This window comes from Adiantum capillus-veneris, chromosome 14, assembly GCF_014529385.1.
Source record: "Adiantum capillus-veneris isolate H3 chromosome 14, ASM1452938v2, whole genome shotgun sequence".
NCBI classification, from domain to species: Eukaryota; Viridiplantae; Streptophyta; class Polypodiopsida; order Polypodiales; family Pteridaceae; genus Adiantum; species Adiantum capillus-veneris.
In genome coordinates, this window is record NC_140944.1 from 138,263,963 (window position 1) to 138,336,051 (window position 72,089).

The 72,089-nt window shown below is 42.3% G+C and overlaps 1 protein-coding gene across 3 annotated transcripts; it reads right to left on the bottom strand.

Moving 5' to 3' along the window:
- Positions 1–12,730: 12,730 nt before the first annotated feature.
- LOC147443220 (uncharacterized) lies at positions 12,731–57,122 on the bottom strand. Of its 3 annotated transcripts, none has more exons than XM_086529131.1 (21): positions 56,709–57,122; positions 54,137–55,960; positions 53,971–54,039; positions 53,639–53,888; positions 53,477–53,537; positions 53,132–53,204; positions 52,975–53,034; positions 52,839–52,891; positions 52,574–52,755; positions 52,127–52,322; positions 51,983–52,040; positions 51,838–51,894; positions 51,510–51,758; positions 51,362–51,426; positions 51,218–51,274; positions 50,944–51,037; positions 50,704–50,844; positions 50,506–50,592; positions 50,321–50,428; positions 13,376–13,435; positions 12,731–13,131 (listed from the first exon to the last, which is right to left on the bottom strand). In XM_086529131.1, the coding sequence occupies exons 2-18, from the start codon at positions 55,853–55,855 to the stop codon at positions 50,518–50,520; spliced, it is 3,459 nt and encodes a 1,152-aa protein (XP_086385257.1). In that variant the 5' UTR covers positions 55,856–55,960; positions 56,709–57,122; the 3' UTR covers positions 12,731–13,131; positions 13,376–13,435; positions 50,321–50,428; positions 50,506–50,517. The 3 variants fall into 3 exon arrangements, with proteins under 3 accessions (XP_086385257.1, XP_086385256.1, XP_086385255.1); XM_086529130.1 differs by having other exon boundaries at positions 13,376–13,422; positions 53,132–53,213; positions 56,709–57,119; XM_086529129.1 differs by having other exon boundaries at positions 53,132–53,213; positions 56,709–57,119.
- Between the last annotated feature and the right edge of the window lie 14,967 nt (positions 57,123–72,089).

Consider the following 72,089-nt stretch of genomic DNA (forward strand, 5'->3'; position numbering starts at 1 on the left):
AGTAATCTACTCTCTATTTTGCATCAAGACTCTCTCTCTCTCTCTCCTATTAATCTTGTGGTACTCCCCTTAGTCTTTCTAATCCATGTATTAGCCTTGAATACCTCATTGGAAAATCCACCTTAGCCTCTTCACTACACTCATCATCAAAAAGTAGATAGTTTGTGTGCGAGGCCATGGTAATGATGTGTGCTGGTTGCTCATGCTTGGCTTGGAGTTGTGCATAATTTGTGAAGATGAATCCCTAGCTTGTGTTGGGTCTAGCTAGTGTTGAGATGTCTTGATGTTACTCCACCAATTCTCCATAACTTAAACTCTCATGATGTTTGGTGTTTTCTCATGCTTGGCTTGGAATTGTGTAGAATTTGTGAAGATGAAGCCTAGCTAGTGCTGGGTCTAGCTAGTGTTGCTTATCTAGAGATGTCTTGATGTTACTCCACAATTTCTCAACCTCTCGTTTTGGTCTTCCGATTGTGGAACCCTTAACCATTGAATTTTTCAGTATCCTCCTCTCCCAACCCATGGAATTGTACCAATACGTGCCAATGTCTAAACTTTGCACAAATGCATTATGACTATATAATCTCCAAAGAGAATAATGAAATATATGTCCTTGAATGAAATAGGTTTGTCTTGGATGCACAAAGTTTTAATGAGCGAGACAGAAATGGTGAGACTTTCTTTTTGCTTGCAAAACTTTGCAGCTTGAAACTTTTTTATCTTCTTATGGAAGCCTCTTTGGTTATTGTGGTAGCCCTGTGGGAGATCACGACCTAAATGTTGTGTGAACCAACCCTTAGCAACAAAAGTTTCATTGTTTTTGCTCTATGGGAACCTCCTCTGTATAAGAGGTTCCCTTGTAGGTGGTGGGAACCTCCCTAAGAGGGAGAGGGGCCTTGAAGCCAAACAGGTAACATTTTGTGCACTAATGGTCCCCGGTGGACCTAACCACATGAATAAAGTGTAGATTGTAACCATGTGGCACTCAAGTCTACACCAATCAATACTACCCATGTGAAACAAGGCTAGCAAACTTGACCCCACCTACAAGGCCACTTTAAGGATGTTTTGACATCCATCACATTTCCCTCACTCAAAATAGAGAGCTCCTTTGAACCCACAACCTCCTTCCCAAGAATAGAGTGAATCCTTTGACCGACCCACCCGCTGGGCGTTTTTTGTTTGGAGAATCTCTTCAGAAGATGATTTTACTGAATGTTGTGGACACAAAATAGCATGAATTTGAAGCTCTTTCTTGAAGAATCACATGAAATGCAATAGAGGAGCTTGAGGGTTAAAAGCTCTTGATGGGTAGAATAAACATAAACAAGCACCAATTTGATTTGGATTTTGGGAAAAACAAAAAGGTAATTTGAAGTGAAAAATCGACACACACTAATGTCTAAGATACCCTTTAATCAACCGTCATTAATCCAAAATTTCATTATCACTTCTCAAGCTTGGGAAAGACTCCACAAGATTTCAATTAGAGTATGTGGAATATGTGGGATTTTGTGGTGAAAATAAGGGAAATACTAAACACACAAGGAAAATCATTAGTTTCTAAAGGGAGTTGGTACCCATGAACATAAGTGCACTTGATTAATGCTACCTACTAACATAAATGATTTAACGATACCTAAATAGGTACAATGCATTAACCCCCATTTTTCTAAAACCAATGTCAGGTATGGAACCATGGAGGATTGAGCAAAGAACCGCTCTCAATTAGCATAGTCATAAGCACATTAAGGTTTAAATGAAGTTAGGAAACTTGATTATTGAACTAGATGAAATCCACACACAAAAGCTCACTTTATAGCCTAGAGTTAGGCTTAAGGTAGGTAGAATGTGGTGAAGATGGCATCCTCACTAGGTAATAAGCTTATTTGCATCCCTACAAAGATGGGTTGACCCTAGAAAGGTGGGAATGCTTGATCAGCAAGTCCACTAATGCATGCACCTCATGTAAATCGAGTTTCATTTCATCTCATGACATCTGTTATCATGTATTGTCATGTGAATATCTTGAGAGGTAGTTCATGGGCTAAAACCCATCTTCATCACCCACACACGTCACCCGAGAGTGTTCATCTTTACCGTTTAAAATCAATTTTGATTCAATTTTAATTATATTTCATGCATAACTATTTGTTGAGAAATAAAAATACTAAGCAACTTTTTAAAAAGCAATATTTATGATGCATTGGAACTTTTAATTTTTCTAGATATGTTTAATTTTTTATGTTTGCAAGTAATAGTTAGTTCCAAGTGGCTTGTTTAACTTTCCCGGTTCAAATAACATTCATAATAATTTTTGTTCAAAAACATCTTCTATTCTTATAGTAGCTTAAAGTAGCCCTTCAAGATGGATTTAGATACTAATATCTAAGTTAACCCAAATAACAAACTTTCTTTTCATTATCAAATAACCCAACATTCAAAGAGATTTATGGAGTACTTCATCTTTCCCTTCAAAAGAGAGTGATTCCCCTGTTTAAATAATAGCATGTAAACTTTCAAATTGCATGCATATGTTTAGGCAATTTCTTTTTTTTTCTTTTTTCTTTTTAGCAAAACTCACAATTGTGAGTGAATTATATTAATCAACCCAAATAGTTACAAGGTCTTGTCATGCTCGTGTTGAGCCATGACATCATCCAGGGCCACAGATTACATCGGGTAACAGGCCAGCCACCCCAACCAACTTATCCTTGATACATAAGGTCCATTATCAAATGCATAAGCCTTTCAAAAAGACAAACATATTATGTTTAGACTATGAGTGACTAAGTGTCCGTCCACATAACCAACTATCCTTTTAAAATAAACCAAAAAAATGAGAATAAACCCATATATCTTCCCCTGATATTTCATTATCAAGCATATGTGGCCGTGAACACTTATTATTGCTTCGATGCTAGATATATGTACCCAAATGATCTTACTCGGCCACCTATGAAGATATTATTAGTCATAGGCCTCCATAGACTTCCATTGGTGGCTAATTAAGCCTCTAAAAATATTGTCCAAAAAAGGTCGTGATCGTTACTTCTCTTACAAAAATAATTTTTTTGTTTCTCAAAATTTCCTACTATTTAGTGCGTATCAATTTTTATTCCATGACCAAAAAGTGTCTCAATTTTTTCAACTCAACAATTGGTACAGTACTTCAAAGTTACCGTAGGATCCACACACAAGAAGTTTTGGACAGATTCTCACAATCATTCCCACATTATGACTGACCTCAACATCATGAGCTTCTGTGAGTGAGGCACGGCATACCTAGCTAGGTATGCGGTGCCTCCCGAGCAGGAGCTCATGATGTTATGCATTTATGAAAAACATTGAAAAAGGCTCCCTTTTCCTACATGAGAAATTTTCTAAATCTTCTTGTGACATTACCTCACTATTTTTATCAGTTGCATTCAAAATCAAGAGGACCCACAACACCTCAATATTTTTGTCAGCTATATTCAGAATCTTGCCTCCTCCTTAGGTATAAAAAAGAATTCTAATGTTTTAAGGTAATTTGGTGCTAGTTAAATTATGTAGAGGACAGCAATAGAGGCAATTGTTGTCTAACTTACCCAAGGTGCAAAACATCTTATAGTTTTTGTAGAAGCCATTTCATCATGGATCATGTTATGCGCTAGCCAAAAATCTCTAGTCTTAGTTCAATACTATTAAATTTAAATTTCAATCCATATAGCTCTTAAGCTTGAACAATATTATCCAACCATAAGGCTTATAAGGATATCATGATAAGGAAAATCCATATATGTATATTACAAAAAGTAAAAACCTTGGGTTTAACCCACCCGCATCAAGGCTAGCACGTTCATTCTTGATTAAGATTTTTTGAAAATTTATCAGTCAGTACCATCCCCAAGTCAATCCGAGCAAGCCTTTTCTAGCTCTGGAAAAGACCAAAGACCAATTCCAATTCCTGCCACATAAAGTACAAATATTTTCAGAGTAGACATCACCATTAACTAGAGCAAAACCCTATCTTTGAGCCAATACATCCTGAATTTAAGAAAAACATAAATTTTTTGCCAATTATCACACTCACCCTTTAACTATGTAGGTTAGCAAAAGGGTTGAGTAGGCATGTCCTTTTATTTGGTGTACCCCTATTGGGGTGCCCCAAGACTCAGTACCATAGTAGATACCATTTAAACAAGTAAGGTTTCTCTGAGCATATACCATTCATGCACTTCTCAATTAGAGCTTCCCCCATTTCGGATTTTATCCTTTATATGCTTCAAAAAATAATCAATGACTATCAAAAAAAGAGCTTTATCTTAGTCAAGAGAACACGTGATACATAATTTCTTAATCTAATACACCCAATGATGGAGATTTCCCTAATGGTGCTATTCCCTTACCATTATGCCACTAATATATTGTGTTTGAAAAGATCGATTGTTGAGACTTATAGTTGACTTCAAAGTCTAGGTATTACTCCTCCACACTCATTAGGACATTGGTTTATGACATGTTAGAGATAACCATCCATGCTTTTTTATCCATGTGAACTAAGGGTGCCCTCATCAAGATGAATATGGCCTATTTATCTATACATCTTGTTTAAGCAAATAATTTTAGCTATTCAGTCTTTAGCAGAGACTAAATAAGCTCTCAATTTTCTCGAACAAACTGGTATCTTCCCAATTTTACAAGCTATAGGGTCTCATGTCCACATTTAGAGAATGCGACCACTCAAGTAGCAAAATGGGGAATTCTTTCATTCTTTTAACCAAACATTAAAGACAAAAGCCTTTGCCTTTTAGGCTTCATACATCAATAACTAGCTAGAGATCTCAAATATTCAACATTTACAAAAATCACTAATACAAAAATTACTCTTTGTAACCTAGTTGAAATGTGACGATAATAAAAAAGCAACAAGAGGGAGATTCATTGCAAAAATAGATCAATACGACGAAAAGAGAGAAGAAGAGACTAGAGGGAGGACTAAGTGAGACACGTCAATGGTGTCTCCCTTTTTATATAGCTATCACCATGAGTTCTAACCAACTATGACCAAAGGGAGCAAGATCCTTAACCATGTTTAAGATAAAAGGCCAAGGATATCATTCCCGTTGAACACTTATGACCAAGCCTAGCTACCATGGGATTGCAACCCCTTTAGTTCAAAGCAGCTTTTCCTTAAGCTACTTTGTTGTAGGCTTACTCATATGTACATCGAAAAAGGTGTGGAACTATAAGGAAAACTTAGGGACGCTTGATAACCTAATCTAATCTCAACCATTTTTGACCCATTTATCCATAACGAGCCTCATTTCCTCCTTCTCTAGCGCCAATAATGTAATGGTTAATCTCACACATTGCGAGCATGCAAGACTAGATCCTATTTATTCGTTGTTCACTTCAGGTAGTTCAAAGAAATGTGACTTAAATATTGGCATGGTTTGAACGGATATAGCAAAAAAGGAACTGCCCATTAAGGCAAGGAATTGTCTACCATCAAAAGTATTATTGGGTATTGAGTTGACCTAACATAAAAAACTGTGTGTGTGTGTGTGTTCCAATAACAATATAACATATACACCAAAGAATCCTTTTAAATTACAAAAGGCACTAGAAATTATGTCAATGAAAAGGTGGTATAATTCCCATTCATAGTACAGAACAGTCTTTATACACAAGTACGAGAGAATCAAGAGCCTGAAGATATATAAGTCCGTCATCTTCAAGTCAAGGAACTTTAAAAACTATAGTTGAGAAGGTAACCCTCACCTGCAGCCATGGAAACAACACAAAATATAGTTAGCATTGGCACCGTATGCAAATGATGCATGGGTATCCCACATGTTATAGATGTCACCCAACTAAATTGCTTTCAAAGACAAATAGTAAGAAAGGTAAAGCTAACCATAACATATATTTAGAGATGGTTTCACCTACAAAGGGGTTGCAGGGAAACCAAGTGGAGCCCATTTTGCTTTGCAAACTCTTATGAGATAAGGCCAGAGACGGGTTTTATGAGGCTTTTTAGCCCCAAAGTGGGCCACATATATATGTTTCTTAACTTTAAAGAGTTTGGTATTAATTGTCGCTATTTTTTTTAGGTCAGTAATAGTGCTCATACGTGCAGTCAATCTATACTTTGGAATCGCTTGTAACACAAAGAGATGTTAGTAAATATGTATTACACCTACCTAGATGGAGTCGAAAAAACCACATAAAAGATAGTAAGTATGAATGCTCAATTCCCCTTAATCATAAGCACGTAGAGGTGGGACCTTCCAGAATCCTCCAGTTGTTCCAGAAGCCAAGGGAGTATGCCGACAATGCCCATTAAATAACATGAAATTATGCAATAAGCAACCATATTGGGCCACATGAGCAGCCATAAGGTACCATGCACGACCATATGAGAAGCCATAAGGTACCATGCACAACCATACTCGGCCACAATTCACAACCATATTCACAACCATATTCGGCCACAACCATTCTTAACCATATTCACAACCAATCGGCCACATGAGCAGCGATATTCAGATGTAGCAGCCATACTCGCCCACATGAACAGCCATAAGATACCATGCACAACCATACTTGGCCACATTTCACAACCATATTCGGCCACAACCATTATTAACCATATTCACAACCAATCATTCTTAACCGTATTCGGACACATAAGCAGCTTTGCCAAAGATCTGTCACACAACGATCAACAGACATAGACCGTATCCAAGTAAGAAAGGCAAGCTCAATAACAAACCCCAGAGGCACCTCATAAAAGAAAAACAACTGCCCCAAAAAAATAAACCAGGCCGCTTGTTTTAAACCCCCAAAGTAAGCCAATACCTACCATACAATATAGGGTTATCTACCAAGTTGTAAAAGAAAACATCAATCATTACTTTCTTAGCTAAAAAAATCACAAGGCAACCATTATCCTGCATTGAAGAAACCTTTCAATGTATTTCATTGCTCATATACACCCCTATGACAGGTTCGTAGACATGTATTGAAAGATTTCACGAAACTCAAAAGAGATTAAAAAAAACCAGTGCCGTATATACCTAAGAGCAGATACCTAAGGGTCACTAGAAGTTGCCAACCATTAGCATAACATAACAGTCATACATCGACTTAGTTTAGCCAAGAACATGCATAAGCTCTATTACCATATCAAAAATGAATCACGACACAACCAAGTAGCTCGAACAGTAGTCCATATGAGTGTCTTAAGCCACCTAAGATTGACTCGGAGCAACCAACTCCACAATAGCTTGCTTGTCTTTGCCTTTTACCATAGAGCCAACCATTCTAACAATACACACCCTTGGGGGCAAAACCCTCACAATCTCAAGGTACAAACAACCTTTCACTAGTACACACACACACATCTCACAAAAGCATATAGGTACCAATGCTAAGTGAGCATGGAAGCTCACCTTTTATAGGGTTTGATGTCAATAGCCACATTCCTTCCATAGTAGCAAGGTGGGTCCGACTTCAAAAGGGAGAAGAACCATCAACACCGCCTTGTACACACACACACACACAGAGCGTTATAGAGCAGATGCCGAGCAGCCAACGCGTCATCAAGCAGATGAGGACAACGTATACAAAGTCAGGTCAGCTCGCCCAAAAACCCCATTATCCCAACTCCTAAGGTGTTAGGTACAATATATTAAGAATCCACCCACTAAATTCCCATTTAGAATTTCACCTAGTGAATTCAAACCATTTTTCACAAGAAATTTTCCAGGCCAATACAAGTTGTTGAGACTAATCCCCAATTAATTATACCTAGGAAGTGGCAACAAGCCACTCCTATATACCAAAAGTGTTGGGGTTAAGGCCTATGTGCCTTGATCGGTCTCCCAGGTCATGGGCGCCCTCCCACTGTTACCCTATACTTATAGTGAGTATACTGTATAGGGGGAGCTGCCACTTCACAGTCTCCCCACCCACATCGTGTGTGTGTCTCCTTCTCTCTCTCTCACACTCCGTCTATGGTGCTCCCCGATCCCCTTCAATTGGTATCAGAGCGTAGGTGTGGAGGGAGCGCGTGTGTGCACAGTCACGACGACAACGGAGAGCCAATTTCATTCCCGAAATTGCTTCCGCGCGCGCGCACTTTCAAGAGTGCAAACAGGGTTTCGACTTCGGCATCAGCAACTTCAGCTTTCCGAGAGCGTTTCCAGCAGGTGTCCTGTAGTTTTACCCCCCTTTCGAAGCCATTCGAGCCATCAGAAACCTCATTCGAGCTACGGTTGAGGAGCTGCAATTTTCAGCCCTCTTTTGGCAGTTTATGCTGCGTTTTTGGGTCGAAACGGAGGTTTTTGGCATAGCTTTCACACCCGGACTCGGATACATGTGATCCAAGAGTCTACCTTGGGGTTTTGGCACGCTCCGAACGCGCTCTTCATATCAGAATTTTAAAATTCTGAATGCTGAATTTTCTGCAGCAGCAGTTGTTTATTGTGTGTCGAGGATTCTACACATGGTTTGCTCTCAAATGTGAGAGTGATATTTGCTGCAAGTTTCCTCACAGGTGGGAGGATAAGATGTATGCCTTATGTGGTTTGATGCTCAGGGAGACTAATGTGATTGCATTTTGAGCTCGGCAATGTATGCCTCGAGCATGTTTTTTGGCAGTCACAGGTAGAGCAGATATTTGTGTACTAGATTTGCAAGTGTTTGCAATGATGTATGCAAAGTGTGGAGATTGGTGCATGCATTTGGAGTGCGGTTTGATGCGCTTTGGTTGCTCATGGTTTTGAGCGTGCAGTCAGTTTGGTTACTGGTTTTGTTGTCGTTTTACTGACGAAACTCTGGCGAAATTTTCCCAGGAGTTTTATGCGTATCATTTATGCGATCTAGGTAGAGATTGCGGGTTGCACTCAGCATTTGCGTGCGGTGTTCTCTGCAGGTGGGAGATTTGTGCGTGTGTATGCATCGATACCGCATAGTGTGGGCTTGGTGATTACTGCACAGTGTGGGCTTGGTGATTAGCTCACGGTTTGACAGGCGTACAGTTATCTTGGCACACTCACAGGAGTGAGTATTGTGATGTATGCTTGTGTGGCTACGAGCTAGATAGCCGGATTCGAGCACTAATGGCTTGAGGTTTTTCAGCAGGTTTCAGCTACAGGTTTACAAGTTTACAGGCAGGTTTGAGGGCTTAATTTGGCGCTGAATTTTCAGCCATTGTTTCCTCTTTGCAGGTGTCCATGTATGGCTCAGTTGTAGGCTGATCTGGGACACGTTTGTGACTTGTTTATGGAGCTGTTTAAGAGCTGAATTTTGGGACTGTTTTGGGGCTGATTTGCAGCCATATTTTACAGCCATATTTGCAGACTTTTGTTGATGCAATTCGAGCCAGTTTAGGGCTGATTTGGTTGACATTTGCTACTCATTGTTGGTTGCTCTTTTGCGAGCATTATGGCTGATTTTTCATTTGACTTCCAATGTTATGGTCTGACACAATTTGATGGTGCAGATTTTGTTGCTTGGAAGGAGCATATGCTTGTTGCATTGGCGGATTTGGGGCAAGATAAACCCTTGCGTGGTTTATCGGCGAAGCCCAAGTCTATGCGTGATGATGATTGGCAGGATCTTGCTGAGTTAGCCATGTCTACGATTCATTTGCATTTGGTTGAGTCTGTTTACTGGCAGGCCTCGAGAGAGACTACAACTCATGCTTTATGGCAGAGTTTACATATTATGTACGTGACATCTATGTCTACTGGGGAGTCTAGTCCCACTTCTATGTCCATGGGAGAAATTGGTCCCACATGCAAGTCTCGACGGCATAGAAACTTGACATGTTGGCATTGTGGACATAGAGGGCACATTAGGCGTCAATGTTTCAGGCATTTGAGACAACGGAGACGACAGATGCGTGATGCAGATTTGAGCATGACAGATGCTAGTGAGATCAATACGGTGGTTACTGAGTATGCTTGTGACAGCGATGTCACATTTATATCTAGCTTGTCTTCAGACGATCTTATGTCTACAGATTGCATATCGGATTGCACATTGTCTTCACATTGGTTACTAGATTCAGATGTTACTTTCCATGTCACGTCGCATCGTGAGTGGTTTAGCATGTTTTCTAGTGGGAGACTTGGTTGTGTGCACATGGCTAATGGTGTTGTGTATGACATTGAGGGTGCAGGAGACGTATGTTTGTCCTTGCCCAGTGGTATGAGATTTACCCTGCGTCATGTGCGTTATGTGCCAGATCTGAGACGGGATTTGATCTCAATCAGACAGTTACGAGATAGTGGATGTCAGATTTCGCTACGAGAGCGATATGTTGTGATGCATTTGGGTTCGCTAGTGATTGCGAGAGGTGCCAGGAGTGGTACAGGTTACCCATTGCATGTGGATCACGGGAGAGACGGTGTTGTCTCTGTGATCATGCAACCAGGTAGAGAGCGACAGAGCAGGCGAGTCTCTTTTGCTTGTGGGTTGCAGGATGCTTTGCATGGAGTGCAGAGCAGTGACCTTGTTGTGCAGGTTGCGTCTACGGATGCACAGGTAGAGCGGGACAGCTCTAGTGAATCACAGCAAGATGAGTCATCAGAGGTGATGAGAGAGATGACTCACATGGATGCTGAGATGTCGGCTATTGTGGAGTCATTTCTTGATATGCTTATGCCAGAGCTTGATGCAGATTCATGACAAATGGATACTCTTGGTACACATGTGATATGTGGTGGGCACGAGGAGTCACTCCAAAGCTCGGAGTCAGAGTGCCATGGTCTCTATGATAGGGGACAGGATTGCCATGAGTTGAGTTCTGAATTGGAGGTGGCAAAGGTTGCCAGGGTTGCATCAACGTTCGGTGTCCTCATGTACGAGATGTTGATCTCGAAGCCCGACACAGCAGCTGCAATGGGAGCATTTGCAACAGGATTGATTAGTTGTTTGATGACTGATCTCGACATAGAGCATAGGGGAGGTTTGCAGGTATTGGACCGATACTTGCAGGAGTGCATGAGCTCTTGTAGACTCTTTGCAGAGCTTGGAGCTAGCTCTGTGTGGCTTCCGCAGCGGGATGTTTGTCTATCAATAGAGCCGGATGTACTAGCTCATCGAGAGTCAGTGAGCATAGGCTGAGAGAATATCTCACCTTCTATTAGTTGTACACTAGTAGATTTTGCTTAAAAACACAGTGGCCTTTAAGTGGGAGATTGTTGGGGTTAAGGCCTATGTGCCTTAACCGGTCGCCCAAGTCATGGGCGCCCGCCCACTGTTACCCTATACTTATAGTGAGTATACTGTATAGGGGGAGCTGCCACTTCACAGTCTTCCCACCCACATCGTGCGTGTGTCTCCTTCTCTCTCTCTCGCTCTCCGTCTGTGGTGCTCCCCGATCCCCTTCAAAAAAGAGTTAAATTATGTATTACCAGCAACATGTGTGTGTGTGTGTGTGTGTGTGTGTGTGTGTGAGAGAGAGAGAGAGAGAGAGAGAGAGAGAGAGAGAGAGAGCGCTTTTCTCCACCATATAAAATGATGTATCATTGCCACAATTTCACTTAAAAGTGACTCTAAAGACTCGTTTGTTATCTTCAACATTTCTCTAAAGCCATTACCAAATGCTAAAGCCATTAAAATGTAAAGTAAAATGCATTTGGTTACGTACATTTCTAGAGAACAAACGAGTAAAATGCCAATAAAATCTACATTTCTAGCATTTGGTTACGTACATTTTACTTCCGGTATCTTCGATGAAAGTCAAATTCTTGCGATCTCAACCTATTTAGTTCTACTTACAATTAATGTGGGCAAATAAGCCATTTGACACTCATGATTCAATGCTACCTCAAACTAGTCTCCATGCTTATTATATGTGATCCTCTTATAGCTAGAATCAATCCCAGGCATGTTGGCTTGTTTGGGTCTACAAGTACCAATTATGGACCTCCTAACTAGCAACCTTGATCTACTTAAAGCTCACGTTTTGAAACAAGGTCATTTTCCCAAGCTAAACTTACCAACGACACCCATGGGAGATAAACCTGATCTCATAAAGTCATCTGAGAAGAACTTAGCTACTTCTGCAAGTACTTCCCTATCTCACTTGCATTTAGCCCACAAGGTTGGTTATTGATTGTCAATGCAAATGCTCAAGTGCCCATCTTTATATCTCACAAAAGAATTGGACACATGGTGATCCCGACAAAACCACGAAAGTAGAACGCTAGGCAGCATAGCAAGCTCTTGGCCATACATCGCAATCTTGAGCATGGTGTGCCACAAGACCTTTATCCTCTACATGTACCATGAGAGGTACAAACTAGTGTACTAGTAGAATGTGCTAGATGTAATTTACTCATGGCCTTATAATGAAGATTGTGAGTTGCACTATCAACTAGGAAAGCGTCAACACATTTGATATTGCCATGCAAGCTCCTAGAGAAATAGTCAGAGTCTGTAAAATGTGTTTGCACAAGGAGTCAACCAAATGCATGCATGCAAATAAGACATGGGACAAAAAGAAAGATAATCCTGTGGTGTGTGTGGAGCTGGTAAGTGACACTCAATGCTCAAGAACTGTGGAAATGAGCGTCACAAATGAGTCCACGTCATGGTTGGGGGAGAAAGAACAAGCTGGCCGCAATATCCTCATTGAGCCATTACCAAAAAAATAACTGGGTAATTGTCGCTTCCAACAGCTTCATACTTATTTTAAAGCAAATAACATTTTCAAACAGACACACTATGCAAAAGCAAGACAACCAACCCCTTGAAACATCTATACAAGCGATCAATATACAGAAGAGTACATTTATGTATCAAAATTCCAGATAGTTGGGAGCTGAGTTTAGGGGATTATGTTCCAGGTTACTAGACCCTCTTTGGCCTTTAGATGCCCTGGAGAATCACCTTTCCCCTGCAAAATAATGCTCCACCGGATCTCTGGTGTCTACACTTGGGCTCTTTGAAAATGCCCTTAAACTGCACCTAATCTGGACCTGGCCAAAGTTTTAGGCCAGCCGTCTTAACAAATCAGGTGTCTGGTAGCTTTCGTTTGCTCGTGCCGCCATCACAAGATAAGTATCTACTCCCAAGGACTGCCTCAATGTGACAAAATCTCGAGTGTCCAGTGAGACGGCGCAACACCACCTGACAACGTAGGCATTGGGTATTAGGAAAGAGCGAGAGTACAGAAGGATTTTGTTATGTCCCCATCATAGGAGAGAAGACCTAGTCAATGACACCGTCAGGATAGGTGTTCAGTGTCTGGGCGGACGTAGTGTGAACCAGGCCAATGACTGAATAACCATCCTGACAGTGCCATAGATCCCGTCTCCTGTCGTTTCAGATTCAAACCCCTTTCTTGTTTGTTTAAGGAAATGGAAGCACGCACCTCCGTCATGCCGCATCTGAAAGCCAGTGACCATCTATACAAGAGTCCTGTATAATACAGCTGCACACAAGTAGCAGCAGCATTCAAACCCAAACACAGACTCACATTTAGTTTGCACCTCTCTGTACAACCAGGCTGAAAGCTTAAAACACAAATCAAGACATGTTGATCTCTTTGATCTTCTTTAACAACATTGCAAGAAAAAATTGCTTGGTCAAAATGGCGCAACCAATTTTTAACTACAGCAAAACAAACAGATGGTCATACATAGGTTGCATATCATGGTCGTGAGCCTACATTAGCCGCATGCCCAACTAAAGACAAGGGCAGACTTCCTTTTATATTAATGTTGGCCCTACACTTACCCTGCTTACATCCTTCCTCTGCTACAAAGACTTTGAAACAGAACAGCAAAATTTCTTTTTGATTTTCTTCTCTTGCCAGAACTTCCTGTGGCACCCCCTTAAAGCTAGTTTTGGTGCTCAAACTAGTCATACTCCCCTGATTTAAGTTTATGAGTTTTGTACATGCTCCATCATTTCCTAGATATTGACAGCCCTATTTTTTGATGCAACAGTGTTTCAACTTGGGACTTCTCTATTTGCTTTTAAGCTTATTGATTTTGGACCAACTGCTTTTGAGTTTGAAGGCTTTTGGGGCTCTGCTTTTGTTATCCCTTGTAAGAATAAATTGGCCCAAAGGGCCTCACTCTTCAAGGCATCTGGACGCAAAGTATGAGAGCAGAGGACCCTTCGAAAATTGTACTTTGCTCAAAGATTAATATAAAAGAAATACCGAGAGGGGCGCCAGTCTTTGGGGCCAATCTCTCTTGGCACGGAACTACGCCGGGCCGTGTCGACCAAAGTGAACTGTGATATTAAAGTTGTGAAGTGTTTTAAGTGATTCTCTCTCGTGTCGCCACACGTTCTAGAATTGGAGTGCCCAAGTCTGTGACGGTGGTATCAGAGCACGGCCGATTTCTCTTCTACCAGGAAATCTGATCCTTCTTCTCGCGACACACATGGATTCATGCAAGAATCAGACGACTTCCCTTGCAAGGGCCCTACCACCTCGGAAACAGGAGACAGTATGGAAAATTCAAGTGGATTAGCAGAGAACGAGTACATGCTACCCAAGCCTACGCAACATCAACTCATGGAGATGCAACGTCAATAGCACGTTGATGACTGCGCAAAGGACCCACAGTACGCCAAATTTTCGACCTGGCATCCGATGGATGAAGTGCATACTCATTCGCCAAAAGCCATTGAGTCACCAATAAAACCGGCAATCAAGAAACCTCTTGTCCCACGGATGTTTACTAAAGATGAACTCGACGACATTGTCAAAAAACGAGTCAACCAACTATTTGGGTCAAAGGAGAAGCAACTGAAGAAATGTAACAAGGGAAATGACTTCCCTAGTTTGTCACAGGGCAAGCACCACGTGCCAATAGAAAAGAACAGACTGAACAACTTTAAGCACTTCAAATAACAACTGAACTGAAATGGAGAGAGAGACGACACGCGACACGGAGTGGCAGAACTCCACCCCAGAGAGTATTGGCCCCAAACCTTGGCGCCCCTTTCTGTATTTCTTCATATTGCATCAACACAATACAAGCCGGTACTCCAGACTCTGCACCTTCGTACTGAAGCATGCCAGAGAATGAGCCCTAGCCTCATATTTAAAGGCCCTTGGCCTAAAAAGCAGTTATAGTAAAAAGCCTTTAAAACTCAAAAGCTTCAGGTTCAAAAGCAAAGCCAAAAAGCTGCCAGCGCAATTTACGAAAATCCGTACAACCTGCCACGTCATCAGCCAGCGCAAAACGCGGAAATCCGTACAACTTGCCACGTCATCATGTCAGTGCAATTTTCGGAATTTGTCTGCTGCCTTACGGTTAGGGTTAGGGTTTTTGGCAGAAATTAGGGTTTGCAGGTTTTAGGGTTAGGGTTTTCAGAATTAGGGTTTGCAGTTTTTAGGGTTAGGGTTTCCAGCATTAGGGTTTCAGCAGTTAGGGTTTCTGGCAGACATTAGGGCTTAGGCCCCTCGGCCACATCTGTACGTTGACTCCATTCTTTAGGCTTTGACACGTCAGCAGTTTGTTACATCTCCCCTTCTTGAAAGAGAGTAATCGTCCGCGATTACAGCATACCTGCAAAACAACTCAAGTTAGCTCAAAAATTTCCGAGGGTCATTCCGAGGGACAATCAGTTTGCTCTTTTTATTAAGGAGTTAGCTTCTCCTTTCTGCTCTTTTGATCAAGGAGTTAGCTGCTCCTATCAGCTGTTTTGATCAAGGAGTTAGCTTCTCCTTTCGTCCAGATCGAAACTCTTGATATTCCGACGTAGTAAAATTAGCCATCACACCCAGACCGTACTGATCTTCCTCGGGTGTCTTGATGCACTAAAATTACATACCCAGGCAATCTCATCCAATTAGGAATATTCAGTGGTTGGCACATCACAATGCAACACAAAAGCTCACATATGCATGTTACAAGACATAGAAACATAAAGCCGCCGATGAACACTCCTCCCGCATAACCTAACAAGGTCCGGGCCGGGAGATATTCAACGACTCCCTCATACTCCTCCCGCATAACCTAAAAAGGTCCGGGCCGCGAGATATAGAGGCCTTTTACAACCAAACGCCCCCCAGACCGCAGCTTGCGTCGTTTGGAAGAGCTGAGCTTTTTTTTTTTTTTTTGAATGCTTTTAATTGGCAGCTTTTGGGGCTCTGCTTTTAGCATCCCTATAAACCTTTATAAGTGTGGGCAGGGCTCCCACTCTGTAGAGCATCTGGACACAGAGTCTGAGAGTGAGACCCTCCCACTCCCTTAAACTTTGAGCACAGATTTAATACAAAAAGAAATACCAAAAGGGGCGTCGGTCTTTGGGGCCAATATCTCTAGGTACGGAACTCTGCCGGGCTGTGTCGAATCAATTGTGAACTGTGAACTGTTTTGAAGTGAATCTTTGCTGTGTCGCGGTACAATCTTGACTTGAGTGTCCAAGTTTGTTACAATGGTATCAGAGCGCGGCCAATTCCTCTTCTACCGGGAAATCCGATCCTTTTCTCGCAACACTTATGGATTCAAACAGAGATCAATCGACTTCCTCTGCATCTGTGGATGCGGGAAGAGATTACGAAGAAGACTCTCATGAGGAGTACGGCCCGCCTCGGCCTACTCACGCGGAGATTGAAGAGATGAAGCATCGACAATTGGTTGACGATGCGACAAAGATGATGATCAACATTGTGAAGGACATGGCGAAGGATCCCAAATTTGCAAATTTTTTGACGCAGGCATCCTTCGACGAAATGCACTCTCAGTGGCGGAAAGCCACAGAACCACCCCTCAAACCGGCACTCAAGAAACCTCCTACTCCAAGGATGTTTACAGAGCAAGAATTAGAGGAGGTGGTTGATACATGGATTACCCAGCTTTTGACACAACCAACAAAGCCAAAAAGCACGGCAAAAAGCAAAAGAAAGGAACTGACTTCCCGGGTTATTTGGGTCGTCAATCTGCTTTTGCCTCGGCAAGAAAGCAGAAAAACCATGTCAGATTTGAAGGAGTATCCAGTTCTTCTTCTTCTTCTGACAGTTCTTCTAGCTCTTCTGACTCGAGCGAAGAAGACAAGAAAGGGAAAAAGCGAAGCAAAAAGCAAAGCTTCTGAAAGGGCAAGAAAAAGGCAAAGAAGCCTAAGTTTTGCCCAGTTTCTGACAGTTCTACAGAGGACTTGTCTTCGGATAGTTCGGACTCGGATGATCACAGATTTTATGCAAAGAAGAAGAATTTCTATAAATCCAACCAGCATGACTTTCTCAGGATAAAAGCAAGAAAGTTCAAGAATTTAAAGAAGGTGGATAGTCAATTAATTTGACACTTTTTCTGGATTTCGAGATGCTTCGAGAGCTTTGGCCTTCATACAGCAGTTTGATATATACCTAGATGAATCTAGGATAAGCCCAGATTCACCCTTGAAGGAAAGTGCAAGGTATAGACCCATGGTAGTCACCCACAAGACAAATATAACCATCAGCTCCATCATGCATAGTATTGACTAAATACCACGACATCCCCACTGACGTCGTCAGTGCCCAATAGCGGGTGTAGAACTAGGTACTAACATATGCTCCCAAACACAACACACACCACACGCACACACATGAGCATACATCAACACAAAGTTCAGCGTACTGTGTTTCTGTCATGACTCCGGAGATCAAGGGCAAACTCATCCATAATGAAGCCTAGCACTAAAAGAAGCATTAAATCGAAAAAATTAGCACAAAAATGAGGTAGTTGATAGGGCATACGCACCACAAAAGATAGAAAGAATTAGCACAATATCAACTAGTCGTAACTCGGACGAAAACTTCACAATGTGAAGTTTGCATGTCCGCTATACGACTAAGAAATATACCTAGATGAATCTAGGATAGGCCCAGATTCACCCTTGAAGGAAAGTGCAAGGTATAGACCCATGGTAGTCACCCACAAGACAATATAACCATCAGCTCCATCATGCATAGTATTGACTAAATACCACGACATCCCCACTAACGTCGTCAATGCCCAATATACCTAGATGAATCTAGGATAAGCCCAGATTCACCCTTGAAGGAAAGTGCAAGGTATAGACCCATGGTAGTCACCCACAAGACAATATAACCATCAGCTCCATCATGCATAGTATTGACTAAATACCACGACATCCCCACTAACGTCGTCAGTGCCCAATAGTGGGTGTAGAACTAGGTACAGCAGTTTGATATAGCTTTCTCTGGAGGGCATTTCTCAAAGCACTCCAAGATTCAGAGAGCTACCTCTTACTTTAAGGGAAATGCTCGAACATGGTGGTCCACTCTTCTATTGGACAACAAAGCACCAGTTGAATGGCTGAAAATTAACAGGCTTTCTATCTCTTCTTGGTTGACCTGGGAGTACGAACACGACATACGAACTGCTTGGAATCATCTTCGGATGACCAAGAAAGATACCTTGGACGCATGTTGCGAGAGATTTTGGAGCTCTTTTCTACCTGCTTCTTCATTTAAGAAGATCACGCTTAAAGAACAGATTGAGCGGTTTTGTTGCGGACTTCCTACGGAGATCCGAGATCACTCCGTGGAGCAAAAGTCAGATTCTATCCAAGAACTGATGAGTCATGCGAAACGGGGCTTTGTCATACACTCAAGCAATTTGACCTACCCCACACATGAGATCATGACGCAGAAAATAGAGCAGACTTCTAAAAATGAAAGTAGAAAGAAGAAGAGCCCCCAAGATCAAAAAGATAAGGATGCACGACCCCAGCTCACTCCGCGGGAGAGAGCCGACTACATTAAACAGGGGTAGTGTTTAGGATGCGGAGAACAAGGACACATCTTTGTGAAGTGCCCCAAAAAGGCACAGAAAGAACAAGAGGAAGACAAGCCAGAGAGTTCAAAAGGAGCTGAGGAACGTGGACGGAAAGGCAAGATGAAAGCAGGATTGATTCCAGATAGCATGGGTACTGACCCTAGCACGATTGATGAGAGTACAGAGCTTTGCCGAGCTTGGGGCAAAGTGAAAGACCAAGAAGCCCTGATTTTCTTTGATGAAGGAGCCAAGGTCAACTTCCTTTCACATGAATTGGAAGCACGGCTCGAGATTACACCCGATCGAATCGGACCACTAGCTGAGGCAGTTCTAGCGGCACTGGCAGGGACGTAGCCATTACGCCTGTCATTGGCAAACTTGGGTTGCATTGTCGCGGGTATTTGGGCACGAGGACTTCTACATAATGCCCTTGGAAGGTTGTGATGTCCTCCTGGGAAGTCCCTGGTACCATAAGAACAACGCCGTGGTCGACTATCGGGCGAGAAAAGCGACTTTGACTACAGAAAAGGACCTTGTTTACTCGATCTTTTTGAAAGAGTTAAATGATGATCATAGGACAAATCTGTCTGATCTAGAAAAAGAACGCCAAGATTTTCTCCACACTCATGCTGATTGCTTTTCTAAGGGCCTGCCAGGCGAGTTGCCACCAGCTCGTCCTGAGGATCATACCATTGATTTGATACCTGGAAGCACACCATTGAACCGGCCACCTTACCGTGTGAGCAAGCTCAGAATGAAGAAATTATGAACCAAGTGAAAGACCTCTTAGAAAAGGGTCTTATCCAGCCGAGTACTTCACCTTACTACTCTCCGGTGGTGTTGGTTTTGAAGAAAGATGGATCTTGGAGAATGTGCATTGACTATAGAGCTATCAACAAAATCACCATCAAGAATAGATTTCCGATTCCTAGGATCGATGATATTCTAGACCGACTACAGGAATCCTCTTGTTTCAACAGGATCGATTTGAAGAGCGCATATTATCAGATCCGAATCACGCCGGGAGATGTCTACAAGACAGCTTTTCGGACAACTTTTGGTTTATTTGAGTTTTTGGTGATGCCTTTTGGCCTAACCAATGCTCCAACGACATTTAACCCATAGTTACCAGGAACGGGGAAACGGAACGGGAACGTGGAACGGGAACGCGGAACCAAATGCCATTCCTTGTTACGGGTACTCACGTTTGAAACACGGAACGGGGATTCGGAACGGGAACTTGGAATGGGAACGGGGAACGGAGACTTGAAAACGGCCATTCCCTGTTACTATGATTTAACCGAATGATGGACAGGATTTTTTGAGAGTACAGACTATTTGTTGGCACTTTCTTTGACAACATCATTGTTTTCTCAAAGGATGAGGCAGAACATAGAGAACATCTGCCAGAGGTCTTTCAGGCATTACAAGATCACAAGTTTTAATGCAAAGGAAAGTGATTTTATCCTACCCGAGATACACTTTTTGGGTCCACAATGTGCAATATTGGCACAGTACTCACCAAGTGCTTTAGTGTCCAAAAGCTCTCGTGGAGACGCTCATTCCAGATAACAGGGGGATTACCTTTGCGGTGAGGACCCGAAGTCTTTGGTCCTTTCACCCCTCCTCTTAGAAATTGCGTGAGCGGAGCAACAACTTTAGAATAATACTTAATACATTTGCGAAAGAATAATGACTTGACCCACATTCTTCAGAATGGGCCAATTTCGCACTTTATCCAACTTTTCAGGGTCGACGCAAATTCCATCGCGAGTAATGATGTGACCCAAATACAGAAGCTCTTTCTTAAAGAATTCACACTTAGAAGCCTTAGCATAAAGCTTCTCAGTTCTTAGTACCTCGAGAACAGCACATATATGCACTAAATGCTCATACAAACTTCGATTGTAGATCAAGATGTCATCAAGAAATACAACAACGAAGTTGCCTAGAAATAGTCTCAACAGATTATTCATCATGCTCAAACGTAGCTGGTGTCACAAACTGCTAACATGTCAAAGCCCTGAAGAAGGAAGCCAACTTGCAGATGTCGGCCGAGGGACCTAAACCCTAAGAAGAACAAGTAACAGAAGAAGAAGTCCTACCAACTTATGGAGACCCCGTTCGATGGGGCCCCAAGTGACATAAAGGATTAAAATAAAGCAAGATCCACACACGCACACACTGAAAATTATGTAGCAACTGATGACGTGGTAGCTGTACAGAAATTCCGGAAATTACGATGACATGATGACGTGGCAGGCTGTACGGATTTCCGCGTTTTGCGCTGACTACTGTACGAATTCGGTGATTGACGCTGACAGCTTTTTGACATTGCTTTTGTACCAGATGCTTTTGAGTTTAAAGGCTTTTCACTGTAAACTGCTTTTGGGGCCTAGGGCTTTAAATATGTACTAAGGGCTCATTCTTTGCCATGCTTCCTGGAGAAGGTGCAGAGTCTGGAGTACCGGCCTGCACTATGTTGATGCAATATAAAGAAATACCGAAAGAGGCGCCAAGGTTTGGGGCCAATACTCTCGGGGGTCACTCCGTGTCGCATGTCGTCTCTCTCTTTCAGTTCAGTTGTTATCAAAGTGCTAAAAGTTTGTTTAGTCTGTTCTTTTCTATTGGCACGTGGTGGCCGTCTTGTGACAGTTGAAGCATTGGTCAAACCAAAAGGCAAGACAAAAATTCATAATGACCATACCGCGTATGGAAACCCGTCTTGGGAACATCTTCCAGTTTGATTCGTGTCTGATGATAGCCTGATCGCAAGTCTATCTTCGTAAAATAGAACGATATCGTGTTGTGGCACGTATAAAGTGGGAACAGGCATTAAACGATTTATCTTGTGACTTTTTGACGCATAAGTATACTTCATATAATACTCATATGCATAAATAAAAGCTTTCTACCATACCTTAGTATTTACCTTTGAAGTAATATAAATGTACATTACTATTAGAAAGTACTGCAAACAAGTATCAATGATTGTGCCTCTTTTTGTCCGGGGGAAAAGCATTTGTATATTTCTTCTAATATCTCAGCTATACCCTACCATATATAAATTATTTTCTTCTTTTCACATTTATCTGATAATATAACCCTTCAATAATGCATACCTTCTTGGATACATACAAGAGGGAAGGGCCTACTAAAAGACTTTATGAAAAGGAAGATCCAAAGCTTCTTGGATCATCCCAATTTGAAAACTCCGACCTAAGGGCGTGGAGAAAAGTCCAAAACCAAGTCAAGCTCTTTTAGTAGGCCAATTTTTCCTTTTGAAGCATGTCAATCCGACTTACAGGTCAAAAGTTACAGGGAAACCAGTGAAAAACCCTCTCACAACTACACTGCAAGAAGAGATGGTAAACAGGTGAATCAAGTGAAAAGAGATAATCTTGGTCTTTTTCCATAAAATAAGATATTTAGAGGATAAAATACATAAGCATGTGAATGTGACACCTCAAAGATGCCTTGAAGGACAAGACGCACAAGTTGGGACCCCCTGCTGGAGCCACACAGAAGATGCCTAGGTGGGACCCACATACATCATGCACCCACATGGAGCCTCAACGACCAAAAATGCTGAATTTCATGATATTTTGAGTCCTAATATAGCTCATTTTAAGAAATATCCAAAGAACATTTGATTTGGGCTAACTCTTTAGCCTAATCAAGTGATTATGTAAAACTCCCTCACCTATAAAAAGGGCAACCTTCTCTTCATTGGGGCAAGTTATGAGTGAGTGAGAATAGCTCAATTCCATAGTGACACACTCATCTTAGTGCCACACTTTCTCTTGAAGAAAGGCTGAAGTCTTGCCTCATCTTCTCTCTCCATTAAGGTGGTGGCGATTTCTCTCATGTAAGATATATGTTGCTAGTTTTTCTTTCATTTGCATATCTAGTCCAATACTTGTCTCTAACTCTATCTCTATCTCTTATTGTCTATCTTTAATACCACCACCACACTTAGATCTATCTCTAATTCTATCTTACTTCCCCTTTGATCTCTCTTGTTGTGTCCTAATTGTTTCATTGGAAGGTATTTAAGCAGCAACCTTGTCAATGTAATGAGTACAACCTTCTTGCGGAAAACAATTATGAGCACAAGGTTAGTAACCATATCTTCATCTTCCACAAGCATCTGTCTCTCTTAAGGTTCTCATTCTCTTCCACAAACTCTAGAATCTCCTTGCTACAGGTACTTCTCTCCCCGCAGTATCCTTATTGCCTAAGGGCAACAATAGGGCTTGGGAGAGAAACTCTCTTCTTCTTCTCCTTTCACTTCTTTCACACCTTTATCTTTGAACATACTAGGTATATCATTGATGAATAACCATAATCCACATAGAGGTAATTTCTTTCAATTCCATTCAGTGTAATCTATTAGGGTCAACATTTGGATTAGTCGAAAGATTCACTTTCAACAACGCATAGTGTTTCTATTCGGTCCTGAAAGACTCAACAGAATACTTCTCTCACCAGATCCCATCATACTACCTATTATTGACTATGACTTCTCTTTTGATGTGAATGTAGTTATTTTATTATGAATTAAGAGGATTTGTACTCACAACTAATCCCAATCGCTAGACAAAACATATACATTATTGTAAGCACAAAGCTACAGTTCCAAAGAGCAATCCGCAACTTATTTAAACATCAAAGATTAAATATCATTAACTCATCCATTAACCCTTTTATCCTACCCATGATACAATATGATCGTAATCTCGAGTTTTCATTTTTGTTTTGTTCTGACTATCTTTCATGAGTTCTCTCCATCACGTGTGTGTTTGTAAGGAAAAGTGAGTGGCTTCTTTGGCTACATTTCTTCTTTAGCTCTAGAAGCTATGTTATCTACATCTTAGCTCTTTCTCATAACCCTTGAGCTTCCTCACAAACTCTCACAACAAGAGACCCGGTGCCTTCCTGGCAAGACTGCCTACTTCTTGAACACGCTCCATGGAGTCGATCTATCAAATCGTCCATACGTGGAAGCGGATACTTATTCTTGGCAGTGACTTATTCAGGCCCTTGTAACCCACGCAAAGGCACATAGTGTTATCCTTCTTTCGAGAAAGCAACACACGCGCTCCCCGCAGGAATTTACTTTGCCAAACAAAACCTCTGTCGAGATAATCTTTCAGCTGCCGCTGAATCTCATCCTCCTCGCTTTTACTAAACCGATAGGGTTGTTTTGAGAAGGGCCGATTACCAACCACCAACTCAATGCCATGATCTACTCTTCTCGAGGGCGGCAAGCCAAGAGGTAGATAATCGAGAAAAACATCCTGGGAATCAGTCATGATTTCTCGGATAAGGTTGGATTCGTCGGAATCCCCGAGTTCAACAGAAGAACATAAAACATTTTTACGAAATTCAGTGACAGAAGTACCAAGCACTAATGAATCAAACCAAGCAAATGGTACACATTGATAAAAGTCAACATCAGAAGACTTTATATCTTTATACATTTTCCAAAACAGGAACAATGGTATTGCAAAACCATTATTTACAGAAATCTGATTACAAAGTGACACAAATACATGAGGCATGTCCTGTGTAACAAAAACAAGAGAGTGATGTACTAATCTATATACAATGAGTCTTGCTTATCATAAAACCATGGAATTCCTAAAATAATATCTGCTCTATCCAGGCGCATGGTGTGGAAATCCAAGTTCTCTTTGTAATAAGCTAGCTCGAGCGACAAATCTGAAACCATCTGATTCCAGACTTCAGTGTCCTCGCCACGAGCCATCTTTATGTGATATTCACAGTCACTACCCCGCAAATGCAGGCGCAGCATCTATGACAATTTTGCGTCCACAAAATTGTATAAGTTTTATTATCAAGGAAGATAGCCACATCGTGGCTATCGCTTACGCAGAAGAGCGTACTTTTAAAAAAACACTTTGGTGTCACGTTTGCAATTAGGGCATGGAATGTGTGCTAAAATAACTAATTTCAAATTGAAATGAGCTTACCAAAAATCTGGATATTAATTGTTGGAAAGGCTGCCAGTGGATGGGTGGATACAATATTACTTTCTTCTCTTATCTTGTCGAGCATCATGGCCTTAGCCACAACAACTTCGACATCTGTCAGAGCCCGACCTCTGAGTAATACCCAACGGTACTTCTCATGTAGGCCGAGTATATACATGTGGACAGCATGTTCGGAGTCCAAATTAGTAAGGCAGAGGGCTTCCTTGAAGACAGTGGTATATTTGTCATAAACTAGTGACATGGCATGGCCTTGGACACACATTACCTAGTGGGGCAGCAAACCCAGTCACACTCACTGGCTGGACAGGCCCGAAAAACACAGAAGACAGGCTGACGTGGCAGTCCAGAATTTCCGGGGCAAAATGCAAAGACAAGCTCATGTGGCAGAGAGTACGAATTTCGCTTTTTACGCTGATGCTGTAGAGATTTCCTGCTTTAGCGCTGACTTAGATTTACTGGTGGCTTTTGGGGATAAGTTGCTTTATTTTTGGAGAAGCTTTTGATTACCTGCTTTTGGGGCTCTGCTTTTGGGCATCCCTTATAACTTATAAATAAGTGGGCAGGGCCCTCAGTCCTCAGAGCATCTGAACGCAGAGTTTGAGAGTGAGAACCCTCCCACTCTCTTGTACTTTGAACACAGATTAATACAAAAAGAAATACCGAAAGGGGCGCCAATCTTTGGGGCCAATATCTCTAGGCATGGAACTCTGCCAGGCTGTGTCGAATCAATTGTGAATTCTGAACTATTTTGAAGTGAATCTCTGCTGTGTCGCGGTAGAATCTTGACTTGGAGTGTCCAAGTTTGTTACAATGGTATCAGAGCTTGGCCGATTTCTCTTCTACCGAGAAATCCGATTCTTTTCTCGCGACACTTATGGATTCCAACAAAGAGCAGTTGACTTCCTCTGCATCTGGAGGTGCGAAAAGAGATCACGAAGAAGATTCACATAGAGAGTACGGCCCACCTCGGCCTACTCAGGCAGAGATTGAAGAGATGGAACATCGACAATTGATTGACGATGCGACAAAGATGATGATCAACCTTGCGAAGGATCCGAAATTTGCAAAATTTTTGACTCAGACATCCTTCAACGAGGTGCACACCGAGTGGCAAAAGGCCACAGAGCCACCCCTCAAACCGCCACTCAAGAAACCTCCTACTCTGAGGATCAAGAATTCCAAGAGGTGATTGATACACAAATTACTCAGCTTTTTGACGCGAACAATAAAGCTAAAAAGCACGCAAAAAGCAGAAGAAAGGAGTTGACTTCTCGGATTATTTGGGTCGTCAATCTACTTTTGCCTCGGCAAGAAACCAGAAGAAGCATGTGCAACTTGAAGGAGTATCCAGTTCTTCTTCTTCTTCTTCTTCTTCTTACAGTTCTTCTCGCTCTTCTGACTCGAGTGAAGAAGACAAGAAAGGAAAAAAGCGAAGCAAAAAGCAAAGCTTCGGAAAGGGCAAGAAAAGGGCAAAGAAGCCTAAGTTTCGCCCAATTTCTGGCAGTTCTACAAAGGACTCGTCTTCACATAGTTCGGACTCCGACGATCACAGATTTTACGCAAAGAAGAAGCATTTCTATAAAGCCAACCAGTATGACTTCCTCAAAGATAAAAGCAAGAAAGTTCGAGAATTTAAAGAAGGTGGACAGTCAATTAAGTTTGACACTTTTTCTAGATTCCGAGATGCTTCGAGGGCTTTGGCCTTCATACAGCAGTTTGTATGATATAGCTTTCTTTGGAGGGCATTACTCAGAGCACTCCAAGATTCGGAGGGCTACCTCTTTCTTCAAGAGAAATGCTCGAACATGGTGGTCCACCCTGCTATTGAACAAGAAAGCGCTAGTTAAATGGCTGAAATTTAAAAGGCATTTTATTTCTTCTTGGCTGACTCCGGAGTACGAACGAGATATACGAACTGCTTGGAATCATCTTCAAATGACCAAGAGAGATTCTTTGGACGCTATTGCGAAAGATTTTGGAGCTCTTTTCTACCAACCTCTTTATTTAAGAAGATCTTGTTTAAAGAACAGATTGAGCGGTTTTGTTGCGGACTTCCTACAGAGATCCGAGATCACTGCTTAGAACAAAAGTCAGATTCTATTCAAGAATTGATGGGTCATGCAAAACGGGGTTTTGCGATACATTTAGGCAATCCGACTTACCCAACAGATGAGATCATGACTCAAAGAACCGAACAAACTTCTAATAATGAAAGTAAAAAGAAGAAGAGCCCCCAAGAAAAGAAAGATAAGGATTCACGACCCCGGCTCACTCTTCGGGAGAGGGCCAACTACATTAAAGAGGGGAAGTGTTTTGGATGCAGGGAACATGGGCACATCTCCACGCAGTGTTGTCACAAGACGGGCACCACGTGCCAATAGAAAAGAACAAACTGAACAGACTTTTAGCACTTCAATAACAATTGAACTAAGAGAGAGAGAGAGAGAGAGAGAGAGAGAGAGAGAGACGACACGCGACACAAAGTGGCGGAATTCCAACCCAGAGAGTTTTGGTCCCAAACCTTGGCGCCCCTTTCGGTATTTCTTTATATTGCATCAATATAGTACAAGCCGGTACTCCAGACTCTGCACCTTCTCCAGGAAGCATGCCAGAGAAAAAGCCCTTAGCACATATTTAAAGGCCCTTGGCCTATGAAAAGCAGTTTACATGAAAAGCCTTCAAACGCAAAAGCTTTTGGTCCAAAAGCAATGCCAAAAAGCTGTCAGCGTAAATCACGGAATTCCGTATAACTGCCACGTCAACACTATCAGCGCGTTTTGCGGAAATCTGCCATGTTAGCATTGCCAACGCAAATCCAGGCTGTCCGTATAGCTGCTGTAACAGACTTGGACACTCCAAGTCAAGAATCAACCGCGACAGCACCAAATAACCACTTCAAAACAATTCACAGATCACAGTAGATTTGCACTGGCCCGGCGGAGTTCTATGCCTAGAGATATTGGCCCCAAAGCCTGGCGCCCCTTTAGGTATTTCTTTTTATATTAATCAGATCAAAGTACAAGAGTGTGGCTAGGGTTTCACTCTCAGACTCTGCGTCAGATGCTCTAAGAAGTGAAGCCCTCTCCACGTATTTAAAAGTACAAGGGATGCCTAAAAGCAGAGCCCCAAAAGCTTTCCAATTCAAAGCATAAGAGCTCAAAAGCTCTTCTCTCTCAAGCTCTTCTCTTTTTTTATTAAAAAAAAGCATTCTCTTGCGTAGAGTAAAAAGCAACGCCCAAAAAGCTGTCAGCGCAATTTGCTGCGCAAATTCCGAAAATCCGTACTGCTCTGCTGCTGCCACGTGGCACCCCCACAGAAATCAGGGTTTGTTGACAAGAATTAGGGTTTCTGCAAAAATTAGGGTTTTTGGCAGATTTTAGGGTTTGCAGGGATTTTAGGTTTTCAACATGAAATTAGGGTTTCTCCGTAGCCACGTCATCACTTTGAGACAGCTGCCACGTCATTATTTTTTGTGCAAGTCTTTCTTTGCGTGTGTGTGTGGGTCCTGCTTTATCTTAATCCTTTATGTCAGTTGGGGCCCCATCAAACAGGGTCCCCATAAGTTGGTAGGACCACTTCTTCTATTACTTGTTCTTCTTAGGGTTTAGGCCCCTCGGCCGGCATCTATAAGTTGGCTCCATTCTTCAGGGCTTTGACACGTCAGCAATTTGTGACATCTCACGTTCTTGAAAGAGAGTAAACGTCCGCGATTACAGCATATCTGCAAAACAACTCAAGTTAGCTCAAAAATTTTCGAGGGACAATAAGTTTGCTCTTTTTGTTAAGGAGTTAGCTTCTCCTTTCGGCTCTTTTGATCAAGGAGTTGGCTTCTCCTTTCGTCCAGATCGGAACTCTTGATATTCCGGCGTAGTAAAATTAGCCATTGTAACAAACTGCTGACGTGTCAAAGCCTAAAGAATAGAGCAAACTTACAGATGTGGCAGAGGAGCCTAAAACCCTAAGAAGAACAAGTAACAAAAAAAGTGTCACAAAGTGATGACGTGGTTGCCCGAGAGCAGAAAACCTTAACCCTAATTTCTGCCAAAAACTCTAACTGCTGAAACCCTAATTCTGGAACCCTAACCCTAAAAGCTGCAAACCCTAATTCTGAAAACCCTAACCCTAAAACTTGCAAACCCTAATTCTAGAAACCCTACGAAGAACAAGTTACAGAAGAAGAAGTCCTACCAACTTATGGAGACCCTGTTTGATGGGGCCCCAAGTGACATAAAGGCATTAAAAATAAAGCAGAACACGCTCAAAAGACTTTGCACATCAAAATATGATGATGTGGCACCTGTACGGACGTTCCAGAATTCGCGGCGGATTTTTAATTAAATCCTAAAATTTTAGGAAAGTGATTTTTTGGGGTCAGCTTTTCATATTTGATTCTTTTAGGCTTTGGGCCTTTAAATATGAGCCTTGGGGGCCCTCTCTGGCACTTTTTAGCGCGCAGATTGCAGAGCAAGTGCTCCCCGATTGTTGTACTTTGCGAATCAGCAGTAATATAAAGAAATACCAAAAGGGGCGCCAAGGTTTGGGGCCAATACTCTCTGGGGTGGAATTCCGCCACTCCGTGTCGTGTGTCGTCTCTCTCTCTCTCTCTCAATCAATTGTTATTGAAGTGCTAAAAGTGTGTTCAGTCTGTTCTTTTCTATTGGCACGTGGTGCCCGCCTTGTGACAGCCATCACACCCAGACCGCACTGATCTTCCACGGGTATCTTGATGCACTAAAATTACATACACAGGCAATCTCATCCAATTAGGAATAGTCAGTGGTTGGCACATCACAAAGCAACACAAATGCTCACATACGCATGTTACAAGACATAGAAACATAAAGCCGGCGACAAAAACTCCTCCCGCATAACCTAACAAGGTCCGGGCCGGGAGAGATTCAACGACTCCCTCATCACTCATCCCGCATAACCTAAAAAGGTCCGGGCCGTAAGATATAGAGGCCTTTTACAACCAAACGCTCCCCAGACTGCAACCTGCGTCGTTTGGAGGTGCTGGGAGTAACCACTACTCAAACTTCTTAATACTTCTCCCGCATAACCATCCAGGTCCAGGCCAGGAGTCACAACAACAATACTCCCCCCGTAAATAACCACAAGGGTCCGGGCCATGAGTAAAAACAACACTTTTCAATCATTCAATTCTCCCTCCGCAAATAACCACAAGGGTCTGGGCCATGAGTATGAACAAGCATTCTCAAACATCATTTTTCACTACTCCACCCGGGAGTAAAATCACCAAACATTGAAACCAGTATTAAAACCAGAGTCAAACAATTCAAATCGGCACCAAGATAGGTTCAAAACAAATACCATCCATTTCAAACAAATTCCAAACAGGATCACCAAACAAGTTCTCAAACAGATTTCAAACTTAAAAAGCAATTTGGACATCAGTCGAGCTCGAAAAGTCGAATGACTTTCCATCTTGAAACCTACACCAAAAAATTAGGGTTCGGTTCATTCCAAAAGGTTGTAGCCGAGCACATCATGGTCCATCAGCTCTTGGACAAACAGTGTTTCTTTGGTGACGATGGTAGTCCCAAGATAGCAATCGCACTAGACCTCCAAGGTCATCTGCTCGTGAAGAGACATCTACTGAGAGATGTCAAGAAATTTCAAGTTATAATTTGCTAGGGTTTCCATGGCAAGCATTTCAACAGAGCGCCTCAAGGTAGGTGGCCTTTTACATCCTTTAGAGATTCCACAAAGTAAGTGGGAGAGTATCTCTATGGATTTTGTAGTAGGACTACCTACTACAAATCGTGGCGATAATGCCATTTGGGTAATTGTAGACCATCTCACAAAGATGGGTCGATTCATTCCCACTAAGACTACGATTAAGACACCGGAATTAGCACGGCTATTTGTAGAGCATATATATAAACTCTACGGTCTTCCAACTAGTATCATTAGTGACAGAGATCGAAAGTTCGATAATCACTTCTGGAGAGCTGTGTTCCAAAAGTTAGAAACTAAACTTAATCTAAGTACGGCTGATCATCCAGAAACGGATGGTCAAACAAAAAGAGTTAATCAAGTGCTAGAGGATATGCTACGAGCGTACGTTAGCAAGAAGCAAACCAATTGGGAAGACTACTTACCTATATTGGAATTTGCTTATAATAGTTCAAAGCATGTGACTACAGGGTTTAGTCCATTTATGCTTTTATATGAACTTCAACCTAGATCACCCGTTTCGGTGGGGTTGGCTAAGGAGAAGATACAACAAGCGAAGGATTTTCTCCAAGACCATTTTGACATGCTTCGAGTTGCTCGACAAAATGTTAAGCAAGCTCAAGATCGATATAAGAAGTACGCAGATGAGCATCGTCGTCTTGCTACTTTCGAAGAAGGAGACAAGGTTTTCCTCAAAGTTTCGGAGCATTTAGAAAGTCTGAAGACGGGAAAAGTTGCTAAACTTTCACCACGCTATTGTGGACCGTTTACCATTCTCAAACGTATAGGTCAAATGGCCTATAAGTTAGCTCTCCTAGAGCACTCACGAGTTCATCCTGTTTTTCATGTTAGCCGTTTACGAAAACAACTAAAACAGAATGATAACATCATTGACATAGGAGTGTTAATTGACCTTATCGAACCGCCAAGCACTCCTCATGAGCCCGAAAAGATTTTGGATTCTCACGAGCTTCGCACCAAACATCATGTCAGACGACAGGTGTTGGTAAAATGGCTAGATAGACCTGAAGAAGGTTCTACATGGGAGAATGTCTCCACACTTGAGAAACGTTTTCCTACGTTCATTTTCGAGGACGAAAATGATTCTCCAAGGGGGGGGTAATGTAAGGACATGGGTCCCATGGGCAAGGCCACCGGCACGACCCGATAGTGTGTACACTAGGGGGAGGCTATAAGATAGCACGGTTGGGTGGAGACTAGCACATGCATTACCACCGCCCTTTCAGGACATGATGTATCCTCCTAGAATTCCTTGTGCTACCTTTTCATCTGAAGTGAGCTTAGGTTTAGCAATTGTGTTAGCTTTACCCTTAGGTTCATTGGAAGAGTTCTTTTCTGAGAGACTATTGGAAGATTGGTTAGAAGAGTTACCGTTCTTACCATTCTTATCGTTCTTACCGTTCTGAGGGTTCTGAGAGGTACTTGTCGAAGTCTTGTTTCCTTAGGCTTTCCCTTGTTGTGCTTCATCTCCTGTGCGAGAGCAATCGCTACCGCCTTGTTGAGATCGATTGAATCGAGCACCTCGACATCATACTTGATATACTCGTCCAATCCATAAAGGAATGCCTCCTCGCGCTCTGCATTTGATTTGCGTAATTGAGAGCCGAACTGCAAAACACGATTAGAGAAAGACATAACTGGCATACCATTTTGCTTGAGGCCGCGCCAATCATCCTCCAATCGTGCGAGATACTAAGGTGGCATAACCCGCGCCTTGAGCTTGTCTTGGAAATCCGCCCAATTGAAGGAAAGGGCCGTGAATTCGTCGGCTTCCTCTAGGTGCGCGGCTAACTGTGCCTCTTGCCATGCGTGGTACCAATTGATGGCATCACTGGCAAGGTACATAGCTGTCGTCAAAATGTCACAAGGCGGACACCACGTGCCAATAGAAAAGAACATACTGAACACACTTTTAGCACTTCAATAACAATTGATTGAGAGAGAGAGAGAGAGAGAGAGAGAGAGACGACACGCGACACGGAGTGGCAGAATTCCACCCCAGAGAGTATTGGCCCCAAACCTTGGCGCCCCTTTCGGTATTTCTTTATATTACTACCGATCACAAAGTACAACAACCGAGGAGCACTTGCTCTGCAATCTGCGCGCTAAAAAGTACCAGAGAGGGCCCCCAAGGCTCATATTTAAAGGCCCAAAGCCTAAAAGCATCAAATATGAAAAGCTGACCCCAAAAAATCATTTTCCTAAAATTTCGGGATTTCCCTAAAAATCCGCCGCGAATTCCGGAACGTCCGTACAGGTGTCACATCATCATATTTTGATGTGCAAAGTCTTTTGAGTTTGTTCTGCTTTATTTTGGATGCCTTTATGTCACTTGGGGCCCCATCGGACGGGGTCCCCATAAGTTGGTAGAACTTCTTCTTCTGTTGCTTGTTCTTCTTAGGGTTTCTAGAATTAGGGTTTGCAGGCTTTAGGGTTAAGGTTTCCAAAATTAGGATTTCAGCAGTTAGGGTTTCTTGCAAAAATTAGGGTTAGGGTTTTTGCTCTCGGGCAGCCACATCACCTGTAAGTTGGCTCCATTCTTTCGGCTTTGACACGTCAATAGTTTGTTACATCTCCCCTTCTTGAAAGAGAGTAATCGTCCGCGATTACAGCATATCTGCAAAACAACTCAAGTTAGCTCAAAAATTTCCTAGTGTCATTCCGAGGGACATTCCGAGTGACAATCAGTTTGCTCTTTTTATTAAGAAGTTAGCTTCTCCTTTCTGCTCTTTTGATCAAGGAGTTAGCTGCTCCTATCGGCTGTTTTGATCAAGGAGTTAGCTTCTCCTTTCATCCAAATCGGAACTTTTGATATTCCGGCGTAGTAAAATTAGCCATCACACCCAGACCGTACTGATCTTCCTCGGGTGTCTTAATGCACTAAAATTACATACCCAGGCAATCTCATCCAATTAGGAATATTCAGTGGTTGGCACATCACAATGCAACACAAATGCTCACATATGCATGTTACAAGACATAGAAACATAAAGCCGCCGATGAACACTCCTCCCGCATAACCTAACAAGGTCCAGGCCGGGAGATATTCAACGACTCCCTCATCACTCCTCCCGCATAACCTAAAAAGGTCCGGGCCGGGAGATATAGAGGCCTTTTACAACCAAACGCCCCCCAGACCGCAGCCTGCATCGTTTGGAGGTGCTGAGAGTAACCACTGCTCAGACTTCTTAATACTCCTCCCGCATAACCATCCAGGTCTGGGCCGGGAGTAACAACAACAATTATTTTACAAGCATACAACCAAACGCTCCCCAAGCATCGGCCTGCGTCGTTTGGAGGTTTTCAAACATACAACGAAACGCTCCCCAGGCATCGGCCTGTGTCATTCCAAGGTTCAAACAATACCAAAACAGTATTTCTCACTTCTCCACCCGGGAGTAAAATCACCAATCATTGAAACCAGTATCAAACCGGAGTCAAACAATTCAAATCGGCACCAAAACAGGTTCAAAACAGATACCATCCATTTCAAACAAATTCCAAACAAGATCAAACAAAACTCAAACTTAAAAAGCAATCTCGACATTAATCGAGCTCGAAAAGTCGACTGACTTTCCATCTTGAAACCTGCACCAAAAATTAGGGTTAGGTTCCTTCCATGAGGTCGTAGCCGAGCACGGCATGGTCCATCAGCTCTTGGACAAACAGTGTTTCTTTGGCGGCGATGGTAGTCCCAAGAGATAGCAATCACACTAAACCTCCAAGGTCATCAACTCGAGAAGAGACATCTACTGAGAGATGTTGAGAAATTTCAAGTTATAATCTGCTAGGGTTTCCATGGCAAGCATTTATGGATACCCCACTCTGCCAAAAGTTGCACTCCGAAGGAAGATGTCAGAAACCATATAACTTTGGGCAAAAATTTTCTTGAAAGCTTACCATGTACTTGGAGTATGCTGCTTGGTAGCTGTAGACATCAACATCTACATGGCACTGCTTCTGAGAAAAACAGTGACTTCAAATAAATCTGGATCCTTCTCTTGCAAGGGATCTCAAATATAATTCAATTCCAATAGCTCTGTCTACTCTTTTGTAGGACCGGTATGCTTTCAGAAAAGCACACGCGTGATGCTCTGATACCACTGTCACAAAGCGGGCACCACTTGCCAATAGAAAAGAACAGATTGAACACACTTTTAGCACTTCAATAACAACTGAACTGACAGAGAGAGAGAGAGAGAGAGACGACACGCGACACGGAGTGGCGGAATTCCACCCCAGAGAGTATTGGCCCCAAACCTTGGCACCCCTTTCGGTATTTCTTTATATTACTGCCGATTCACAAAGTACAACAACCGAGGAGCACTTGCTCTGCAATCTGCGCGCTAAAAAGTGTAACAGACTTGGACACTCCAACTCAAGAATCAACCGCGACAGCACCAAATAACCACTTCAAAACAATTCACAGATCACAATAGATTTGCACTGGCCCGGCGGAGTTCCGTGCCTAGAGATATTGGCCCCAACGACTGGAGCCCCTTTCGGTATTTCTTTTTATATTAATTAGTTCAAAGTACAAGAGAGTGGCTAGGGTTTCACTCTCAGACTCTGCGTCCAGATGCTCTGAGAAGTGAGGCCCTCACCACTAATTTAAAGGTTACAAGGGATGCCCAAAAGCTGAACCCCAAAAGCTTTTAAAATCAAAAACATCAGTTCTCTCTCTCTCTCTTAGAGAGTCTTTTTCTCTTTTTTTATTAAAAAAAGTAAAATTCGTGTCGCTCTTCATTTTCTTAAAAAAAAAAATTTAATAGCCTTCGCGATTTCCGAAAATTAGGGTTTTTGGCAGAAATTAGGGCTTGCAGGAATTTTAAGGTTTCTGGCAGAAATTAGGGTTTCTGTTGTCCGCCACGTCATCACTTTGTGACATACCCCCCTCTTGAAAGCATTGTAATCGACCGAAATTACGCTTGCAAAACCGACAAAAGCCATAAACCGTCTTAGCAGACACTGACTGTTAGTACCTACGTACTAGGAACACACATCTAGCACATGTACAAAATCGACAGTCACATCACACGACATCACAGGACATCACCAGACATCACAGGACATCACATGACATTCAACATTCATTCGGATCTTAGACCATGATTTATCGGCAATGTCGCTAGCAATCACATCTAGGTCCAATCGGGACCTCATCGATGTCCGATTGACTAACCCCTATTGCAACCATGTCTATTCGAGATCAATCAGACCAAAATGCTGCAGTCATTTCGGCTATCAGTTCCTGCACTCACAAGAAGTCGAGAACAAATCAGTATCATAATCAGGAATTCCATTTCATAAAGTCATCCAGCAGAATACTGTCAGCTCTCAGTATCCCTAAAGCTCAAAGAGACATCGGTGACTTTAGTATCAAAATCAAGACATCTCTTCACAAAGGAGCGGAGTAACTCCCCTCTTGTGCATCCCACTGCACCAGATCTTTGGCCAAGCTGAGTTTCTGGGTTCCGTTTGGAGTAGACTATGCTAAACCAAAACATCGAGGTAAAGTTTCACAATCCGAGGAATATCTGCTAGGTCCTCCTCCTCCATCCACTTCGCATCAAATGCAGGAAAGTTCTTGAACTAAACCAAGAACCGCCTTCGGACTTTACCTTTCTTTGTATCGTTATGTACCAAAATCTGTTCAGGAACAAGGATCTCCTCGTTTTCTTCCACTTTGGGTTGCTCATCAGGCTCCCCATCATCAGGCACATCACCCTTAACAGGGTTCAAGAGACTCAGATGCAATGCATTGTGAATCCTCCAAGTATCTGGCAGTTTCAATCGGAAGGAGACATCATTTATCTTTTCAGTAATCTAGAAAGGTCCGTAGTATCGCATACTAAGCTTTGGAAAAAGCCTCTCCTTTCCCTTTTTCTTTCGTAGGCGTGCCTTCTCAAAACGTAAGAGCACCCAATCATCCTCCTTCAATTTCATGTCGCGACAATGGCGATCCGCTGCCTTTTTCTGTCGTTCTTGAGACTTCTGCAAAGTCTCGCGAACCTTGGCAAAAGCCGTATCCAAATCTCGCGAATATTCATCTGCTTCAAATATCTAACCTTTCGTGCTCAGGAAGGATGGAACCTTTGCAGCACTTTCAACAATCTCACATGGCGTCTTCCCCGTCGAAGAGTGTATCATGTTATTGTAGGCAAATTCCACCAAAAGTAAGTTCTTTTCCCATTGAGTCTTCTGATCCGAGATACAAGACTTCAATAAATCTAAAATCACTGAATTGGCAATCTCAAATTGCCCGTCAGTCTGCAAGTGGAACAATGACGAGAACTGCAGCTGCGTGCCAATGTTCTCCCAAATTGCCTTCCAAAACAAACTCATAAATCTGGGGTCTCTGTTGGAGACAATCGTCTCAGACGTGCCATGTAATCAGAAAATCATTGTGATTATTCTTAGTTCTCGGGAGATCAAAAATGAAATCCATTTCAATACTTTTCCAGGGGCAGCTGGTATAAGTAAAGGCTTTAACAATCCCCGTGCCTTATGCCTGTCAAAATTGACCTTCTGGCAAACTGCGCACAACTCTTCCACGTCCTTTTTGAGTCACGGCCAAAAGAAGTATCTCTATACCCCCTTCATGGTGGTAGCAATGCCGCGGTGACCCGTAAGAGGTGGACAGTGGCATTCAGTCATAACCTTATCCCTCAACGGCTGTGTAACGCACAACATAGTCTTTTTCATCAAGTAGCCTTCCCGAAGGTAGTATCCAGCTACTGTCTCCCCATCCCATAGCCGTGTGAAAATATCTGCAAGATCTGTATCTGTGGCATACTCATCGACCATATCCTCGAAGCTCCTATGATGTATCGCGGAAATAGCCAGAACCAACGGTTTCCGAGACAAAGTATCTGCCACCACATTCTTCTGTCCCTGCACATGGACAATCTGGAAGTGGAACTGTGACAAGATGTTCGCCCACCGCATCTGCTTTTCCGAAAGTTGCTTCTGTGAGAAGAAGTAGCGCAAACTCTGATGGTCTGTAAAGACAGTAAAATCCGCTCCGAGTAGGTAATGCCGCCACTGAGTAAGAGCATGGATAACTGCCAAAAGCTCTTTCTCATAGATCTGTGCTGTCATCTCCGGCCTAGAGAACAAACGGCTCTCGTAAGCTATGACATGGCCTTCTTGCATCAAGACCGCACCCAGACTACAACCACAAGCATCACAATATACTTCAAATGACTTCGGCAAAGTCAAAATGGGTCCTGTAGTCAATTTCTCTTTCAATGTCCGAAAGGCAGTCACCTCTGTTGGTCCCCACGAAAAAGGTACTCCTTTCTGTGTCAAGGTATGCAAAGGGGAAGCAACCTCTGCAAACTTTCGTATGAACCGCCTGTAGTACGAACACAGTCCCAAGAAGCTTCTAACTTCATGGACATTCCTCAAATCGGGCCAATCACGGATAGTCTCTATCTTGGCCGGGTCCATTGGCACTCTTGCTGCTGACACAATGTCCCAAAAAATGTATCTCTAGTAGGAAAAATTCACTTTTCTTTGCATTAATCACTAACGTGTGATCTCGTAATGCCTGAAAGATTTGAAGCAGATGATCTTTGTGTTCTGCCTCATTCTTGGAGAAAACAATGATGTCGTCAAAGAAAGTGTCCACAAATAGCCTGTACTCTCGAAAAATCCTGTCCATCATCCGGTTAAATGTCGCAGGAGCATTGGTTAAGCCAAAAGGCTTACCAAAAACTCAAATAACCCAAAAGTCATCCGAAAAGCTGTCTAGTAGACGTCTCCTGGCGCTATCCTGATCTGATGATATCCACTCTTCAAGTCAATCCTGCTAAAGCACGAGGATCCCTGTAACTTGTCGAGTATATCATCGTTCCTAGGAATCGGAAATCTGTTCTTGATGGTGATTTCGTTGAGAGTGCTATAATCGATGCACATTCTCCAAGATCCGTCTTTCTTCAAAACCAACAACACTGGAGAGCAATACGGTTAAGTACTAGGCTGGACAAGACCCTTTTCCAAGAGGTCTTTCATTGGGTTCATAATCTTTTCATTCTGTACTCGGCTCACACGGTAAGGTGGCCGATTCGGTGGCGTGCTTCCAAGTATCAGATCAATGGTTTGATCTTCAGGCCCTCTGAAAAGCAATCGGCATGAGCGTGGAGAAAAAAAATCTTGGCGTTCTTTTCTTCAAGTCAAAACATATTCAACCTTTATCCATCGTTCAGTTCTCCCAAAAGCATGAGTAAGAAAACTGAAGTTCATCAAGTACAATCTCTAAGCCCTTCATTTATCAAAGTCGCTTTCTCGACCCGGTAGTCAACCACGGCGTAGTTCTTGTGGTACCAAGGGATCCTGAGTAGAACGTCACTCGCGTGCCCTGAACACCCCTGTCATTGCAAACAAAGTTTGCAAATGCTCGGTGTAATGGCAATATCCCATCCGGGTCGAACTACCTCCGCCTGTGGCGTCAGTCTGTCGGGCGTAATTCCAAATCGAGCCGCCAATTCCAAGTGAAAAGAAGTTGGCCTTGGCTCCTTCAAAAGAGCTTCCTGATCCTTCACTTTGCCCCAAAAAGCGGCAAAGTTTGTACTTTCATTCATTAGATTCGGTGCAAGTCCCACGCCATGTGGTACTAGTTCTGCTTTTCTATCTGTCTTTTCTGCCACGCTCCTCAGTTGCTCTCGAAATCTTGGAGTGCTCTGAATAGCGTCCTCCCGCAAAAGCGATGTCAAACTGCTGTATAAAAGACAAAGTCTTCGAAGCATCCGAGTATCCTGAAAAAGTATCAAACTTGATCGAGTAGCCACCTTTCTTAAACTCTCGGACTTTCTTGCTTTCATCTTCGAGAAAGTCATACTGGTTGGCTTTGTAAAAAATTCTTCTTGTTCGCATAAAAGTTTCCATCATCGGAATCTGAGCTGTCTGTAGACGAGTCCTCGGTAGAACTATCAGTCTCTGGGCGAGATGTAGCCTTCTTTGCCTTTTTCTTGCCCTTTCTGAAGCTTTGTTTCTTGCTTCGCTTTTTACCTTTTTTGTCTTCTTCGCTCGAATCTGAAGAGCTAGAAGAACTGTCAGAAGAAGAAGAAGAACTGGGTACTCCTTCAAATCGAACACGCTTCTTCTGTTTCTTTTCCTTGTCAAAAGTCAACTGACGACCCAAATAACCTGGAAAGTCAGTGCTTTTCTTCTGCTTTTTGCCGTGCTTTTTGCCTTTCTTTTGCGCGTCAAAAAGCTGAGCAATCCGTGCATCAACCACATTCTCCAGTTCCTTCTCCGTATATTTCTTGGAGGCAAAAGGTTTCTTGAGAGCGGGTTTCGGGAGTGGTGTTGTGGTTCTCTGCCACTCCATCTGTACCTCTTCCAAAGAGGTCTGGGTCACATATTTTGCCATCTTCGGGTCCTTGGCAAAATTGAGCATCATCTTTGTTGCATCGCCAATCAATCGACGACGCTCCATCTCTCTTTGCTCCGCCTGAGTAGGCCGAGGTACTCTGTCTGAATCTTCGTTGTGATCCCAACCCGCATCTCCAGATGCAGAGGGAGTCGACTGATCATTGCCTGAAGCCATAGGTGCCGCGGGAAAAAAAAATTCGGGGATCGGATTTCCCGTAGAAGAGAAATCGGTCGTGCTCTGATACCACTGTAACAGACTTGGACACTCCAAGTCAAGAATCAACCGCGACAGCACCAAATAACCACTTCAAAACAATTCACAGATCACAATAGATTTGCATTGGCCCGACGGAGTTCCGTGCCTAGAGATATTGGCCCCAAAGACTGGCGCCCCTTTCGGTATTTCTTTTTATATTAATCAGTTCAAAGTACAAGAGAGTGGCTAGCGTTTCACTCTCAGACTCTGCGTCCAGATGCTCTGAGAAGTGAGGCCCTCACCACTAATTTAAAGGTTACAAGGGATGCCCAAAAGCAGAACCCCAAAAGCTTTTAAAATCAAAAGCATCAATTCTCTTAGAGAGTCTTTTTCTCTTCTTTTATAAAAAAAAGCAAAATTCGCGTCGCTCTTCATTTTCCAAAAAAAAAAATTTAATAATAGCCTCCACGATTTTCAAAAATTAGGGTTTTTTGCAAAAATTAGGGTTTGCAAGAATTTTAAGGTTTCTAGTAGAAATTAGGGTTTTTGCTGTCCGCCACGTCATCACTTTGTGACAAAAAGCACCAGAGATGGCCCTAAAAGCATCAAATATGAAAAGCTGACCCCAAAAAATCACTTTCCTAAAATTTCGGGATTTCCCTAAAAATCCGCCGCGAATTCCAGGACGTCCATACAGGTGCCACATCATCATATTTTGATGTGCAAAGTCTTTTGAGTGTATTCTGCTTTATTTTTAATGTCTTTATGTCACTTGGGGCCCCATCGAACGGGGTCCCCATAAGTTGGTAGGACTTCTTCTTCTGTTGCTTGTTCTTCTTAGGGTTTCTAGAATTAGGGTTTGCAGGTTTTAGGGTTAGGGTTTCTAGAATTAGGGTTTCAACAGTTAGGGTTTCTTGCAAAAATTAGGGTTAGGGTTTTTGCTCTCGGACAGCCACATCATCTGTAAGTTGGCTCCATTCTTTCGGCTTTGACACATCAGCAGTTTGTTACACAAAACCTTGCTATTTCTTGTCTTCTTAGTTGTTGCAAAATAAGCATTAAATTGATGCAGCCAAGAATGAATAACCGTAGCATCCATCTTACCATCGTACTTACTGAACTGGATCTTTTCTGTGACTGAGTTGTTGGAGTCCGAATTTCGGCTTGCGCCACTTGATGAACTACCAACATCTTTGGCTGGCTCGGACTTCGAGGCGAGAACATGTCGGACCAATTCTTGCATACGTCGCTCACTCTATACCACACGCTCTGTCTGTCTTTCTTCGGCCGCCAGACGATTCGCTTCTTGTTGTGCGATCATGTCCAGCATTGTCTTGACCAAAGCCTCCATAGGATTTGGTACAATCCAATGGCGTAGATTGGGAAGGGGGAGGATCAAAAAAACCTCCTAGTGGGAAAAACTCTTCTTCGCCACTGCCATGCTCGCCACTCCATGCGAAGTATCCATTCCGCTTCTGGTGATGACCATGCACTGTGATCGTGGTTCTTAAGTTCTCGAGGAACTTGGGTTCTTGTGGGTCTTGAGTTCTTGGGTTCTTGGGGGTCTTGAGTTTATGAGGTTCTTGAGGGTCTTGAGATTCTTCTTTTGCTTGCAATCTGTGTTAGAGAAGGATCTTCTCTTCACCCGAGTTCTGCTCTTTTCCGCGGGCGCACCCCTTGGCGGCCTTGCGCTCACACCAAGGTTTCTTTTTCCCACCTCACGTCGATTGGCCGGCCGCTAGTGCACAGTCCACTCTCAATGAGTGAAACGAGGCACAAGGGGAGGCTGGACAAGCCCTTCTTTCTTGGGTTTCCTGTCACTCTTCAAAAACACGATTAGGAATCGACACGCCCAAGAGGACTTCGGTTACGTGTGACCGCAACAAGCAAAAAAATTTCTTGTGGTTCTTGTGGTTCTTTCCTTGAGTGATACAGAAAACTGCCAAAGCTCTGATACCAATGTAAGGTGCAGCGGAATGAATGTTGAACTTTGCTCAAGATGAGTGCTCCGAACTGTGCTCAAGGTTCCTTTTACTTACGGAAGGGAGAGCCTTCCATGCCTTTGGTGAGAGAGTGCAATGGACGAAAACAAAGTGAATGGACACTGTGAATGAAGGTGCATGAGACTGAGAGATAGAGAGAGAAGAGAATACGACACCAAAAAGTTGTCAAACTCTTCTCCAAGGGCCCCACTCTCGATGGCGAGAGTGGTCTACTATTGATTGCACAAATCTCTACAATGCTTGGACTTGCCGACGATGAGGACAACGACGAGACGGGCTGAAAACTGGAATCGCTAATGGCTGAAATCTGCAAATCTTTATCTGCTGAATTCTGACTGTAACAGACTTAGACACTCCAAGTCAAGAATCAACCGTGACAGCACCAAATAACGACTTCAAAACAATTCACAGATCACAATAGATTTGCACTGGCCCGGCGGAGTTCCGTGCCTAGAGATATTGGCCCCAAAGACTCGCGCCCCTTTCGGTATTTCTTTTTATATTAATCAATCATCAAAGTACAAGAGAGCGGTTAGGGTTTCACTCTCAGACTCTGCGTCCAGATGCTCTGAGAAGTGAGGCCCTCACCACTAATTTAAAGGTTACAAGGGATGCCCAAAAGCAGAGCCCCAAAAGCTTTTAAAATCAAAAGCATCAGTTCTCTCTCTCTCTCTTAGAGTCTTTTCTCTTTTTTTTTTTTTTTTAAAGCAAAAGCAAAATTCGCGTCGCTCATCATTTTCCCAAAAAAAAAAAAATTTACATAATCCGCCTCCGCGATTTCCGGAAATTAGGGTTTTTGGCAAAAATTAGCGTTTGCAGGAATTTTAGGGTTTCTGGCAGAAATTAGGGTTTCTGCTGTCCGCCACGTCATCACTTTGTGACATACCTCCCTCTTGAAAACATTGTAATCGACCACGATTACGCCTGCAAAACCGACAAAAGCCATAAACCTTCTTAGCAGACACTGACTGTTAGTACCTACGTACACTAGGAACACACATCTAGCACATGTACAAAATCGACAGTCACATCACACGACATCACAGGACATCACCAGACATCACAGGACATTCAACATTCATTCGGATCTTAGACCATGATTTATCGGCAATGTAGCTAGCAATCACATCTAGGTCCAATCGGGACCTCATCGATGTCCGATTGACTAACCCCTATTGCAACCATGTCTATTCGAGATCAAGTAGACCAAAATGCTGCAGTCATTTCGGCTATCAGTTCCTGCACTCGCAAGAAGTCAAGAACAAATCAGTATCATAATCAGGAATTCCATTTCATAAAGTCATCCAGCAGAATACTGTCAACTCTCAATATCCCTGAAGCTCAAAGAGACATCAGTGACTTTAGTATCAAAATCGAGGCATCTGTTGACAAAGGAGTGGAGTGACTCCCCTCTTGTGCATCCCATTGCACCAAATCTCCGGCCAAGCTGAATTCTGGGTTCCGTTTGGAGTAGACTATGCTAAACCAAAACATCCAGATAAAGTTTCACAATCCGAGGAGTATCTGCTAGGTCCTCCTCCATCCACTTCACATCAAATGCAGGAAAGTTCTTGAACTTAACCAAGAACCGCCTTCGGACTTTACCTTTCTTCGTATCATTATGTGCCAAAATCTGTTCAGGAACAAGGATCTCCTCGTTTTCTTCCACTTTGGGTTGCTCATCAGGCTCCCCATCATCAGGCACATCACCCTTAACAGGTTTCAAGACACTCACATGCAATGCATTGTGAATCCTCCAAGTATCTGGCAGTTTCAATCGGAAGGAGACATCATTTATCTTGTTAGTAATCTGGAAAGGTCCGTAGTATCACATACTAAGCTTTGGAAAAAGCCTCTCCTTTCCCTTCTTCTTTCTTAGGCGTGCCTTCTCAAAAGTAAGAGCACCCAATCATCCTCCTTCAGTTTCCAGTCGCGACGATGGCGATCCGCTGCCTTTTTCTGTCGTTCTTGAGACTTCTGCAAAGTCTCGCGAACCTTGGCAAAAGCCGTATCCAAGTCTCACGAATATTCATCCGCTTCAAATAACTAATCTTTCGTGCTCAGGAAGGATGGAACCTTCGCAGCACTTTCAACAATCTCACATGGCATCTTCCCCGTCGAAGAGTGTATCGTGTTATTGTAGGCAAATTCCACCAAAGGTAAGTTCTTTTCCCATTGAGTCTTCTGATGCGAGATACAAGACTTCAATAAATCTAAAATCACTGAATTGGCAATCTCAAATTGCCCGTCAGTCTGCAAGTGGAACGATGACGAGAACTGCAACCGCGTGCCAATGTTCTCCCAAATTGCCTTCCAAAACAAACTCATAAATCTGGGGTCTCTGTCGGAGACAATCGTCTCAGGCGTGCCATGTAATCGGAAAATCATCGTGATCATTTTGTATTCTCGGGAGATCAAAAAAAATGAAATCCATTTCAATATTTTCCCAGGGGCGGGTGGGTATGGGTAAAGGCTGTAACAATCCCTGTGCCTTATGCCTGTCAAACTTGACCTTCTGGCATACCAAGCAACTGCGCACAAACTCTTCCACATCCTTCTTCAGTCTCCGCCAAAAGAAATCTCTCTCTACCCCTTTCATGGTGGTAGCAATGCCGCGGTGACCCGTAAAAGGTGGACAGTGGCAATCAGTCATAACCTTTTCCCTCAACGGCTGTGTAACGCACAACATAGTCTTTTTCATCAAGTAGCCTTCCCGAAGGGAGTATCCAGCTACTGTCTCCCCATCCCGTATCCGTGTGAAAATATCTGCAAAATCTGTATCTGTGGCACACTGATCGACCATATCCTCGAAGCTCCTATGATGTATCGCGGAAATAGCCAGAACCAACGGTTTCCGAGACAAAGCATCTGCCACCACATTCTTCTGTCCCTGCACATGGACAATCTGGAAGTGGAACTATGACAAGATGTTCACCCACCGCATTTGCTTTTCCGAAAGCTGCTTCTGTGACCAGAAGTAGCGCAAACTCTGATGGTCTGTAAAGACAGTAAAATCCGCTCCGAGTAGGTAATGCCGCCACTGAGTAAAAGCGTGGATAACCGCCAAAAGCTCTTTCCCATAGATCTGTGCTGTCATCTCCGGCCTAGAGAACAAACGGCTCTCATAAGCTATGACATGGCCGTCTTGCATCAAGACCGCACCCAGACTACGACCACAAGCATCACAAAATACTTCAAATGACTTCTGCAAGTCCGGCAAAGTCAAATCTGGTCCTGTAGTCAATTTCTCTTTCAATGTCCGAAAGGCAGTCACCTCTGTGGGTCCCCACGAAAAAGGTACTCCTTTCTGTGTCAAGGTATGCAAAGGGGAAGCAACCTCTGCAAACTTTCGTATGAACCGCCTGTAGTACGAACACAGTCCCAAGAAGCTTCTAACTTCATGGACATTCCTCAAATCGGGCCAATCACGGATAGTCTCTATCTTGGCCGGGTTCATTTGCACTCCTGCTGTTGAGACAATGTGTCCCAAAAAATGTATCTCTGGTAGGAAAAATTCACTTTTCGTAGCATTAATCACTAATGTGTGATCTCGTAATGCCTGAAAGACTTGAAGCAGATGATCTCTGTGTTCTGCCTCATTCTTGGAGAAAACAATGATGTCGTCAAAGAAAGTGCCGACAAATAGCCTGTACTCTCGAAAAATCCTATCCATCATCCGGTTAAATGTCGCAGGAGCATTGGTTAAGCCAAAAGGCATCACCAAAAACTCAAATAACCCAAAAGTCGTCCGAAAAGCTGTCTTGTAGACATCTCTTGGCGCTATCCTGATCTGATGATATCCACTCTTCAAGTCAATCCTGATAAAGCAGGAGGATCCCTGTAACCTGTCGAGTATATCATCGATCCTAGGAATCGGAAATCTGTTCTTGATGATGATTTCGTTGAGTGCTATAATCGATGCACATTCTCCAAGATCCGTCTTTCTTCAAAACCAACAACACTGGAGAGCAATACGGTTAAGTACTAGGCTGGACAAGACCCTTTTCCAAGAGGTCTTTCACTGAGTTCATAATCTTTTCATTCTGTACTCGGCTCACACGATAAGGTGGCCGATTCGGTGGCGTGCTTCCAGATATCAGATCAATGGTATGATCTTCAGGCCCTCTCAAAAGCAATCGGCATGAGCGTGGAGAAAAAAAATCTTGGTGTTCTTTTCTTCAGGTCAAAACATTTTCAACTTTTATCCATCGCTCAGTTCTCCCAAAAGAATGAGTAAGAAAACTGAAGTTCATCAAGTACAATCTCTAAGCCCTTCATTTATCAAAGTTGCTTTCTCAGCCCGGTAGTCAACCACGGCGTAGTTCTTGTGGTACCAAGGGATCCCGAGTAGAACGTCACTCCCGTGCCCTGAACACCCCTGTCATTGCAAACGAAGTTTGCCAATGCTCGGTGTAATGGCAACATCCCATCCGGGTGCCAGTCGAACTACCTCCGCCTGTGGCGTCAGTCTGTCGGGCGTAATTCCAAATCGAGCCGCCAATTCCAAGTGAAAAGAAGTTGGCCTTGGCTCCTTCAAAAGAGCTTCCTGATCCTTCACTTTGCCCCGAAAGCGGCAAAGTTTGTACTTTCATTCATTAGATTCGGTGCAGGTCCCACGCCATGTGGTACCAGTTCTGCTTTTTCTATCTGCCTTTTCTGCCACATTCCTCAGCTGCTCTCGAACTCTCAGACCTGTCGTTGTCTTTATCATTCTGTTCTTTCTGTGCCTTATCAGGGCACTTTGCGGAAATATGTCCATGTTCCTCGCATCCAAAGCACTTTCCCTCTCTGAGGAAGCGAGCTCTCTCCTAAGGAGTAAGCTTGGGTTGTGCATCCTTTTTTTTCTCTAGGTTGCTCTTTTTCATTCTACTTTCATTCCCAGAAGTCTGTTCGCCTCGTTGTGTCATGGCCTCATCTGTGGGGTAGGTCAGACTGCCAGAGTGAATGGCAAAGCCCCGCTTCGCATGACTCATCAACTCCTGAACAGAAGCTGACTTCTGTTCCAAGCAGTGATTTCGGATCTCTGTAGGTAGACCCAAGGTAAACCGCTCAATCTGTTCTCTAAACGAGATCTTCTTGAATGAAGAGGCGGGTAGAAAAGAGCTCCAGAATCTTTCACAATAAGAATTCACTGTATCGCTCTTGGTCATCCGGAGATGGTTCCAAGCAGCTCGTATATCTCGCTCAAACTCTTGAGTCAACCAAGAAGAAATAAAAAGCCTCTTGAATTTCAGCCATGTAACTGGCACAGTCTTGCTTAATAGAAGCGTGGACCACAAGTACGAGCATTCCCCTTAAAGTAAGAGGCAGCTCTCCGAATCTTGGAGTGCTCTGAATAGCGTCCTCCTGCGAAAGCGATGTCAAACTGCTGTATAAAAGACAAAGCCTTCGAAGCATCTGAGTATCCTGAAAAGTATCAAACTTGATCGAGTGGCCACCTTCCTTAAACTCTCGGACTTTCTTGCTTTTATCTTCGAGAAAGTCATACTGGTTGGCTTTGTAAAAATTCTTCTTGTTCGCATAAAACTTTCCGTCATCGGAATCTGAGCTGTCTGTAGACGAGTCCTCAGTAGAACTGTGAGTCTCTAGGCGAGATTTAGCCTTCTTTGCCTTTCTCTTGCCCTTTCCAAAGCGTTGCTTCTTGCTTCGCTTTTTACCTTTTCTGTCTTCTTCGCTCGAATCCGAGGAGCTAGAAGAACTGTCAGAAGAAGAAGAAGAAGAACTGGGTAGGTCTTCAAACTTGACGCGCTTCTTCAATTTCTTTGACTTGTCAAATGTCGACCGACGACCTAAATATCCAGGGAAGTCAATGCCTTTCTTATGCTTTTTGCCGTGCTTTTTGGCTTTCTTTTGCATGTCAAAAAGCTGAGCAATCCGTGCATCAACCACGTTCTCCAGTTCCTTCTCCGTATATTTCTTGGAGGCAAAAGGTTTCTTGAGAGCGGGTTTCGGGAGTGTTGTGGTTCTCTGCCACTCCATCTGTACCTCTTCCAAAGAGGTCTGGTTCATATATTTTGCCATCTTCGGATCCTTGGCAAAATTGAGCATCATCTTTGTTGCATCGCTGATCAACTGGCGACGCTCTATCTCTCGCCGCTCCGCCTAAGTAGGCCAAGGCGGGCCATACTCTCTGCTGAATCTTCGTTGTGATCCCAGCCCGCATCTCCAGATGCAGAGGGAGTCGACTGATCATTGCCTGAAGCCATAGGTGCCGCGGAAAAAAAATTCGGGGATCGGATTTCCCGTAGAAGAGAAATCGGCCGGGCTCTGATACCACTGTAACAGACTTGGACACTCCAAGTCAAGAATCAACCGCGACAGCACCAAATAACCACTTCAAAACAATTCACAGATCACAATAGATTTGCACTGGCCCGGTGGAGTTCCGTGCCTAGAGATATTGGCCCCAAAGATTGGCGCCCCTTTCGGTATTTCTTTTTATATTAATCAATCATCAAAGTACAAGAGAGCGGTTAGGGTTTCACTCTCAGACTCTGCGTCCAGATGCTCTGAGAAGTGAGGCCCTCACCACTAATTTAAAGGTTACAAGGGGTGCCCAAAAGCAGAGCCCCAAAAGCTTTTAAAATCAAAAGCATCAGTTCTCTCTCTCTCTTACAGAGTCTTTTCTCTTTTTTCTTTTTTTTTAAAAGCAAAAGCAAAATTCGCGTCGCTCATCATTTTCCAAAAAAATTTAAATAATCCGCCTCCGTGATTTCCGGAAATTAGGGTTTTTGGCAAAAATTAGGGTTTGCAGGAATTTTAGGGTTTCTGGCAGAAATTAGGGTTTCTGCTGTCCGCCACATCATCACTTTGTGACACTGACTCTATGTCGGTGACAATGTCGATGACGACGATGCGTCGAAGACGACGATGCGTCGACGACGACGATGAAAACGCAGATGCTGAAATCTGCGTTTTCCGGGCTGATACTGCAAACTTCGCGGGATCTGACTGTGCGACGAGGACCTGCTGCGGGAAGGTGAGATCTGCGAGGTTCAGGGACTCTACTACGGTATATGACTGCTGAAAACTGAAAACGCTGGTGTTTCTTGATGTTCCGTCGCGTTGAATCTGCAAAAACGCTGAAGTGTGATGCTGATGCAAACACGCTAGGGCTGAGAATCTGCTGCTGGGGGAAATCTACTAACGCTAGGGCTGATCTGCTGTCGTCAAGTGGATCTACTGTGTCTGCTAATGCCGAAGCTGCTCTACAATGCAAAAACGCCAAGGCTGATCTGTCTTGCAAAAGACGCTAGCTTGATGCTGTTGCAAAAACGCTAGGCCAAGCTGTTCTGATCCTGTTGAGAAGTTGTCAGTTGAGCAAGGTGCTCCTGCTGCCTCTTCTGCCAGAAAGTGCTAGCGTTAGGTTTGCTTAAATACAAACTTAGCAAAATTGCCCTACCTACTTTCCAACAAAAGTCACTTTAAAATAATAAGTGAAAAATGTCAAAAATAGCGAAAATAGGTCTATGCACTGTAAAAATGCTCTTGATGGGATCTGATGGGAATCTGATGGTCATGCTATGTGCAACCAGAGGATATGCATCTAAATCAAGTGTCTGGACATGCACGGTCTGCAAACAGACTCACAAAAGTGCCAGGTCACTTCCTATTCTAGACTGACTTGACTGAACTGAACCCTGATCATGTTGTAGCTTGTCCACGGACACATAGGGTTGGATGTGTCACGTGACAATTGCGATCTGAGGAGCGTTTGGTTATATATGGCTTGTGAACTGCACAGACTTCAGTCTGGAGAACACTCTGAACAACGCAAACTTCGGTTTGGGAAGCGTTAAGCTGAATCTGGACGATTTATGTTATCTGTTTGCACATGTGAACTTTGTGCCATTTGCATCATGAGGATGCGAGCACAAGGCTTTGCAAGGCATGCAGCGAAGTACAAGTCAAGAAGCCCTAATTTTTCTTCAACAGAGCCAAGGTCAACTTCACTTCTACCAAAGTGGCCACCCACTTAGGAATCAAGTTTCAAGACATGGGCCGCAGATGGATGCATTGTTAGCAGCACCAGAGCAATCAAGTCGTCGTAACGCCTGTCACAGGCAAACTTCAGTTGCATTGTCAAGGTTACTCGGGGCATTGAGGACTTCAACATTATTCAAACACACTAAGGCTCATGTTTCTTTCTTTCAACATCCATTTGTCAAGAAACGGTATCCAAACACAAGCACAAATTGCCCATATACAGGTGAATGAATTATTTTTTCTTTTCATACATGCAATAGGAACGATATATCATACCTTTCTTCAAAGCCTTGCTCGAGAACCCAGAAGTAAAGACAGATCATCGTTTCTTACCACGCGACACCAGCTTCCACCAATTTGATCATGTACAAGAGGTGCTTCAGCCTGGTGAAAACCCATTATGATGATGTCAAAGCCACATGCTCACTTCCAGCCATACCAAAAACAATTTATATACATACACATATTGGAAGCTACACAATGGCTTTGAATAGCATCGAAGAGCCCTGAAATATCATCATTTGAACCTCCGAACCAAACTGCTGCAACTGGATGACATGAAATATAATCGATCAAAAAGTTGCAAAAATGAGACGTTTGGAATGTAACCAAGAAAAATGTGTTTTCCCATGGTGAGCAAAACATCAGCAAAGCCAAACCTGTCCCTCAACGAGCTTTGAAAAACCAAACTTGTTAGTCCAGATTCCTTCCGCCCCTTCAGCAGCAGGTAAGATGAGAAATTTGACTTGAAGCAAACGCAATAGCCCTTCAATGCATGACATAAGCATTTGAAAGTAGCCCTATACACAAAAATAATCAAAAATCTTAAGGCTAGAAACAAGACAGTCTACATAACTTTTCTCCCACTTTAACCAAGACCACTACTCAAAAACAGCTACCTGCCCACGACTAGCAGAAGCTGTTGCCACAAGAGGCATCTCAGCAAATTGACGTCCAAAAACTCGGAAAACTGCTGCTGAGATTACTTCACCTCTGCAATTAACAAACTGTGAGTCATAGTTAATCTAAAAGACGAGCTTGTGGGTCTCTACAAGTACATAATATGCTAAGAGAATAAAACTCATCACGTGGCAATCTTGTGGAACCTTGACTGTTAGTCGCACCAGTCAAACTAATAACAAGAAGTCACATCCACATTACCAGAGAACATACCTGTACTTAAGGACAGCACAATACATGCCCTGAAAATCTTGATCCCGTATCGTTCGACTGCATGAACAAGAAGAAGAGTTGCCAATCCAATAAGGAGGTAGGTTCTCTCATATAATGAGGGGTATCCTAAAATCGCGCACTCACCTATACACCATGAGTGATATGAGATCTCGACCGGAGGTAGCATCCACTATTGGATCAAAGCTCTCCTGCCAGAGAAGGGAACGATTATATTAATGAATGACTAGACAAATATACCAAAATGAAGGCAACGAGAGTTCAGGCACTGAACTGTGAATATGGAAGCTGCTTCAGCTAGCATTTTCCCATTCTCAGGGTTGCCTCTTCGTCCATGAAGTAATTGCCAAGTAATCTCACCACTTCGGGAATTTGGATTCCCACCACTGATGGCTCCTTTGTGCTGCTTCCTAAGAGCACAACCAACCCGTACAGGTTCTGGCCCACTTATGACAAGCCCCTCCAAAACATTATGGATGTGATTGCAGTCACTGCAGCAAAGCCACTCTCCTGCAGGTAACTCCTGAGAAAAAAAAACTTCTTTACATCATTATTGAGGTGTGAGTAATAAAATGAGCTAGCTTTGCGAAGATGATAGCTACCTGCAAGTCTGCTATTCCCCTCTCCTTCATGCAGCCTACATGAAACTCTCTCTCGCACTAACAGAAAAACCATCAGTAAACCCAAAGGGGAAACCCAAAGAAACTAGACAAGCCAATGCATCAAATTCACATTGCACATTCTTACTTGATCACACAGCATAATGGTCTTGGGGCCAAACCCTGATTTTTGAAAATCCCCATTCCTACACCAACAGAACGAAGCACAGTGTCACATACTTCACTGCACAAGAACATCAAATAGAAAAAACAAACTCGAAAACAGTATTACTTGCAAAAAACACAGCCCCCTATAGTATTTTCAGAAGCTTTGACCACCCGATGACAACGTTCTGCAGTCTTCTCCTTGATCAGGCCAAGCATTCTGCCTCTGTCTCTTGCATTATTTTTCCATGGTTGTTGCTTTTTGTCTTCACAAAGAGGACAGCACCAATCACCTTTAGGAACCGCATTGAGACCAACACATTCTGCAGTCAAAGTTACAAATTAAACCACTGTAATTGTATCGTATACTCCAGCCAACATAAGCACAACAAATATGCAAGTCAGCTAGCATATAAGAACTTGCACTCACGGTGCTATCAAAATGAGGCAAATTACAGGTTCCCCTTCAAGAGTGAGAACAGACACCACAAGCTATCACAACAAAGCCTCTTTGAAAGGCCAGACAAGCTCTCCACAGAACAAAACCAACAGCATTCATCAAGAGGAATAGTACCTGAATGATATGCTTTGGGGCATGCATCACAAAGTACAAGATCCCCACCATCACCACACTCCGCACAAAAATCATCATTGTCTCTGAAACTGTTGCTGCCTGCCAAGTTTTGATCTTTGGCAGAAAGAGTCAATGCATACTCATGCAAAGACTGTCCGTTGGACAAAAACATGCTGATGTATCTGCAGTCACTCAAACCAAATACACAGATTGAATCAAGAATAAGCATCATACAAGAACAATAAGTAACCTTAAAAATGCTTACGCATTGCGTCGAGATGCCCAGCCTGCATGAGCTTCAAACTGCGAACAGCTGACCTGCCAGTAAAAGGGTGCCAAGTAGGTATAACAGAAGTCCCTACTAGAGACGCTCAAAACTGACAATTTGGACAAACACTCACCACTTCATTACAGCAGCCACAACAGATGCCATGACCCTTCTTTGTGCCTCTTAAGAAGCACTACAGAGAAATAAAGCCTTCATCAAGAACTCTCCTAACTATGAATCAAACTTCTAGAGCTTCTCTTTCATGGTTATTATTAGAGAGTTGATTGAACCTGTCCCTTCACATGATAGGCAACCTCTGTACCATCTGGCAAGCCTCCAGGTTGAAAAAGCAACTTGTGCCGACTGCCATCCCTAAAGTTCAGTGCATATTAGAATGAGAGCCATTATGCATAAGAAACAGAGCAAATAAAGGCAGACAATCCTTCGTGTGATTCAGAACTTTCACCACACCACATGTATATGCATTTCTAAATAGGCTTTCCTTTGAATACATAAAATATCCGTTTGCTAGTGCCTACTTTAACATCCATGTACTCCAACACCCTAAAGCTTGTGCCACAAAAGCCTAAAACTCAACAATATATCAAACACAAGATCTTTCTAAGATTATGCACCTTGTTTGAGATGATTGCTTTTGAGAGCTCCTTGAGTACAAAGGCTCCAGCTTGCTTGGATCTAGAAACACAAGGACACAGACTGAAGTTAAGGAAAAAAAATGACACAACAGTTATTCTATGCCATGAGGACCCATTACAGCATCACTCTTCAGTAACTACCTAAGCTTGGCATTGTCCCTTTCCTAGGAAAGGTAGAACCGCCACGGATGCTGCCACTTCTCAAGCCTGTTCTGTCATAACTTTCTTCGTTTGCAGCCTTACGTATCACTCCAATCGATTTTCCTTGACTGGGTTGACAGCCTGCTTTAATGATCTCTTGTAGTGATTTCCCACTTTCTAGAAATATGTAGTCACTGGGATGGCGAGCATTGCTACCAGCATGCTTTTCAAAGCTGGACACATTGACAACCTTCACCCAAACACAATAATTCAGTTACTGCAAGAAAGCCAAAAGACATTTGTTGTAGAGGTTCCAAAGTTTTCAAACCTACAACTTTTCCTTTGCAGAGTTTGCAGTTGCACAAAATCCCACCGTTCTTTACCAATCCAGTGAGAGTACTCTGACCAGAACAACTCTTCATTAGCGATCACATTAAATGTTGGATAAACATGACCCAAATCAACTCTCTGTACAGATAATCAGCAACGAGCACTTACTCCACTCCCTTTGTAATGATAATAAACTCGGCATCCATCAAGAGCACCTGATGACAATAGCCCTTTGGCAGTGGTGGGAAACTCTTTGACCTCTTTAAGTTTACTAAGCACTTCTTCCCCCGACCCATCTTCATAAGTGCTCGGTAGTTCCACATTGGTTGCTTTGTCCTTAGGCAACTTAATCCTAAGTCTAATTTTCTCAGGTTGAGCCTCTTGATTGAGGGACACACAGTCTCTAGAAGCACTGGAAGATGTTTGCTGAGATACATCAGCTCCTGATTGAGGCAATGAAGGGCTTGTCTGAGTAGTTGGCTGCCAGTTATGAGATGCACTCCCATCTGTGTACAAGTCCTTAGAGACATCTGATGGTGTTTGCCAGCCTGCTACATCTGAAATCGGCTGCAAGCAAGGGCTTCCGTAGGAAGATGTCCGTTGCAAGCTAGAATTTACTACATCAGAATATAAATCCCTAGACACATCAGATGTCGTGTGCTTATACACATTCGCTTCATGACATACTGACTGCAAGCAGGGGCTATCATGGTGCATACAATGAGATGCACTTCCATCAGAAATAGGGAGATGAGAAGCAGAATAAGCTGAAGTGTCCATGTCAACATCAGTTTTAGGATCCACACTAAGTCTTTTGGACTTTGAAGCAATTAAACGCTTGTAAGTTAAATCTGAGCATCCATATCTAAGCCCGGATGACAACCCTTCCTGTCCATGATACATGTCATCAGATTGCTGGCTTCTACAATCAGACACTGTGCTACAGTCAAAAACTTGCTCAATTTGTGAGGCTGACACTCTGCAAACTGCAGAATCCACTATCATATCCTCCTCCCCTTTCTTTTCCTCCTCCCTCTCTTCCTCCTCCTCCTCCTCCTCCTCCTCCTCCTCCTCTCTCTCCTTTTTCTTTTGATCTTTACCTTCTTCATCTCCTTCCCCATCCTTCTTGCCTCTCTTTTCACCAGTTTCTTTGTTTTTGTCATTCTCATTCTCTTTGCCAGCATCATCTTTATCCTCACCCTTCCTCTCCTGCGATGATTGAGTGTTATCGTAGTTGGAATCCTTTCCATCACTCGCCATATTCGGCACCTCTTTCCTTTTATCATCCTCCTTCCCTTTGCCCTCAGAGTCAGCAGCATCACCATCCATAGATCTTTGCACAGCATCTTTGCAAGAGCTTATTGCCAGACTGGCTGAGCTGACGCCCGACAATGGTGGGATACAATTTGACAATGAGAAAGAAAAAAAAGACAAATGCTTCTGGGCTGACCCAGCCTGCGGTTTCATTATACAAAGAACACCATCCCCAAATATCAAATAACTGATGGTGGGTTCCCCAAAGCATAAATTGACAGTAGCTCTATTCTCGAGAAGAAGAGCTTCATGGCATTTCCCCATCACCCAATCAACAAAGCAATCACTATACCTGCAATGTTCTCCTGGCAACCCTGATCCTAGAAATTGCCATTTCTTATCAAACCTGGGAAATCCTGAAGTCTCTGATAACCTCGAGCCATGATTCTGGAAAATACAAAAACTGCTAGTTGGGACACTGGTAACCTTTTTCACTGTCATCCTCTTAGTGGAAGGTTCTTCCACCATAGAACATGGTATAAAATCTCCACTGTCAGTTTTGCGCTTGAAACAACCGATCCTTCGCTTAATTTTGACTGTTTCGGACCTTTCCAGGCCAGGCAAACAACCCATGGTCTAAAGCTGATTGTGCCTCCTTTAGGGACTATGTACTGCAAATTAAATCGATTCAAACCCTTCTGAGGTCTACCCCTATAGGACCTGTGCACTCAACCATTCCTGCAATGAAACAGACATAGACTGAAGCAGACATTAAGCTTCTATGACACACACAAGATATCAAGAATCGACAATAGGCGGTTCTGCAACACACTGCAATGTCTATTGATACCTAGCTCTATACCCTGTATGGGGTACTGTCACGCAGTGGTGATCTTGTAGTGTTTAGCCAATGATATGCAAGATGGAGTTGAGAATGATAATCTGTCTTATGGAGTTGAGAATTGATATTCAGTCTTGTGACTGATACTGTGAGTTCATAATTGACAAAAAAAAAAAGAATCTGCATTCAGGGCACTCACTATCCTTATCTAATTATGTTGCTCCCACAAGACACCGAGACGCATGCATAAATGTCTTGTAGTTAGCTACAAATCGTGGTAATGCTTCAATAGCAACATTTAGGAGCATGAAAAAGGTAACAACTCTATCCTAAAAGAAAACTAAGAACTCACACAAGCAAGGTAAGGCCAAAACGCACTCATTTCAAAATTCATCTCCCACCCTATAAACTAAAGAAAGAGGATAAGTAAGTAACCAATGCATGCAACCTGCTACTCTACATAGGTTCCTTCATTGACTAAACAAGGTATTCTTGCACACTGAAAAACAGTCATGTACATCAAGATGAAGTTGATCACAAAGCTGCTGCCCCTAATGGCCTCAAATGCAAATGATCAAGAGACTCTCCGCACATTTCAAAAACATGCTTTGCTCCACCCACAAGAACTCACACCAATGTACGTACCCTTGCGTTGATGAAAATCCGATTCCTTCTGTTTCTTGACCGTGATAGCAATGCAGATACCCTAGCATTCATCAGACAACTTCAAACCGGGAAAGAGACTGCGTGGGTGGGGCAATGCACCAAAAGCAGTGAATAAGAAGAAGAGTATAGCAGATCTGAGTGGCTGTGGAGATGCCGTATGTCAAAGAGCACATAAAGCAATGCGGATGAAAGAAAAAGGGCACCCAGACACTTGTTCTTTCCTTTGGAAGGTTTCTCGCAGCCTTCGATCTTCTTCTCTGCAAGGGCTGCTCGATGTTGATTGATTCCTGTCTGCATGCCCCCTTCCCTCTCAATCCGTTTGTTTACACATCACCGCCATTTAGAGTTGTCTTTCTTTTTGTACTTCATCAATCAAATGTTCGCATTTGAAAGTTTTACTTAAAAGTACACCACTAGGTTTCGACCCACGTTAGGGTTGTGGCATGCATGACCCTAGGTTTCCTCGGAGTAACCGGTCTTGAGTTCAAAACTCGTCGAGTAGATCTCCAGACCAACAAGCCTCGAGTTAATGACTCGTTGGATAGGAGGTCTTTTAGGATTGTTCCTACAATGTTAAAACTTCTCTTCTCTTCTTTGAATCGTCCATGGTGCCAAGGCCCCCTTTTGGAGATCATCCTGATTCCTACCCTCTTTGGAGTATTTTATGCATTTTTTACAAGTGAAATTAGCACTCTTCAAAAAATACATTGAAGTACCAAAAAAACAAATAGTCTTTGAGATGGAGTTTTGTACTAGTGGATAGTGGCCCTTTCTTAAGCTCGGAACCAGTGTTAGCTCAGGTATTCTTCAAAGTGGGTCTCCCAAATTTCGGTTCTAGGTTCCACTTGTATATTTTTTTGAAGTCACCTATCTTGGGTGATCTAGTTGCACATACAGACTACTGAAGACTAATGGCAGTTATCCATGGCTCAGATGTTCTCGTTTTAGAGGGGGATGTGGAACCAGTTTCCGAATCAATTTTTGGGACTACTTCCTTTCAGATCCTGTAGTTCCACGTGCAACGGACACGATCGATAGACTATAGTCTATGTGGTGGCTTTCTCTAGCACCTTATTCTTCTCTTGCAAAGCTTGGGAGCACGATCTCTTGATCTTGCCGTATTAGCTGAAGTTGACAAGGAAGGGTTCCATCATAATCAACCTTGGCAAAAATTAACATCCTCACCCTAGGTGAACCTAAAATGTTGTGGCTCCAATCAGCATAGAGAAAAAATGCTTTCAACAAGCCAAGGGCTACATGAGCAAACTTTCCTCATCCATTTTTTGTGATGTCATAGCCTTTATTTTTTTATAGGCATATTAAGTAGGTAGATTTTATCGAAATTTTACAGCCAACCATTTAGTATCAACATGGAAAGGAGAATGTGGTGGCTGATGCTTTGCGTAGAAGACTTATCTTTATAACTTATCAATCACTTGGGTACATTATCTGCATCTATGCTTGACACATTTGCATAAGTTGATGACTTCAAATCTATATTATTATAGATGATTGTGCATGCTACACATTCTTTTGTGGAGTACAAAATTCATGATTTCTCTTTGTTTCAAGCATAAGCTATGTGTAACTAAGCCTTTTCGCCTCATGGTGGTTGAAGAGTTGCACGAACCTCTCGATGTTGGACATAGAGGTCTTGCAAGCACATATCAAAATCTATGTGATGATTTCTTTTGGCCATCTATAACAATTGATGCGATCAATATGTTTTATCTTAGTTAGTATTCTAAAAGTTAAGTATATGTTAGTTGGTCATCGTGATGGACGTCTAAAGCATAGCTATTGTACACTAACACACTCTATGTTGATGCTCAAGGAAGTGACCAGGATGGGACATATAGACGCATTGAGTTTTTCATACCCAATGTGAGTTACTATAAATAGAGAAGCACTATAGCGCAATCACAGAATCAACTCAAAAAGTCTATGAATATGTACGATTAATCCTACAAACAATTTGATGATTCCCTCAGCTAAATGAGCTCGGAACACCATGAAACTTTAGGAGACTATAGGCAAGGACTAATAGAACCTATTTAAGTCATAGACAATCATTTCTAAGAGACACATAAATCGCGATTCATGGATTTGCAAGTGTGGAAAACACGAACTGAAGTGGTCTAATAGCATCACTTATGTAATGGAATTGGCCTATTAACTTGAGAGTAGCAGAAATTAAAGAGAGTACTTTTGAGAAATTACTTTGTGAGCATAGCGGGTGAACATAATTGATGGTAGCAACATAAACATAGCATTTAGTTAACTTAGCATGAACAATACTTTTGCAAGAGAGAGAATTTAGAGAACATGACAACAATTGAGGACCGGATTTATGTGGAGCCGGTCCCCCCTCCGATAGGCATTTGTATTATGATTTCTCCCATCAAGAGAGACTTGTTACAATACAATCTTTGTGTTCCTTGTGACCTAGGTGATGCAATGAAGATGGAAAGCTTCATGCATCACAAGCATAACATAAACTTTGAGGAAAGCATTAAATATCCCAATCCTCCGTCCCAAAACCTCAAACACCTTCGAAGGTGGAGAGAGCTAGCAAGGAATGAGAGTAGGGAAGAGGAAGAAGAAACATTTTATAGGAGAAAGAACTAGTTCCTCACTTATCATCGCTCTTCTTGCTAGCATACATAATAGCATAGTAATGAAGATGGAAAAGATGGCAAGATTTGTAACATTTAATGGCCTAAAAACTTGTGTGTAGCGGAAATTAGCATGAACATAGTGGGCATTTCATTAGAATAGATTCCTAATGAGAATTACAAGAGTGCTTGGGTGGAGAGAGCAACAAAAAGCATAACACCTAGTTAGATAGCATGAAAAATACTTTCAAAAGAGAGAGAAATTAAGCTATTGACAACAGTTGAGGACCGGATTTGCATGGAGCCGGTCCCCCCTCCAAAAGGCTTTGTATTATGGTTTCTCCCATCAAGAGAGACATTGTACAATACAATTCTTTGTGTTCCTTCAAGACTAGCTAGTGCAATGAAGATGAAAGCTTCATGCACTACTAACATCAATTATCCCCGGTATTAGACCCAAGACCTCACACACCTTCAAAGATGGTGAGAGCTAGCAGGATATGAGAGTAGATTGAGAGGAAGAAGGAGTATCTTACGAGAAAGATGTACATCTCCTCACATAATCACTCATATTAGCATAGCTTAGCTTAGTAATTAGCATGGTAGAGGAGATGAGCATGCATTGAAGCTTGGCTCTTGGTTGGATTTGCATCCACACGCCAAGAGTGTGTCGATGTAGACTTCTATCTCACAAGCTTGGAGTAGGTGATGAGCTCTCCATTAAAGCTTGGGAAGAGATAGTCTTCTTTACTTCACACATGAGATTGTGTGAGTGTGTGTGTGATAATGCCTTGCAAAAATCAGCCCCCTCTCTCTCTTGGGCGAGCCCTCTTGCTATCCTCCCATTGGACCTCACCAGGCCTAGCCAATGACAATTAAGCAGCATAAGTGATAGCCTTCTGACATGTGTCCCCCTTTCCCCTTTTGTGAGAGCTTTAGGTAATTTAATAATTCAACTAAACTCTCATTGAACCCCTTTGCCTCCTGGCCAATAGGAATCAGGCAAGCCATTGGGCTGTTGAATGCTCATTGGACCCCTTGGGAGACTGTCCAATAGTCTTCTAGAGGACTTAATTTTCATTGGTTCTTTTATTAAGTGTTTTTTAAATTAATTAAACTAGATTTACTCTAGCCTAATTCTCATTGGTCCACCTCCAAGGCCATCCAATAGGAATTGGGTACACCTTGTGGGCATCTGGCCTAGGGAGCTGACATGTGTCCCTCATTCCCTTTGTGTAAAGGGAGCTTGTGTGTGTGTGTGTGTGTGTGTTTGTGTGTGTGTGTGTGGCTTTCTCTGTCATCCCCTACATGCAAGGCTCGCCCCCTCCCAAGTAGGGATTGCAAAGACTTTTTTGTACACACACAAAGCATCCAATTCCCTTAAGGTTGACCTTTGGACATAACCTTTGAATTTCGGAACCTTAGCATTTTGGAAGTCTTAATGGGCTGAACCTTAGGGTCTTTTTAGCCCATTGTTGCACATGGCTCTTTTGCAGATGGCCCCCCCTTTGGATCCCTATTTTCCCTCCTTTGGATCCCTACTGTGGCGGTCTGCTAGCTTAACCAATATTCTGGCTTTTTCTCCCCTGGTACTTCCCCATATTAACACTAGAATGGTAACAGGACACTTTTATGTCCTTGGACACTTTTGTGTCCTGTTAAGTGACCATTTTGCTTGAATTATTTAAAGAGTATGAAAATGAATTTCTAGGTGCTATATATCCACAAAGTTGCCTTATGAGCTGAAACAAACTTAGCATTTTTTTCTGAGTATCGATCTCACCATTAACCTTACTCTTGCACAACATTTTTGAACCTAAACTGTGTGAAAAAACAGGTCCTGTTTTTGGCTTTTTTTCAATTTGTGGCAACTATACCACTCTAAACTTCATGTTTGTGAGGTTTAGATGGCTAGAGGTTAGGCCTTCATAGTTATTAGCATGTTTTGATTCTTGTAGGGAGAGCTAAGTGTAAAAATTGAAAGTTATGACCAATTTACAAGAATTGCATAATCTTGTTTTTTGGCCAAAATTAGCACTTTTATGATTTTTTTGCTGGCTTTCTTGATATCCAAATTCAATTTTGATTGTGTAAGTGTAATGTATAACATAAAGCTAATCTTCCTTGAGTTTTGGGGGACCTAATATGCTATATAGCATAGTATATGATGATGGTTGAGTTTTTTGATTGCTGAAAAATACGATACATTTTAGAGTAGCAAGTATAACTTTCTCAATATTGCTAGTTTCTTAGGCCAATTGTATGTATTTTGTAGGTAGTAGCCATATCTAATCATAGACTACAAACTTGGCTAGATATTGAGTAGTTTCTATGGGTTTCTAGAGGTCATAATGCTAAACCCAGTTTTTTCATGTTTGCTGTATTTAGCATTTTATCATTTCCCCCAAGGTTCCAATTGTAAGAGATCCATTATCCTTTTGACATGCTCCATGTCTCCTTTTGAATCCAAATGCCCAAAGGGAACTAAGAAAACATGTATATAGTATCTGTATTGAGCGCGACTATAGAAACTTTGATGATAGGTATGAAGAATGGCAAAAATATAACTTTTTTGTACCTATTTTTTTTGCCCAAAACAAAATTAGTGAGGTCAAAGCAACCATATGTTTTGGTCACCAACCCATTGAAGTTAATGGGGCATTTTATCTCATGTCCTACAAAAATCCCCACTCTTATTTATATGCAATCAACCATAAGAAATTGCTGTTTTTGGCAAAATGCAATGGTCCATCAACTTTGGAGTCTTGTAGTGACCAAGGGATGAGAAAAATTACAAGTTTCTCATTTTTTCCATATGTAGTAGTTATTGAACTATAAGCTCATTGAAAGGATTTTCCAAAATGAGTGGATCTCGTATGGTTTGGAATTTTTTCCCAAAACCCTGAAAGGACACTTTTATGTCCTGTTAGGTTACCATTCTAGTGTTAAATGATCAGTTTAACATCATTTAGGAGAATTAGATATTGATTATTATGACATTACCTCTCTCTTGAAATCATAGTCGTCCTCGACTATGGTGTAGAGAAGATAAAGCATATTCATGAGTCCTTTTCTTAGCGGGTAGAGGATCCCTATGTTACCCTACGACATCATTCCATAATGGATGACTAGTCCATTTGGCGCTTGAGAGCCTGAGGCTACCGCAAGCATGTCTGCACATTAGTCCTATCAGTCTTCCATAGTAGAGTGACAAGCTCTACTTGGTGTTTGGGAGACGTCGTCTCCACAAACTTGATCTAAGCATGCATACTACTTCATTTTTGTGCACAATAAAGAAAAAGAGAGTCTTATAAGACAAAAACTTTGTTCATTTTTAACATTTTGTACATTTGCTTACTCTTGGGAAGCATTGTAAGCAGTGACAAGATTTAGGTTATCCTTTAATTGTATGCCTTGCATCCATCTAGCATCTTCAAAAGGATAATTCTTAAACTTAATAAGATATCGTCGGATAGTCTTACCGCTTCTTAATACCTTGTCTTCATGTCGGAGAATGGACTCGGGCTGCAGCACCTCCTCTTGGTCCTCGATCTCCGGTGGGTCTTCAATAGTTGGTTCCTGAGGTGGCTCTCCTTTGTAAGGCTTTAATAGGCTCACATGGAAAGCATTGTGTATGAGCCAATGATTGGGCAACTTGAGATGATAGGCCATCTCATTGATTGGCCTAAGAATCTGGAAGGAACCATAGTACCTTTTTGCTAGTTTAGCATAGTACTTTTGGTGTCCCGTAGGATTCTTGCCCGTCATGTGCCTTAATCAAGCCTTGGGAAACTTTAATAAGACCCAATCATTTTCTTTAAAGGCTTGGGCTCTTCTGTGCTTGTCAGCAGCAGCCTTTTGCCTTTACTGTGAGATAGAGATAGCATCCTTAATCTTTTCAAAAGATTCTTGTAGGTGTCGGCTATACTCATCTGCTGTGAAGATCTTCCCATGTACCTTAAGTAGCAAGGGACTTTTTGATCTTCCCTCAAATTACCTCGAAAGGTGCTTTTCCCGTGGAAGTATGTACAGTGTTATTGTAATATACTCCACTAAGGGTAAGTACTTCTCCCATTGGTATCTTTGATCTACTTCCGTTACATAGGCTTTTAGTAGATCGAGAATGGTTAGGTTAGCTATTTCACTTTGGCCATCCGTTTGTGGATGATAGGCCGAAGAGAAGTTTAGCCTTGTCCCTAAATTCTCAAAGAGACCCTTCCAGAAATTACTGGTCATTCTAGGATCTCTATCCGACACTATGGACATTGGCAAGCCATGGTACTTGAAAATTTGTGAAATGAAGAGGGTTGCCATTTGATGGGCTTTGATAGTCTTTTTGACAGGTATAAAATGAGCTTGTTTACTGAACGTGTCTACTATCGTCCATATTCCCGTATTCCCATGGATAGACTTAGGCAATCCAAAGATAAAATCCATGGATATGCTCTCCCATGGTGAATTAGGGATTGGCAAGGGTTGAAGCAATCCAAGTTGCTTCCCTCTATCAAATTTTGTCTTTTGGCATATCACACATTTAGAAACATACTCTTGTATGTTCACTTTCATGGCAGGCCAATAGAAATATGTTTCAATTCCCTTTAAGGTAGACTGGATCCCTCTATGCCCCGCATAAGGTGGAGCATGAGATTCATACATAACTTTCTCACGTAGTGAGTTAGTAACACATAGTCTATTGCCATAGAGAAGATAACCATCTTGTAAAGTAAATGGTTCTTCTTTCTTCACTAATGCAAGGGCTGAAATCACATCTCTAAAATCGGGATCAATAGCATACTCATCTATCATTGAAGATAGATCATTGTGAGTTGCTATGGAAACCGCATTCACTCTCGGCCATCTTGAGAGTGCATCAGCTACTTGATTATGCTTGCTAGCAATGTGAGCAATATGAAAATGAAATTGCGAAAGGAAATTTGCCCACCTCATTTGTTTGTTGGAGAGCTTGTTCTACGTCATGAAGTACTTAAGACTTTGGTGATCCGTTCGTCGCAGAATGAAAGGAGTCCCCAATAAATAGTGCTTCCATGAGTCTAAGGCATGTAGAACTGCAAGGAGTTCCTTTTCATATATGCCTAAAGCTTGCTCAACAGGGTCGAGCCTTCGACTCTCATAGCCTATGGCGTGCCCTTCTTGGAGCAAAACAACTCCAAGGCAATCACCACCAGCATCACATTGGACCTCAAATGGTTTTGAGAGATCCGATAGTGTAAGCACAGGTTGAGAGATAAGCTTTTCGAAAGCATTGTTCTCCTTAGCAGACCATGTGTACCTAACTCTTTTCTTTGTTAGGTCATGTAATGGTCCCGCAATTTGTGAGAACTTTTCTATGAAGCGTCTATAGTATGCACACATACCTATAAAGCTTCTTAGTTCATGAAGATTCCTTGGTTTAGGCCATCCTTTTATTACCTCTAACTTTGATGGATCCATTTGGATGCCATCTTGAGAGATAATGTGACCTAAATTCTGAATCTCTTGCAAGAAAAATTCACTTTTCTTTCGATTAACATAAAGTTTATTCTCTCTTAAAACTTGAAATATTACCTGGAGGTGTTGCTCGTGTTCGTCTAATGAACTAGAGTAGATGATAATATCATCAAAGAACAAGTGACTGATGTAGCCTTTGCTTTATCTCACATGAGAAGCGGTTGAATCTGTATGTGGGTTCTTTGTGTTTGAGTTTCCACGAGCAATTTCGGAACCCATCTTGTTTTTTATCCTTGTGTGACCATCTTTGGAATTTTCTCTTCTACTTTGGCTTGATTGACACTAGGCTTCGGTATCCATATCTGATGATTTCCTTTGTAGAAGCCTTGATTTTGGAGTTGATGATGAGGTATCCATCTAGAGATTGGATCAGCCTTGATTGCAATTGGCTTCTACTAGTTATTGGTTTCTTTTGCTTGCTTTTGGACAAAATCTTGTGCGGCCTGATTTCTCTTGGTTGTTCCAGATTTAACACACTTTTTGGTAACCATATTTGAGTGTTACCTGCGTAAAATCCTTATGCTTCCAGTAGGTTGACTAGAATCATCCGTTGCATTTTTTTTTTTTCTTGGGTAACTTGACTAGCATCTGACTTTGGTACCCAAACTTGTTTCCTTGATCTTTTCTTTTGCCTATTGTGGAACCACTCTCACCTCCGATTTGGTTTTGAGTTCTCCTATGAAAGTGGCTAAGTCTGTAGAGAGCGTGGTTTTCTCTCTTCAAATGCTACAGATCCGACATCCCCATATAAAGATCGTATACCCCTTGGGAAAAATTTGTGATCCATGTTTATTTAACAGATAGGTGCTGATTGTAAGGTGGCACTACCATATTTTTGGTTTCTAATTGATTCCCATAAGGATTGTGGCCACGGTTCTTCTACTTCCGGAATTGGCATTACTGCTTGTGAGGCCACCCTATCTCTGGTATTGGCTACTTCCCTTGTATCTGAGGTGCCTCAACTCCCGGATCTTCTTGGTCTTTGTTCAAAACACCATGGCTCTCCATTTCTTGGTTTTTTTTTGCGGATTAGCACCTTCGTTTTTGGAGCATCTGGAACATGTGGTTCCATAAGAGCTTGGGCCACCTAGATGAGCTCCTTGCACATTTACAACCTCTCTTTTTCATGTCTTGGGGATGAGGATTTGTCAGCCATCTATGCTCTTGGGTTTGATTGGTTTTAGCCTAGCTTCATAGGCCTTCAAAATTGCACCTAAAGGTTCAAAGACTTTGTTGACCAAGACTAAACCTCCCAAGTTAGTCTTTGACTCTTTAAGTCCCTTTGCATTTTCTTGCTTTGTTGCTCATGTTTAAGCTGTTCTTTTTTTTTTTTAATTCAGTTCAGTTTCTAAAGTTGTTTTCTCCTTCAACCTCTTTGCTTTCATTTTGTCTCGTTTGGATTTCCATGATTTTCTTGCAGTTCTCAGATATGTTTTTGATTTCTGTTTCGGGTGGCAATGTGGGTTCCTCAATAATTGTGTTTTTGGCAGCTTCTTGAGCTTGAGCTTGAGTCATTACCTTTAAAGGAATTTTGGGTTCTTGGATCCGCTTGAAGAAGACATCATGCCTACAACATTCATTGTTGTGCTTTCCCTTTGTAGTTTAGATTCTTAACAAAATTTTGGAGTAGATGGTCTCTTCCACATCCGTCACAGAACCCAAATAATTATATTTGTGGACCCTTGTTTGGACAACCTCGTGCTCAATGGTCATCTCCACATTCATAGCATGGACCTTCTTGTTTCATAGTTAGTGATACAACCAATGGTTGTTCTTGCCTTGTAAGAATGTTCTTCAAACCATACTCCTTATTGGCTATGAACATGAGCGTATTTATATCCATGGAGTACTCATTTTTCATGGGTTGTGGCATGTCCATTGGATGAGTGTAGTTGAATACTACTCTACCATCATTCTGAAGAGGTGGTTGTTGTCCTAGCACACGTTGTGGCTTTGGCTAAGTGCTACACCATGGAGTGGGGTGATTCCCTTCACAAGTATTACATCTCCTTAATTGAGGTTTTTGCACATTTAGGTTTTGTTTGTAGCCTTGGTTTATTCTTCTAATAACCCCCTCCTCTACTTAATCAATGATTGGTTCCCAAGGAGTTTAAAAATCTCTCTTTGTTGTTGATTCTCTCTTTGGATATGAGGCACTACTAGTTACTTTATCTATATTTTCACTCACCTATCCATAGGTCTTGCAATTGTCAACTAGATATAGAGCTTCTCTAGTGACTTGGTCAAACGTTGTGCATCCTTGCAAATGTAGGTCCTTTTTTAGAGTTTTTTTCACCAAGCCCTTGATGAAGAGAACTGATAGCCTCTCATCTTGTGGTAACTCTCTCACATGACATCTCTCTATGTATTGTTTGAAGTGAAGTACAACTTCCTTCACCTTTTTGTCCTTTTTTTGTTTGAATGCATAGATCTGTGACACTGTGTTGTGCTTGATTCCCTTTTTCAAGAACTCTTCCGAGAATTCTTGTAAGAGTTATGCTATGTTTGGAAAATCATCTTTGTTTAGTGGTTGGAACCATGTCGAAGCCGTTCCTTCTAATGTCAATGCAAATCCCTCATAGTGAGTATGGAAATCCGCAATTTGTTCAGCTCTCAAAACTTGTTTGAAGAGTGAGACATGAGCATATGGATCCCCTGCCACACTATACTTTGTCTTCACACATGGAGCCACTTGATATGGTCTTAATCATTGTGGTCCAGTCACCAATCTAACCAATTTGTGGTCTCTTGGAAAGACATTTGTCGTCCTCTCCTCTAGTCTTGGAGAAAATCCCGGTGGAATCCTCTAAGATATGTACTCTGGCATCACTATTGGTTGAAAATAAGTAGAGATCAAAGTACCCTTGTATGTGTATCGTTCTAATTCAATTGGATTGACAAGTTTGTACTCTCTTCCATACTTATCTACCATCAAAACTTGCACTCCGTGCGCATCTGTATATGTGAATGCATAGAGGTTCTTATGGGTGGTCAACTCTCTGCCATTGGGTTCTACACACTTGTAGAAGATATATTGTTCCCTGTTTGTGAACCTATATAAGCCCTCATAAGTGTAATCTGTAAGAACTCGCATGGCTTCATTGGTTCTAATGAATCTCACGTTTGGATTGTTGATCAGAGGATTCCTTTCCTCTAGGTATTCTCCCAATCCCACATTTTAAGGCATTGCAGTGTTTATTGCATTTTTCATGTCTCTGAGTGAAATAAAAATCCTGGTGGTGGATGATTTGTCATGGTTAAGGCTCACTCAAAACTCTCAAGGTAGTCTCTTACAAGCCCACTTTGACTTAGTGCAACTTATCCCTTTTTGCCCCTGGTGAGGTCTCTCAAAAGTTAGGAATTTGTGACTTTTTGGTCTCTGGAAATTATTCTTGGGGTACCCTAAAAGTTTGGATTTAGGAAACCTGAAAAAATAAGTTTGAACTTAGGAATTTCAATGCTAGTGTGTCGTCACAACAGACGTCTGTAGCATAGCTATCGGGCACTAATATAATGTCAATACTCAGGGAAGTGACTCGGATGGGGCACAAAGACTCTTTGAGATACTTAATCTGAAGAAGTGAATCTTAACAAGCAAACAAACCATATCAACAAGCAAACCAACACTCAACAATCAGGGAATCTATCTATGTCCTTTCTCACAACTCTAGGTTATCACACCATTTTGGCCCTCGCACGGACTTGAAATGCAACGAACCTTAGGAGGAGGTCTAGGACACCTAAGGGCACTATCCTACCAGGTTTGTTTGCACTCCAACAAGGTACCAAAATCACAATCCATCATGAAAAAGGTCTTAACTGCAATATAAATATCTAGAAAGGTCACCCTATTGCCTAGGAACACTCTCCTATGGTCAAAACAACTAAAAATAGTGATTTGAATACTCAAATCTGAAGATTAGGCTCACTATTGCGTAGTCATGAACCTCAACAAAACTGACAATGCTTACACTTGAATGAAAAAGCATAGAGAGAGGAACACAATGCAAGTTTCAAACTGAAAATTGATTACCCATTCATTAGTTGTGATGATTACAAGTTGGAGCAGCTTCGTAGCTTGAGTGTACGTACAACAGAGCTCTCTCTTCTCTAAAGATAAGCCTTCTTTCACATTAAAGTTATTGACCTTTATACTTAGGACATTCTAAATGGCTAGATGTTGGTTCACATGGACCTTTATAATTGTCATGACAAAATTACAACGCAGGGAATTTACCTGCTACTCTAGAATCATTATTTACATAAAGTATCACTACACTAGCTCGGCAAAAAGAAAAACTACAAATGTAGTATTCGGCTACGTGTCCGGCCCGGTTGACGCCCGTTTGGTCAATCCTCAAATAGAAGTCATCGATGCGCCTCATGAATTTGCACTCTGGTGTTGCTACAAGGTGGATCCTCCACTGTCACTACTCGCTCAATGCCATGTGGTGGCACTGCCACCTTTATGCAATGTGTGCTGTAGAGAGAGAGAGAGAGAGAGAGAGAGAGAGAGAGAGAGAGAGAGAGAGAGAGAGAGAGAGAGAGAGAGAGAGAGATTTTATTGTCGTCCTTGGAGGTCAAATATGACCTATGGGACCAAAGTTACATGTGACGTAGTATGTGTATGGCTGATAAGTGACTCTTGATGCTCAAAACTTATGGTGATGAGAGTCGCAATGGAGAGCCCACACTATGGTTGGATAGGAAAGTGTGTAGGTCTAAGTCATGGCTGAAAATGTGAGAGAAGCAAGTGCGAACGTGACCAAAATTTGAGCACTCTAGTAGTGTGTGGTACTCAGACTCTCAAACTTGCAGTGAGAATAATGTGCATAGTCCATTTGACTCTTCTCCATTGCCCCAACACCCTGTCTTGCATCGAAGGGAATGGAAGCTAAGCCGAATGACTGCAATAGTGGGTATCACCGACAAGGGGATAGGTTCAAGCATGTAAGTACGAGTACAGTTTCCTCTTTCAGCAAGAAGAACATGGTTTTGTAGTTGGGGGCAATATGGGTGGTGTAATGTATGAAGCATGACGCACCGGATTTCTCCCAAGCTGTAATACATTGGCATTGTAGAAAAGCTTCATTCACTTGGGAGTCAATTGAAGCATCATGTAGTAAGTGTAATGCATCCCATCTCCCAAACCACTTCTTTTATGCTCAAGATCTTGCTTTTATGCGTCTTTTGAACTTTTTCACTTGCTTCCCATGCAATTGTAGGAAGCCAATGTGAGGGATTTTGACACACCTTTATGATGTACTCTACAACCCATTCCATGCCCATAACTTCAATTGGAAGAGATCCCGACTCAAGAAGTAGGAGCACCAAAGAGAGTTGATGACAAAGAACATCCTTGTTTAACCCCAATAGTGCTTACAATTTTTTTTGAAATTCCTCTTCCCATGCGCAATTGAAATATCACCTTCTCATAGATTCAAGAAACCACAAGCATAAAATCACTCGGCACTTGGAGGTTTTCCATCCTTCTCCACCAATTGTTACATGGAATCATATCAAAGGCTTTCTTAAAGTACACAAAACAACAATACAATCGCTTGCCTTTCAACCAACTTTCCTCCATGAGAACACGAAGAGTGACAAGATGATCAATAGTGCTATGGAATCGACAAAAAACTAATTGTCCTTTTGCACGCTTGTCATTATCTTCAATCCAATCACTCAATTTCATCTCCATTATGCACCCAAACAACTTTTCCATAAGAGACCCAATCATTATAGTCTGGTAGTTGTTTACATTTTTTACATCCCCTCCTTTATGCAAAGGCTAGAGAGAGAGAGAGAGAGAGAGAGAGAGAGAGAGAGAGAGAGAGAAGGGTGCAACTTATTGGAAGTCATCAGTGCCTCACGAATCTACACTTTGGCACTGTTGCAAGCACGGTTGGTTGTTTCCACTACTCGCTCCCTACCACATTGCAACACCTTCTTGCTCCTGCACCTCCAGCAGTGTGCCCTGCATAAATAGTGAGACAACGAGAGAGAGAGAGAGAGAGAGAGAGAGAGAGAGAGAGAGAGAGAGAGAGAGAGAGAGAGAGGTGCAGTTGGGGTTGTAATGAAGTATGGAGAGAGAGTGAGAGAGGGTTTTTGATTGTGGTAGAGAAGAGATGACCTCAAGAAGGATACATGGGAATTTTGGGGTGATCAAGCACGCGAGACCCTCTCGAAGAAGACAAGGAGAGGAACACTGCAAAACAGGGAAAAAAAGTCTAGGCTAGAGGGTGTAGCTTATTGGAAGTCATGAGTCTGCCTCATCGATAAAAAATGTTCAAGAAAATTCAGGCTCAATTTAAGCACCAAAGTGTACTCACGAGACACTTCCGGCTTATGTCATGGGAACATGGACATAGCCAATGCATAGGAAATTTAATCTTTTATTTTGAGAAAAATTAGCATAAAGAAAAAGATAAGATAAAGGAAAAGGAAAAAGAAAAAGATAAAGAAGAAAAAGAGAAGATAAGGATAAGGTGAGTAAATAACTTGTTGAGAAATTTTTAAAAAGTAAAATAAGTTATCAAAGAAAGATAAGCTATCAAGATAAGTGAAAGCACTTATAAAAAATGTGCATAAAAAGAGGGCTTCTCTTCTCATTTTTCACTTTTCATCTCCATTTTTAGGATGCAACTAGAGAGTAAGCTAAAGAGAAGCTTGATGAAGTCATATCCAAGCCTCTTATAATACACACACACACACACACACACACACACACACACACACACACACCTCCTCTCCAAGAGAAGCCATGGCCAAAAACCATAACCATGCTTCCTACAACTTGATCTTCTTCTTCCCATTACACTCTCTCATAACCCCTAAGCTTTCCATAGCTTGAATATGTCTTGCCTCTTTCCATTCTCTCCTCCTTCCAAGTAGCACAATTGGTGGTCTTGAAGAGGGGGAGAGTCGACTACATCAACAAGCTTCTTCAATCACCAAAGCAAGGAGAAGACTCTTACCATACACACACCAAGGTAATGTTTTCTACTCATCTTCATGCCATTGCACACCTTAAACATTGGGTTACTCTTCATTCTACATTAATTCATGCTTAAGCTCTCACATTTACATAAGCAAACTTTTCTCTTTCTTAAAAAGACAAATTACTAATTTTCTCTTGTTAGCTAATAACCTTGCTAACGACTGATTACAATGTGATTTCAAGTTTTGTTGTTTCAAGTTCTCTAGATTAACAGACTTATATGGCATAGAGAGAGTA

What these genes read in the sequence shown, in the direction of transcription:
- LOC147443220 (XM_086529130.1), bottom strand. Translation starts at nt 55,855, where the DNA reads ATGGGTTGTTTGCCTGGCCTGGAAAGGTCCGAAACAGTCAAAATTAAG. An exon ending in AACTCTGCAAAGGAAAAGTT is followed by an intron (nt 53,889 to 53,970) that starts GTAGGTTTGAAA and finishes GTTTGGGTGAAG; the next exon opens with GTTGTCAATGTGTCCAGCTT. An exon ending in CAAAGCTCGTTGAGGGACAG is followed by an intron (nt 50,593 to 50,703) that starts GTTTGGCTTTGC and finishes CATGTCATCCAG; the next exon opens with TTGCAGCAGTTTGGTTCGGA.